This window comes from Suncus etruscus, chromosome 15 (genome assembly GCF_024139225.1).
Source record: "Suncus etruscus isolate mSunEtr1 chromosome 15, mSunEtr1.pri.cur, whole genome shotgun sequence".
NCBI lineage: Eukaryota > Metazoa > Chordata > Mammalia > Eulipotyphla > Soricidae > Suncus > Suncus etruscus.
In genome coordinates, this window is record NC_064862.1 from 58,589,559 (window position 1) to 58,661,647 (window position 72,089).

The window sequence follows — 72,089 nt, forward strand, 5'->3', positions numbered from 1 at the left end:
TCTAGGAACATGGAGGGTGTTGGAAATTGCAAACCCCAGATTTCTCAATGGCCATCGGGGGATAAATTTTCCCTGGAGAATTTCTGGACTTTGCGATCGCCCGACTTCCTGCCCACGTGTTCAGGGCCCAGAAGGAAAAAAAAAAAAAAGAGCAACTGGCCGCTTTTTTTCTAGCTGAAGAAAAAAAAAAAAGTGCTTTTAAACTCCAGCCTGAAGGGATTCACTATGCCCCTAGGGGCAGACTATTGTCCTTCCCAAACTCACCTGGCTGGGGAATGTGGGTCATTTACATATCAAAGAAAAATCTAGCTAATGGTTTGGAAGGCAGGAAAAATTTTGAGCATTTAAATTTCTAACTTAAAGGTTTCTTAAAAAAAAAGGAAGGAAAAGAGAAGGAGCAGGATGGTAGGGTGTTTGCCTTGCATGCAGAAAGGGAAGTGTGCAAAAGAAATTAAAAATGTGTAATAAAATAATCTGTATAATCAAACTAAATAATTATTAATATGTCTCTAGGTTAAAAGAAAGTGTAAATGTTTTTTAAGCATGTTCCGCCAGAAGTAGTAAGCATTCATTCTTTCTGGTTTTCATGATTAAAAATATTATTTTGCAATTTTCATTATATGTTACCAAGAACATTAATATTTGTATCACAGGGAGGTTTTATAAAAATGGTCATGGTTTTAAAATGTATGAAATATTTCGTTGTAGAAAAGGATTCTAGAATTATCTAAGTAATTTAAGTAATATTTGCTTTTTCTCTTCTCCCAGAAACCTTTTAGTACAATTTTATGTCATGGCACCATGTTGCTTTGCACAAGATACAAGCAGATGGCTTTCCTCTCTGCATAAGGAGTAATCCCCCATGCAGACAGAAAATCCAAAAATTAGTGAGGGGACCCCCAAAGCCCTCTTTCAGAGGAATAATTGGAGTTGAGGTGGTGTGACAAGCAGGCATCCTTAAGCATTTGGCTGAAAAGACCGGAGAGAGACTGAGATAAATGGCCTGAGTAAGGAAATTAAGAGATATTCTAGAAGGACTACCAACAGCCCGTGCTCTCATCCTTCACCCTCAATCTCAGAAGAAGAGAATTCGAGGTCAGTCTCTTCCAAACCTGGAGAGGAGTGGAACAGACAAATCACTCTAAAATTCCTTACAGAGGGTGAGAAGCTGAGAAGCCAGCTACAAAATCCTCATGCTGAACCAACCATCTCATCAGCCACACCTGAAGTGACATGAAAAACCTGCAAGTGTCTACAACCTAACCTCAAAAAAAGAAAAAAAAAAAAAGCTCTGTAAGTAATGGGGGTGCCCCAAATGGAGATTTCTCCAACAGTGCTGTATATGTGCAAAGGAAAAAGCCAAGTTATTCAAATATCTGGTAAAGGTACAAGAAAACGGTGGAGAGAAAAACCACTTTTGGGTAGCTAATTAAAATTCTAGTGGGGCCTAACTTAAAAACCCACTTCCTTGAAGTAGACTTATGTGAAAAATGCTCTTACTAGTTGTAATTAAACCAGATTATAAACTGTAAATGCAAATGTTAGTCTAACTGAAGTAACTCAAAACTGTGTTTATTCATTAATGCTATAAAGCTTTGTTTTCTGTTAATTAATTTGTGCTATCATTACAGACAATAAGGACAGCTGTGCCATTCAAGTTGTGCTACTGCTCCAAGGCCTGAGTGGGTTAAGTAATATTCCCCTGTATAATTGATCTGATCCTTTTCAGGTGTTAAAAACTGCAAAAGTGAACCAGTTAACTGCTCCTTTAGGGAAATATGAAATTTCACCCTATCTAAAAAATTGAAACCTGCAGTCCCCCTGTCAGCCTGAAGTAGCTACAGAAGAATTGATCCTTCGACCACATTTCCCTCTAAATAAAACTTCTAGGGTGATGAAATATCTAAAGCAAAATGGTCATCAGAAAAAGCTATAAGGGAAATAAGGGGGAAAAAAAAGGCCACAGGAATTAATACGCCAAGTTAATAAGTAAAAATAACATTATGCCCTATCTATCCCAAAGGTTAAAGCAGGTAGCAAAAATTATGCTTCTCTTGGTAATGTTTAAAAGTAGAAACAGTCATTACTAAAAATAAAATTTCTTCATCTCTGTCTGACCCAGTGCAGAAAAGGCAACTGAAGTTTACGGGCCTCTACTGTCCTCTTACCCCAACAGCTGTCTTAAGTTACAGGATTGAAGAAAAGGAAGCAGAAACCTCCTTATCTTCGTTGTGGAATTCACAGCCTATAAGAAGAAAAACCCCTGAAGACTCCAGCTGAGTCAGCTCATAGACCAGAATAAAAGCCCTAAGTCTTCCTATAGCAGCAACCATATGGCGCCCCCCCCCCCCACAGTGCAAATGTTTTCTGAGCCTTATGATGTTTTTCTCCTCCCCCTTTCCACTCTCCTAGCAGCTTGGCGGCTGCCATCGATGCCCCCTACAAAGCCAAGTCTGAAAGGGACTCAGACAGGCATATGAACCCCAGAAGCGAGAGGACCAGGTCCTGGTAAAATAGGTACCGCTCGCAGACACTAGAGCCTATGTGGAAAGAACCTTATGTCGTCCTTCTGACACCCAACTGCCGTTAAGATGGACAGCATGCTTCCTGGGTTCACGCCTTCTATCTAAAACCTGCCCCTGCTGATCCCAACCATAATGAGTGGAAAGTGGAAGCACACTGAGTGATCCCCCTCAAAGATACGGGTCCGGCGGGGCTCACTTCAGCCCTAATGCCCTCCAACTGACTCTGGCAATGCTTCCATGGCACTTGCTTGAGGAGAATTTCATCATGTTGTACACCCAGATGAACTGGTAAAAAAGACTATATGGAAACCCCTGAGACTGAAGGGTGGGGGCATCATCAGTAGGCTTCTGTGAAACTAGAACTGCTTACCTCCGGTCCTACTTCTTCCCATGTGTGGGGGGGGGGAGCCGAAATGGGTGTGTAAAGCAAAACCTCAGCCTTTGCCTCCCTCTTGGGGGGGGGGGAATTGGCCTCTGGCTGTCCCTGTCTAACTAGGTAATCTAACCTTTGCTTCTTCTAGCTGTACTTATGTCAAAAGGTAGTCCCATTTAGCTTTGAATCTCTATTCGCATAACAGCACCAAATCTGTAGACCTGGGTCAGGTAAGGTACTCAGTGCTCAGAAGTCCTGCCTGTCCCTCTAGCCCAGGGTATTTACCTCAGGAACGGGTATAAATGTGTGGTGAAAATTTGGCTTATATGCGTCCCAGCATTAGTGCCCCCAACATTGACATCATCCCGGGAACAGAGCCCATCCTCTGCCTAGCATAAATCTCTCAGGAGGCACTCCTAGGTCTTGTAGGTGAGCACTCTACTGGTAAGGCTCAGAAGTTGCAGGTAAATTGGTAACTAGGGAGCAGGGCCAGCAGGGCTAAACAGGAATAACAGACTCTCACAAAAGTTAATTTCAAATGTGTGGAACAAATCAAACACCATCAAGAGTAGCTGGCCAAAATAAGGAGCTACTGGATGGTCCCTTATGGTCTTTATGGGGTGGGATTCTCCCCTATCTAATACCCCTACTGGGGCCCCTCCTGGGCCTTTTATTTCTGGTAGCCATTGGCCCAGGCATAATTGCCTTACTACATTCAGATAAGCCCAGGTTGGAAAAGTTAAACTTATGGTATTACGCCAAGGGTTAGCTCATGCAAATAATTCTGAACAGGAATATCAGAAAGTGGAGGCCCCCAATTACATTGGCTTCTAGGATTAGAAGCCTCATTACAAGAAGTGGGGATTGAAAAGGGAAATCAGCCCCCCCCCCACCAACCTTGGCGGGTGTCCCGCCCTTAGGGAAGTCATCACTACTTTGGCCCCACCCTTAAGGGAAGTCGTCACTATCTTGGCCCCACCCTTAAGGAAGTCGTCACTGCCTCGGCCCCACCTCTACCCCTACCTCACCAATGATTCGTGTTACCGTAGCGGAAGTCCAGCCCTCAAGGACTCTCCTTCCCCTCCCACTTCCCATCCTATATAAGGGGGTGACTAGGGAACCACCCGGTCTTTGGTTCCGGTCCTATTCTGGGAATCCATTGACCCTGGCCATTCCGAATGGTCAGTATTAAAGCACATTTCAAAGCATTTGCTGGGACTCATCAGCCTCTTCATTTCTCTGCGTCGGGCAGCTAGATTAGGACGTCCGAATCTTTCACTGTTATCATTGTAATTCTGAATTGAATTTTTGTGATAATCAGTGATAATGATTTTTTTGGTATATAGTTGTGGTAATATTTATATCTTGCTTGAGCAAGTTCATCTCTTCTCCACAATTTTTAATGGGACTGGCTTTGTTGTTATTGTTGAAGGGGGGAAATTAGAGTATGAAATCTTTACATAAGGAGCACAGGAACACCTCAGGGTTAGTGAAGTTTCAAGGATGTTAGAAGCTTCCTGGAATGTATGCCTGATAGGAAACTGTGATATTTCTTTGGTCTCTGGGGCTAGCCAATGCCTTAGGTTATGTACTCTGGCCACACAAGACTGGTTTGTCCTGCTGAATTCCATATTAGGGTTTGGTCTCTGACATTTAATAGAGGGGCAGTAAATGCAAAATGGAGCAAGAAAAGCCTCTTCAACAAGTGGTGTTGTCACAACTGGTCAGCCACATGCAAAAAAGCAAACTCAGACCCTCATCTAACACCATGCACAAAGGTCAGATCCAAATGAATTAAAACTGTGATATCAGACTTGATACTATAATATAAGGTATATAGAACAACACATAGGTAAAACACTACATGACATTGAAATTAAAGGCATCTTCAAAGGAAAAACAATACTTTACAAACAAATGGAAATGAACATAAACAGATTTACCTGTACTAAGCTGGGAAGCTTCTGCACCTCAAAGGAAAAAATGCCTAGGATACAAAAGTCACCCACAGAATGGGAAAATCTATTTACCTAAAACCCATCAGATAAGGGGCTAATATCTAAGATATACAAGACATCAACAGAACTAAATAATAAAAAATCTAACCCCATCAAAAAATGGGGAGAAGTAATTAATAGATACTTTTCTCAAAGAAGAAATATAAATGGTCAAAAGACACTTGGAAAAAAATGCTTCACAACACTAATCATCAGGGAGATGCAAATCTTATTCCATTGAAACTGGGACACATCACAAAGAACAAGAACAATTAGTGCTGGCGTGCTTGGGGGGAGAAAGCAATTCTCATACATGGTTGGTGGGAATGCTGTCTAGTCCAGTCTTTATGGAAAACAATATGGAGATTCCTCCAAACACTGGAAACTGAGCTCCAATATGATCCAGCTATACCACTACTAGGGATATAACCTAGAAACATAAAAATACATTTCAAAAATTTCTTCCTCACACCTATCTTCATTACAGCACTATTTACAATAGCCAGACCCTGGAAACAGCCAAGATGCCCTCCAACAGAGGAATGGCTAAATAACTGTGGTACATATACACAATGGAATATTATTCAGCTGTCAGAAGAGATGAAATCATGAAATTTTCCTATACATGGATGACATGGAAACTATTATGCTCAGTAAAATAAGTCAGAGGGTGAGAGATAGACACAGAATAGACATATAGACACAGATGAGTCTCACTAATCTATGGGTTTTGAGAAAAATAAGACATTTTTGTCATAATGCCCAGAGAAAATAGAGATGAGGGCTGGAAGGACTGGCTTACTATATGAGGGTCACCTCAAAGAGTGGTGTGTGCAGTTAGAGAAATAACTACACTAACAACTATTATTACAATGTTAATGAGTGAGAGAAGTACAATGCCTGTCTCGAATACAGGTAGGGTGTGGGGGAGGAGGAAGTTGGGGGGCATTGGTGGTGAGAATGTTGCACTGGTGAAGGGGGTGTTCTTTTTATGACTGAAACCCACGCACAATCAATTTGTAATCATGGTGCTTAAATAAAAATATTATTTTTAAAAAAGAGAGAGACAATAGAATAGGACTTGGGCAATAGCACAGTGGTAGGGCACTTGTATGCAGCTGACCTGAGTTCAATTCCCAGCGTCCCTTATGGTCCCCCAAGCCTGCCAGGGGTGCTTTCTGAGTGCAGAGCCAGGAGTAACTCCTGAAAACTGCCAAATGTGTCCTCACAAACCAAAATAAAATAAATAAAATAAACATCTAAAAAAAAGAAACAATAGAATAAATAGTATTATTTAAAAAATCTTTCAAGTGATATCATACCAAAGGCGAGACAAGCTCCAATTAATTTCCACATGGGAATCTCATTGTTCATAAAACCTTCATTTTATTGTTCTCCTTTCTATGCCCCAAGAAACTAATTAGTTCATAGAGTAACTGGAGGAATATTTTTTAATTGGGACCTTTGGGACTTGGCCTCTACAAATTTCTATCTGGATAAATGTTCCTTGTCTGCCCTCTTTGTTCCCAGATCATGGACCCACTAACAAGACAAGTACCATGTCTATGTCACTCCAGTACAGTTGATCTCAGCACCAATGAAGCTTCTGTGCACTTCAGTGTCCATCTCTCTATTCATCCCTATTCCTTATTCCATATCTTTTCAGAAGCAGATGCTTACCTGGGAGAAGCATTTTCTGGCAGATGATTGTAGAGAGGAGCCCATGTGAGAGGAGTTCAGGTACTCCAGAATGTTCGTAAGTAAAAATCCAAAATCAAATCAGAGAGATAGCATGGAGGTAAAGCATTTGCCTTGCATGCAGACTGTCAGTGGTTTGAATCCCGGCATCCCATATGGTCCCCTGAGCCTACCAGGAGTGATTTCTGAGTGTGAAAAAAAAAGGAGTAACCCCTGAGTGCTGCTGGGTGTGATCCAAAAACAAAACAAAAAAAAATCCAAAATCACTCCATGTGACTTTGAAAGGGCTCCAGAATATGCATTTTATGAAATGATGATAATGATAATGCTAGGCTTTTTTTCTCTTATATTTCTATTTATGATTTTCTTACCACAATTTCATTGCATTATGGTACTGCTCATTTGAGGAAAATATTACTTCTATTTTGAATAATTTTATTGAGGTTACATTGCTTTGTGACAATATAATTTTCAGATACAATATTTCAGATACAATTTCTGAAACAATAGTATAACAGACAAGGTATTTGCCTTGCACTTGGCTGACTCAGGTTTGATCCACAGTACCACATATGTTAACCTGAACCTTACCAAGAGTGATCCCAGAGGACAGAGCCAGAAATAGATCCTCAGGCATGATCCCACGAAATTCAAGAGTTCAAAATTATAATTTGACAACTCTTTAATATTCTGATTCCTATGAGAATTTTGTTTTCATCACATCACCATATTTTTGCCATCTTGAATTTCTTTATCCCTTAGCAATTAACTTATTTCATGTTATATACATATTCTTACAAAAATGCAATTTTTATAGTGACTCCTCTCTTCTTGTAATCAATTTCATGTTTACAAAGAATTTCAAATATTGAATGCTTGTATCACTTATTGATACAAATCTGTTATGTGAATTTATGGATAAATGATATGTTTCTTAATTAGAAAAATGTCAACTCTATTGATAATATTTTTCTCCAAAAAGCATTATTTTATCTTTTTGTTATACTGCTATCAGTCTTTCTGTTATTATCTGTGCATCATAAAACTAATCATAAAAGTTTTGTTACATAGAGGGTATGAAAACTCACATGACCCTAAAATATGATCATTTTACTAATTTTCTTTTATTTGTTATGTATGAACTCTTTTCTTTCTGAATATAGTTAAGATTTCAATCACTATGGAAAGATCCAAGATTTAGTTGATGTTCTAGATAGATCTACAATGGTTTGTGTTGTTCATGAAAATGTAAAGGAAAATTCTCTCTGTTGAGGTACATTCCCTGATACTTCCAATAAATTTCCCTGTCTTTTTCTTTGTTTTTTTTTTAAAAAATATTCTCCTATTACAAGAGTTGCAGTAATGTCCATGCATATGCTATGGTTCTATAAAGTTACTGCCTCTCTGTCATCATTAAATGCCCAAGACCTTTCATCATCCTAATATTTCTCTGCTTCTTCAGTCCAGGCACTTGAATGCCACTTACTTACCTTCTTGGTAACAGCACCATTTCTGTGATCAGAGAGCAAGCATTTATATTTGTTGTTCTCATTTCATTGCTTAATTTCTTTATATACCAAGGATGATTGGGTGCATGAGCATTTTTCATTTACCTATGATTTACTTCTAATTAACATGGCCTCTTCTACTCCTATCCATATTTTGACAAAAGGCAATATTTCACCTTAAGACATTCTATCTTGGGCCCGGAGAGATAGCACAGCGGTGTTTGCCTTGCAAGCAGCCAATCCAGGACCTAAGGTGGTTGGTTCGAATCCCGGTGTCCCATATGGTTCCCTGTGCCTGCCAGGAGCTATTTCTGAGTAGACAGCCAGGAGTAACCCCTGAGCAACGCCAGGTGTGGCCCCCAAAACAAACAAACAAACAAACAAAAAAAAAACATTCTATCTTATACATAGTCCCACAATTCCTTAATCTACTCAGTCTCATTGGTAGTTCACAGACCAAATTTTATATAATCCTACAATAAAAAGCGGTCTGTATTTCTCAATGTTTTGTGTTTGGGGGACCAATGCTACAAAAGAACTGCTATGTCCTCTGGGAGTTCTATTTTTATCAAGAGTTTTCATTGCAAGCTAAGTCTCATGACATTTCCACCAGCGATTAAAGACTATTTTCACTAAATATTTTATATATGTTAATATATCAATATTTTAATATTCTCCCATTTGTGAAGTGATAGCTTATTGACATTTTATCTGCATTTTCTCCTAGTTAGTGACAATGAGCTCCTCTCATATGGCTGAGATCAATCTATATGTCTATTAAAAGGAATATCTTTACAAATCATCCCTTTGGGATTGGAATGTCTTGTACTGAAGTCAGTGAGTGCTTTATATTTTGTGTTATTAGACTTGTTTTTAACATATGTATGCTGTGCAGGTCTATTTTGCCCAATTATAGGGGTTCTTTATTTTAGCCATAAATTAATAATATCTGTATGTGTGTGTGTAACAGATAGATATGGAGATAGTTCTGAGCTTGCAGGCCACTGTGAGCAGTGACAACAAAAGTAGATGCCAGTTGAATTGAACATGTTCACAGATGTGTTCATGTACAAATCTATCAGGTGGCAATAAATGAAGGTGAGGTGCCATTTCTACTGTGTAATAATCAAGCTGTGGTGATTTACAACCATGTTGTTTTTCTCATCACACAACAGACACATCAAGAAAGAGTTTCTACTCTGGAGATGAAATGATCTAAATTTATAAACAATAACACTGGCATATAAATAACATATTGTGTTTTATAACACAGCTAACATGCCTACTTTTCTATGAAATTTCTATGGAAATTCTATGGAATTTCCCTATGGAATTGGATCATCATATTTTTTTTATTGGGACACACTCAGGATTACTAGTCTCGACTCTGTACTCTGTGCTGGATGCCCTATTTGTAATGGGAATTTAAACTGTGGTGAGCTAGATGTAAATTATGCAATGTAACCCCTCTACTACCTTTCCAGCCCCATTATTTTTTAAATAGATAGATCCTACATTATCTTGCAGAAATGGAGTTAATGAGGGATGAAACACAATTGAATCCACAATAGTGTAATTCATTACAGTCCTTTCACCTGCAGGACTGAATTGTCATTCTGAAGAACTAGATTAAAACAACAACTATTGTGGAGAGGCTTGTAAAAAGGGAAAGCTGCATATTCACAGGCACGGGGGACCATATGGGACACCAGAATTCGAACCAACCACCTTTGGTTCTGGATCAGCTGCTTGCAAGGCAAACACCGTTGTGCTATCTCTCCGGGCCCATCACTTCCTTCTTAAATCAGGTTAGAGCAGCATGCTAACATCAATTTTCATAGCAAAGGCAAGGCAATCCAGGAACTTCAAGTGTCTTTTAACAAAGCAAAGATCAAGATGTTAAACAGTTCTTTTTCACACATAAGGCTTACTTGTACTATTTTCTAGAGCATTGATATAAGGTATACATAAATTGAAGGAATGTAGTATAAAACCTGACTTTCCTAGATTTCAAATGAGTATTACACTAAGTTTATACCAGATGTCTTGAATAACATTGCTAAATGGGAAAGTCTTTCTTGTTTTCAATTTTTTTCTGAAATAAGTATATAATATACTTAAGTAGTTTGCTGAACAAAAGTGAACCAATAAAATACTTTATAATTTTCTTCTTTTATAATGACAATGGGAAATCTCTTGCCTTGCACTCCATCAATCCATGCTAGATCTCCAGCAAACCATACAGTCCCATGAGACTTTCAGGAGTGATTTCTGAGTGTATAGCCAGAAACAATCCGTGTTTACTCCTGGGTGTGATAAATACATATATATATATATAAAATATTGAGATATAGTTGCCATACTATTGTATATGTTCATGGTTATATAAATATAATTCATTTATATTCATTTATGGGTTTTTGGCTGTGTTCAGAGGTTACTCCTGGTTCTCTGCTCAGAAATCACTCCTGACAGACTCAAAGGGTCATCTTTGAATAAAACTTAAATAGTTGTCTTGAAATGTAATTTACTGTTACTCTTAAATTTTTTTAAAGAATGATCTCATTCTATCACCTCAAATCCTACAGAGGAAGCAGCATGAATCATCCCATTGTGCCAACTAAGAACCCAGGCACAGAGAGATGAAAAGGTCACCAGAGACCAATAAGGTTTTGAATCAAGATTCAGTCCCGGGGCCGAAGTGGTGGCACTAGAGGTAAGACATCTGCCTTGCAAGCGCTAGCGTAGGATGGACCGATGTTCAATCCCCCGGCGTCCCATATGGTTCCCCCCAAGCCAGGAGCGATTTCTGAGCACATAGCCAGGAGTAACCCATGAGCATCAAGTGGGTGTGCCTCCCCCCCCAAAAAAAAAGATTCAGTCCCAAATGGTCAGACTACAGTTTACATTCATCCGCTATTAATATCAATGCACGTCATTTTCTTCAGTATTCAAATGTATGTGTTTATATGTATACAGGTGCATGCAGAGAATGAGGATTGTTTTGTTTCTGTGATTGTATTTGGTAGCTATCTTTATTACACACCCACCTTTGCTTGTTCTGAGCACTTGCTATGTCCCCAGATTCGGGTAAGTCAGTTTCAGAAACAACCTAATGATTCAAATGGTTACAATCCCAAACTCACCTACAAGCAAAAAATTACTGCTTTGGAGCACGCCAAGAATTAATACAAGACACTGCATTTGGGGACCTCACACATTCTAATCTTTCTGAACCCCCATAATCTCTGCTCACACACACACTCTCAATCACTAGTCTCTTGTTTACCTGACATGAGCAAATTCACAATCCCACTACGCATCTGCACATTCTATTCTCTCAGTACTTCTTGACCTTCTATTTTTGGGAAGAGGGCCATATCTCAGAGGACTGAAGTCTGGCCTGCAAAAGACTTTATGTTTGATTTTCTGTACCCAATAGCCTCCCAACACTGCAGATGCAATATGATGGCTTTGAAATTTTACATGTCTGTTCCTTTATCCCCAAAGTAGAATAATAAAAACTAAAGCATGCCAAATTAAATGAAATTAATTCCAAACATGAAGCCTAGTTTTGGTTGCACTGGTATATTCAACATTCAACTTTTTCTATCTTAGCAGATATACTAGCTCCATGGAAGTAGCAAACCAGACAGAAGCATCACAGTTCTTCCTCCTGGGTCTCTCTGAGGATCTGGACATACAGCCCCTTCTCTTTGGCATGTTCTTATCCATGTACCTGGTTACTGTGCTTGGGAATCTGCTCATAATTCTAGCCACTATCTCAGATCCCCACCTCCACACTCCCATGTACTTCTTCCTCTCAAACCTGTCATTCACAGATATCTGTTTCACCACTACCACCATCCCCAAGATGCTGGTGAACATCCAGGCCCAGAGCAAAGCTATTTCCTACATCGGCTGCCTCACACAGGTCTACTTTTTCATGGTATTTGCGGGATTAGACAATTTTCTCCTGACAGTGATGGCCTATGACCGCTATGTGGCCATCTGCCATCCCCTACACTACACAGTCATCATGAATCCTCGCCTCTGTGCATATCTGGTTCTTATGTGTTGGCTAGTCATTTTCTGGGTTGCTTTGTTTCATATTCTCCTGATGGCACAGTTGACCTTCTGTGTGGGCACTGAAATCCCACATTTCTTCTGTGAATTGGCTCAGGTGCTCAAGGTGGCATGCTCAGACATCTTGATCAACAGCATTGCTTTGTATGTATTTACTGCACTGCTGGGGATGATTCCTCTTGGTGGAATTCTCTACTCTTATTCTCAGATTGTCTCTTCCTTAATGCGCATGTCCTCTAGTAATGGAAAGTACAAAGCTTTCTCCACATGTGGCTCTCACCTCTCTGTGGTATCCTTATTCTATGGCACAGGCCTGGGTGTCTACCTGAGTTCTGCTTCCACTCATGTTTCTGAAGAGAGTGCTATTGCTTCTGTGATGTACACAGTGGTCACTCCCATGCTGAACCCCTTCATCTATAGCCTGAGGAACAAGGATGTCAAAGGGGCACTGGGAAGGCTCCTCCATCGAGTTGTCTTTTGTCAGTAATGGGCTCATCACTAGAGAATATTGTGTTCCCTATGGTTGATTCAATGAAGATTTTTAATGCCCTGAGTAATTTTCTCCTAAAGAAACAGGCACCATTTCTTCTATGCTGATACCATATAAGTCATTGCTGTTATGAGACTTTGTATTTTATACAACTCCCTTCACTAGTTCCTTTCTTCTATTTGAAGCTACTAAAGTTTTACCTTTAGTCATATAGTTCATGCTTTTTCCTGGTTTCTGAATGTTGAAATAAAAGTCTTGTGTCAAATTATAATAGTGTTTTTCCCCAAAATTCACTCAAGTGATGATGTGTTTACACTAAGTTTAATTCTGCCATGTTTCCCCAGAGAAATGGGGTGAGGACTGGAATCACATCATATTCAGCACAAAGTTAATTTTAGTCAAGTGACAATGTATTGTTCCCATTTATGAATTATCTTTTGTCAAAAATATTTTTGCAATATTTTCTCTAATTTGCCCCAGTTTTCCTATGAAGGAGACTGAAGTGTAAGTATAACTAGGTATGCACAAACAGAACCCTAATATTTCTCCCTATTTTTTTCAGACCTTTTTTAAACTGCATTGTAGTTTTAAACTTTATCGTAGAAAACTGGACTGGAAAGATATCTGTCTGGGTGATTGGTAGCAATAAAATGCCTAAATAATTCTTAGAGTCTACTTTATTCTTTATTGTCTGTCCTTTCTTTTTTCACCCTTCTTTCAGCTTCATTTTTTAAAATGTCTGTATCAGATTTTATTTCAGATATTGGCATGAAAATTATCCTGGTTTGGGGAGTTTAGAGTTAAGGTGATTATGTGACTACAAGCCCAAACATTTAATACAATGCTAAGACTATGACACAAATGATAATAGGGAAGTTCAAATAATTAAATAAATAAAAAAGTTATAAAGGAAGTCTTTTGAAGTGGAAGGAAATTTGGGTTCTTGTAGGGTATCAACAGCTAAATATTCAGAAAGAAATTATTTAATGTCCTAACTTCTCGCTAATTTGCCCTGAAGGTAGCAAGAACACAGGCATTGGCGATTCAGCTGATAAGAAAGAAAAGAAGGGGGGGGCAGGAGGTCTATCTGAAAAATGGGCACCAAGTTTATTATTCTAGGCTCATCTTTTCAGGCAGAGGTTACCTAAGGATCACATGTTATGATTATGTAAGCCACAAATGTTTCCATTTTTTTTATTTCATATAACGCCATCATGCATACATCACAGGTTACTTCCTGGAATGTTCTGCTCTTCACCAACTAAGGGCAGGAATAGAGAGAGCTATGTCCTTCTGTGCCACTTGGCACATGGACCCCTTGCCTAAGGCAGCTCCTTCTGTAAGAGCTATGTCTTTCTGTGCCTTTTGGCAATGGAACCCTTGCTTACAGCAGCTCCCAACACTAAATATCAAAGGTTTTTACAAATAAACAAGTAAAATTAACCCAAGACTGCTGCAGACGTCTTGCGTCCCTAAGCAAAACCTTAGTGGGTTCAGAAAAACCTTCACGGAAGAAAGCGGGTACACAAGGCGGACGAATATAAAATATGAAATAATTGAGACCATACAAAATGCATTGTATGGGGACCCACATCTATGAGACGAGAGACAAATTTTACTTTTCAGCTGATGACATTTTAAGCACAACTCTGGTATGCAAAGTGTCTTCAGGGAAAACAAAGAGCAGAGGATCATTAGGAAGGATAACACAATGATACCAGACCCTAGAATCTACATATCAAATAACTACCCAATGTAGATGAGAAAGAGCCCTGCTAGAGGTAAGGCAAAACATGAGCTGGAGATGTTTTTTGGATTAGCAAAAAACAGGTTTTTTCAAGAAACAGGAGGAGAGAACCCAGTTCTGCAAGCAATGTTTTTGCAGTGACTGGAAAATGGATTTTTGGGGGGACGGAAATTATAGTTTACCATCATGGAGCTAGACCCAGAAAAACAAGTTGCTGGCGCCAGGCTATACTCGATCTAAGAGTTACAAATAAACTAGCCAGCAGGGAGCTTTTGGCGGGCTTTCTTTGGTACTGAAATTTCTTTATGACTGTAGAATAGCTAAGGCCAAGTTTCTGTAGTAGAAAAGGAGACAAAAATCAAATTAAAGGAAAAGAAAAATATAATGTTCCAGCCATGTCAGAAATATAGCCAGTAATCCATGCAAGGGTCATTGATTGACTTCTCCAACGGGCCTTCTGGCAGATATTTCTTGGGAGGAAAATTAGGCACTGCACCAGGAAAGCCAAAAGCCACGTCTGGTGAATGCTTCCCTAATAAATGGAGACATGCATGCTGCATGCCTCTACACAAGACAGTGACACAAAAAACAATAATTTTACTGTGTACTACAATAATCCTCATGAGGAATACCTGGGTAATTACAAATTTACAAAAAAAATTGTATGTAACCACAGTAGAAGCAGCAACAATGCTGAATCTTTAAACATAAATTTAATTGATAAATATACTTACATATCAGTTAACATTAGTACTATTACCTTGCTTTAATCCCATTGCAAAAGTATTTACAAATATTCAATCTTGGTCCAATCACCCAGTAGTGGAGCAACTGGACTCTCTATCCATAAATTATCATAATGACATCTGTGGCATTGAAAAAAAATTTCCATATTTCACTTCCATTATGTATCCAAGGTTATACCTAGAATATTAATGATTACCAGTGTACTCCCCCTTCAAAGGTCCTGAATTATCCTTCACCATATTACCCCCAATTCAACTGTCTGTTTGCTCTTCCCATTATATTGCATTTGGATCTTTATTGCTACCTTACTGAGTACCTTTAATTCCCATATATGATAGATTTCATTCTATCTGCCCCTTTCATTCTTCCCCAAAGATCCATGCTTGCCTCCATCTCATCCTTTCAACTTAATTGTATGGAACACTTCTCTCACTATATTGACTTTGAACCTTTTTTGGGCTATCTTACTGTGTATCTTTGCATTCCACATATAAAAAAGATTATTCTGTATCTGTTCATTTTTTTATAATTGTTATTAGTATTATTCACTAAATTTCCCACTGTGACATCATTCATAGCTCCCAAGAATACAACAGTGAGCATAAAATACTAATACCACCTGACAAATATAGAAAAATCATTACATCTTTGGCAACAGTAGGATAAACATACCTTGTAATTCCCAATTGGATTTCCTTGACTTTAACCCAGGAGACATCTCACATTTCTTGCCATTCAATGTGTTATCTTTACCTCCAAAACAATAAATATTGCAACATCTTCCAAATAGTCTTGTCATTGAAATAAAATCAGACACTCTGCCTGCAGAATCAGATTCCCACATGAAGACCTGCTGGTGTGATTAACAAAGGATCTATGACTAAACTCACTTTTACATAGTAGGGTCCCATGTTACAAAAAGTGCTGTCAAATTTTACTATGAATTTGGATTTGATACAACCTTCCCATCAGGATAATGGCATCATGGGAAGAGGGCTCAAAACAAATTAATACTTTATGTATCAATTTAGTCAGAAATGATTCATAAACCAAAGAAACTCACAGTCACAAGAATGCAACATATGGAAAATAGTTCACCAATATAGAAGTAAAAAATGTGTCAGTATTCAGTAGAGTTTTAAATAAGCATTTGCTCTAGCTCCTTGAACCATGCCCACTGTTATATAGGTGCAGGTGAAAGAGTTGTGAATGTTAGAAGGTAGTAGGCCTACAGGGATCTGGAGAAAGATAGGGAAGGTGTGGTTGGCAGGCCATAATGCCAGGTGCATTGCTCATATCCCAACCTGACTTCCCCCGATCTTTTAAGAAACAGACACAGGAAAGAATGGTGATTTAGTAATATGGTACCATTAAAACATAGGCATGTTACACTCAGAAACCCCCAAATAATCATTTATTTTTCTCAACTCTGAAATTCTCAAGTTAAATGCAATATTGTGCCCACACATCTTGTGGGTAAATATGGACACCTTAAGGATCTGGGAAAATAGCAGCACAGGAACCCAAACACAGTCAAAGAAGAGAAATAAAAACCAGAGCAGAAATAAACAACATAGACACAAACAATACAAAAAATTAATGAGACCAGGAATTGGTTTTTCGAAAGAATAAACAAGATAGACAAACTGTTGACAAGACTCACAAAAAAAGGGGAGGGAAGAACACCCAAATAAATAAGTTTATAAACGAGGGCCCGGAGAGATAGCACAGCGGTGTTTACCTTGTAAGCAGCCGATCCAAGGACCAAAGGTGGTTGGTTCGAATCCCGGTGTCCCATATGGTCCCCCGTGCCTGCCAGGAGCTATTTCTGAGCAGACAGCCAGGAGTAACCCCTGAGCACCGCCGGGTGTGGCCCAAAAACCAAAAAAAAAATAAAAATAAAAAATAAATAAGTTTATAAACGAAAGGGGAGAGATTACAACAGAACCCCAAGAAATCCAAGCCATCATGAGGAAGTATTATGAACTGTACTCAGTCAGGCTAGAGAACCCTGAAGAAACCGACAGACTTCTGGAAAAATATCACCTACCAAGACTTGATAAGGAGGATGTAGAAGCCTAAACAGTCCAATCACATCTAAGGAGATTGAGACAGTAATTAAGAAACTCCCCCCAAACAAATGTCCAGGTCCAGATGGTTTTACAGGTGAATTTTATCAAACATTCCAAGAAGAATTACAACCACTGATTCTCAGGCTTTGCCAAAATATTGATTGCTTCCAGGTGATGTCATAGACAACTTTGGATGTTTCGTAGATGGCTTCCCTGGTTCAGGGGTGACTGGAAAATGCCCAAACCACTGAGGCCTGCGCCAGGTCATCATGTCAATGTTCAGGGTATAAGGTTTATTTGCACCACAAGATTTGTGTGGACACCCTAATCTTAAACCTCGGTATTCAATCATACTGGATACTTTATACAGTTCTTATTATGACAATGTCTTGATAAAATACTCTAATTTAACCACTTCCTTTTGTTTATGTCTTCTATTAGGACACAAAGCATATGATCATTCAGACCACTGGAACAGCCAATGGCGCACCACAGACCTATATTACAGGTCCCAATCATCAAACATGTTTTTGCAAATTAGTACTTCCTTTTTCTCTTCTTTTTCTCTCTCTCCTTCTCATCTTCCCCTCTATTTCTTCTTTCCCTCTCTCCTTTACTCTTCAGTAAGGTCTGTCAAACACAAAGCCAGCTGTCAAACAGCACCTTAAATGATAAGATAGACTCTCAGCCTGTGAAGATTGCAGTACACTGTTTCTATTGATCTACTCTCAAAGGCTTCCTTTCCTCCTCCTTCCTTCATTGTGGACCTTTGCTTGCTAAGAGACTCGGTTCCTGAGAAGTCTCACCTCAAGAATTTTTCCTAATACGGGACAATTGTGAGCCGTTTATCAGACCGCACATGCTGAATTACAGACCAAAGTGGTGCACTGGACTTAACATCCCCCCAACTACTTCAAAAGACATAAAAAGGACATGTATGTATTCTTTGAATATTTTATATGTATTCCCTTAATAGCTATAACCCTATTGAATATTCTCTTATATAGTGACATGTTTCCCCACTGTTTGTTTTGGTCTCTTCTTTTTTTTTTTTTTTGGTTTTTGGGCCACACCCAGTGATGCTCAGGGGTTACTCCTGGCTATGCACTCAGAAGTCGATCCTGGCTTGGGGGACCATATGGGACGCCGGGGGATCGAACCGCGGTCCGGTCCGTCCTAGGCTAGCGCAGACAAGGCAGGCACCTTACCTCTAGCGCCACCGCCCGATCCCATGTTTTGGTCTCTTCTTTTGTGATCTGTTCAATAAGGAATTCTGGTAGAAGAGTCTCTTGGTTTAGAACTTATGTTAGAACCAAGTTATGGGGATTATTAGACTTGTTCCCTCGATCTCCATATGCACCTTGTGGCATCTTTCCTCTTTTGCATAGGTACATTAAAATGGGAAAATATTACACATACAAAAATGTTCTTATCTAATAGAGATATGAACACACAAATCTTGTAATGCAGTGGGGCCTTATACCCTGAACTTTGTCATAATAACCTGGCTCAGGCCTCAAAAGAACAGGCATTGTTCACTCACCCCTGAACCAGGGATACCATCTATGAAACAACCATGGTTGTCCATATCATCATTTGGAAGCAACCCTCTACCAGGGAAGACCTTACTGATCTCCTGGCATTGACTTACTCCAAAGAGGGTTCCCTTAACACCCATAAGACTTAACAACAACAACAACAACAACAACCTGCTTTCATGGCAGGGCTTTCCTCTAATTGTGAGGTGAAACTAGAGGATGCTCCACGTCAACCTGACTTCAATGTAGGATATGCACAGAATCCAGGATCTTTAACTAGAGAGACCTGACACCAACAACAGCTATTGTGCAATTTTTTTTTACAGGGACCACAGAGAATGACCCAGGGGTTGGACAACGTAGTATGCCTGGAGCCCAGAGCTGGTCTTATGCCAGAAAACTTCAGGGGAAAAGGTCTCCTCGTTTTTAGGCCAAGGCTTTTCCTTTCCATTTCCCCCATATTTTGTTGGGCCTATGCAAACAAGGATTGCCACTCTAACACCATTTTTACTGTATTTAACTCGTATCCTTAAAAATAAGAAGAATGGGGCTGGCGAGGTGGTGCTAGAGGCAAGGTGTCTGACTTGCAAGTGCTAGCCAAGGAAGGATCCCCTGGTGTCCCATATGGTCCTCCCAAGCCAGGGGAAATTTCTGAGCACTTAGCCAGGAGTAACCCCTGAGCATCAAATGGGTGTGACCCAAAAAACCAAAAAAAATAAATAAATAAAAAGAACTTATTAAACCTTTAGCTATTGAATCATCAGTGATTCAATAATTTCCAAAAATATACTTTCTACTGAACTTTTTATTTTCTTTCTCTTTCACTCTTTAGTTTTTCTATTTTTAATAACTTTGCCTTTGTTCTTCCTGAAACAAATGTATTATGATCAATTGTGTCAAATGATGTCTTTTCTTTAAATAAAAAAATTAAAAAAATAGCCAATGCTCCAATGAACATAGCTACATATATGTTTAATATATTTTTGTCTTTGAATAGTTCACAAGATTGCTTTTTCAAGTTCTATTCTTCTTAACATTATTTAATATTCTTTATGTACTTTATTTGTTCTTTTGGGGTCATGCCCAGCAGTGATTATGGGTTACTCTTTGATCTGCATTCAGAAATTACTCCTGGAAGGTTTGGGGACCACATGCAATGTTAGAGATCAAACCTGGGTTGGCTTCATGCAAGGCAAACTCCCTAACCACCATGCTATGACTCCAGCCATGAAGTTCTATTCTTACATTTCTAAAAATCCTCAATGCTGTTTTCTGTAGTGGTTAATCAAATGAAATTCACATCAACTATGAAAGAAGGGTTCTTTTCACCATATATTTTCTGACTCTGGTTATTTATAGTTTTTTATTTGTATTTGTTTTGGAGGATCTTAGGTCACACCCTGTTCAAGTTCTACTCCTTTCACTGTACTCTGAATCAGTCCTTAAAGCTCAAGAAACCATGTAAGGTGCCAGAGATTAAATCTGGGTGGACAATAGGCAAGGCAAATGCCCTATTGGCTCTATTTGTGCTCAATTCCAGCCTTCTAAGTATATACTATTTTCACAGGGGTGGCATTATATCTTTCTAAAATTTTGATTTGTATTTGTATTTTTTTTTCACTTTATGGGTTCTCAAATTGTACCTTACCAAATGATCTATTCTGGAAATGGTTCCATGTAAACTAGAGAAGACTATGTAATTGAAATTGGGTCCTGTACTTGTTAATCCCAGAATTTCCATTCCTTGTTTAGAAATTGAGTTTTCAAGATCTGTCCAATAAAGAGAGTGGGGTTCCCAAATCCCCTCCGGGACATCCTTAATACTGCTCTGGCACCAACATGTGCCAGTTCTAATAAGATATCCTGACAATGAGGAAATGGAAACAATTTTATCTAAGAACAGGCTGTTTTACCTCACCATCTAACGATAAGACAAAATCAGAAGACTTGTCACCCTTTGATCTGTGCAAAAGTCAAGATCGCTCATAACTGGGCAGAACGTATCCTGAGACCAATAAAAAAGCCTTAGCCTAGGTTTTGATCTACGATCTGTACAACAACCAAGATCTCTAATTCCAGAGGTCTGACTGAGACAATTGCAACTGAACGGGTCTTCTGGAAACATAATAAAAGACTCTGTCCCAGGCCCCATACTAGGATTAGCGCAATGACCAAGACCACCAACTACAGAAGATGGATTAAAGCAACAGTGAAGGAACAGAACTTCTAGAACCACAAAGAAAGACTTCATAATAAGCTCCATTTCTTGACCTGTGCAGATACCAAGATTTCTAAATATAGAGGTCTGATTTTATCACCCATGACGAAGCAGAGGTCTTCCATACACCACAAAGACACCGAGGGAAGAGTAAATGAACATGAAAGGAGTCTATAATTATTCCCGTGACAGCATAATTCAAGGGTGAAGAACCCCTGTATCTCTTAGGCCAAGGGAATTCCCTTTCTAATATCCCCAATATTTACTGTGCCTATGCAGGAAAAAAAAAAACCAGCACAAAATAATCTTTTTTATTTATTTATTTATTTATTTATTTATTTATTTATTTATCTATTTATTTAGTTTTTTGATTTCTTTGTTTTGGTTTGGATATTGAAGTTGTTGTCTCCAATTTCTTTTTCCTTTTTGCACTCTGTTATTTTTTTATTTCAGGACCGTGGTTATTATGTGGTGCTTGTCTTTATTGCTGTAGAGCTCACTATTTTTTTTGTTTTTGTTTTTTTGATATCTCCTTTTGTATTTCTGTGGTATTTCACTTCCTTTTTCCCTTTCTTCTCTCAAACTGAGGTTGAGAGCTTCTAGAAGGACTCGGTCCATATTCGGTTTATTTGATTTTTACCCCACTTTATTGCTTTTCTTTTCTTCAAACAAAACCACATAACTTGAATTATCTAGTTCCGCCTCTCAAATAGAGGGGGAAATAATGGAGAGTATCAATACCAAACAGTTGTATGATCACTAAGTAGTAAATTAGAGACAGAGGAGACCACTTATACTAGTAGCCTGGGGGGTGAGGGTGGGGGATATGGGATGCAAGATGGGAATAAGGGTGAGGAGGACAAGTTTGGTGATGGGAATGCCCCTGATTTAATGTTAATATGTACCTAAAATGTTACTGTGAAAGATATGTAAGCTACTTTGGTCAAAATAAAAATTATAAAAGAAAAAAAAGAAAAATAAAAAGAGAGTGGGGTTCCAAAGTCTCCACTACTGCTGTACTGTTGTTACTGTGTCTCCACAGGCCTATGACCAGGGGCTCATAGCCTTCGTTTCCTTTTCATATCCTCAATGAATACTAATGGGGCAAGTCTTCTTGATATAGTGAACTGTTAACTAGCATCTAATGTTCAATCAATTCTTTTATTACTATCTTTAGCTTGAACACTTGTTCATCTAATCAAAATATGACTGGCTCTGCTTTTTAAAACTTACATTAGCCTGTAGGGTTAGTTATTTAGTGAATATTAACTATGCCTTTTGTAAACAGCTGACACTTGAGTTTATTCATCCAGCCTTTGTATGCCTTTGGATGGGCGAGTTCAGTCTACTGAAATTTAGATAAATCTTTACAGTGAAGGTTTTTTTTCTTCCATTTTAAAGAGGATTTGGTTGCTTTTGCCATTTGTTCTTTATGTAAGCTTATCAGTATGTCACACAGAGGTAGTTTATTATTCTCATCATTATTTTATTTTTGGACTACATCTGGCATTGCTCAGTATTTTTCATTCCAAGTTTTTCACTCAGCATTCATTCCTGTCAATGCTTGTAGAACCATATGAGATGCTGTGGTTAACTGCATTCAAGGTAAGCACACTATCCATTCAAGGTAAGCACTGTAGCAAAACAGAGTTAGTTTAAATTTGACAAATATCCTTATATTTTCTATATGAAGCTGAGATTGAGAAATTAAACTAAGATGTATTTACTCACACAACATTAATCAGTATATTTGATCAAAGCTTAACTACATAAAAATAGATGTGGTCCATTGAAGTGGAATCCTCATGCCCCAATCCTGAGGGATTCAGGAGGATAGGTCTGGAAACAAACACTGATACAGGAAATAATTCACACAGAATGAAGGAAATAAAACAGGTTCAGGAAAATTACAGCACAAACCTTCCACTCACTAGCAAGAATTACCAGCAGACAGAAAGACTAGCTGTGGAAACTGAAACCACAATCAAACTGAGACTTGAGGTTTTTATTGGGAAGAGAAAGAACAGCCCCTAGCGTGAAAAATAGGTAGGGTAAGGGACAAATCCAGAAGTACTTCTAGTCCATGAGTGACCAAGCATCAGCAAGAATTATCCTGTTATAATAAACCAATTATACTTTCATAGTCCATGAGAGTTGTTGAGAATTATATAAGCATATTTATTTATATCTTCAGAGGCAATTACATATATCAAAGGATACCTGAGTCACATGTGATAGATACAGTAGAATCTGTAGAATGATAGGATTGAACAGTGAAATGGTTTGAAAACATATATGGTTTCATAACACTTATCTCACATTTCAAAAAATGAGTTGAAATGCAAGTATACAATGTTCAGAAGAGCATATGTTAAAAGTTATAGAATTGTGCATAGATGATCATAATGATTTCAGATGGTTGACTGCTTTTGAAATAATTTTAATCCTACAATCAAAAATAACTCTAAGAATTAAGATTGGTACCAGGAAACTTTCTGCTCAGTTGTGGACCCGGGGGTGTGAAAAAGAGCATGTACGGAGTCTGTAGTTATTCCCATGACAGTACACTTCAAGGGCCGAGAAACCCTTTATCTCTTAGGCCAAGGGAATTCCCTTTCTAATCTCCCAATATTTACTGCGGCTGATGCAAAAAAAAAAATAAAAAGAAACACAATTTATTTCTTCTTCTTCTTCTTCTTCTTCTTCTTCTTCTTCTTCTTCTTCTTCTTCTTCTTCTTCTTCTTCTTCTTTTAAATTTCATGCTTGTGGGTATTGTTTGGTTGTTGTCTTTATTGCTGTGGTGCCTTTTGTAGTCGCTGGTTTTAGTTTTTGTTTGATTTTTGTTGTTTTTTGTTTATTTCTGTTTTTTGTCTTTTTTGTCATTTTGTTATACTTTTCTTTTTTTAAATGATATTTATAACCTCTAGACGGACTCCTCCCTGATTTTTGTTTGTTTTTGTTATTTTTTCTTTTCTCTTCTTTTTTCTATTTTTTTTAAACAGAACCACATAAATTGAATCATCTTGTTCTACCTCATAAATTGAGGGAAAAAATATGGTACCAAGATCAAACAGTCATATGAACAATGAGTAGAAATAAAGAAATAATTAGACTTAAACTCCAAATCCAAAGTCAACAACAACAGAATTGATACCCAATCTACAACAAGCTATACACAGAGGGAACCAGTTATACTAGCTCCTCAGGGGACAAAGATGAAGGATATGGGATGCACGCTGGGAACAGGGGTGGAGGGAGGACAACACTGGTGGCGGGAATGTTCCTGATTCAATGTCACTATGTATCTTAAATATTACTGTGAAAGATTTGTAATTCACTTTGGTCACAATAAAAATTATTTAAAAGAAGAATTAAGATTGGGATCTCCTAAGAAAGTTCTGAAAGGTTCTTTTAATGTACTTTTATCAGGTTGTAGATGAACAACTTCAACATAATAACAATAATTGTGTACACCAATGAAGACACTATCCCCTTACTGGGAGATTGGGTGGCAGCTGAGTTAAAGTACACCCAAAATGCCATCTCTTAAAATAAGCAAACAATAGACAAGTGAGAATCACAGATGGAAAGGCTTTGAATCTCTCACCTGTGGATGAAATTTTCAAAATGGAAGACACAATTCTCATATGAGAATAAAGAATTACTGAGACTGAAACACCACCAAAGATAGCAGCAATAAAAACATTAATATATGATAAGTAGAGGTGTCCTCACAAGCAAGCTTGAGGAGTTGAGGAGCATCACAGAAAAAAATGAGGAATTTCTACATGGGTGCAAAAGGTAAGCTATCATCAAGTAATTCAGCTGGGATTCCAAAAGGCTAATATAAAAAGACATGAGAAGCAGCAGGCTACTGAGAAGAGGGTACATGATGACTGGGTAGTACAGGAGGTAACAAATGGTTACAAAGCAATCAAATACCATTACTATGAGAAGTAAACTGTCCATACACGCACAAACATTTTAAAAAATTGAACCAGGCAACTTACATAAAAGATGGTTCTACTCTGAGTATGAATTCCCCCATCATTTTGGGAACGTTGTAGAGATGGAGTCAATATAAGCCCCTGGTAGGATGAAGAGAAGTACATGGAGGTATGCAGGTGCAGACAGAATGGCCAGAATGATGAGCAGGTTCCCTGTGATACTGACCAGGTACATGGACAGGAATAGGAAGAAGAGGAGAGGCTGAATTGGGGAGTATTTAAGAACTCCAGGAGGGGCCCGGAGAGATAGCACAGCGGCGTTTGCCTTGCAAGCAGCCAATCCAGGACCAAAGGTGGTTGGTTCGAATCCCGGTGTTCCATATGGTCCCCTGTGCCTGCCAGGAGCTATTTCTGAGCAGACAGCCAGGAGTAACCCCTGAGCACCGCCGGGTGTGGCTCAAAAACCAAAAAAAAAAAAAAAAAAAAAAAAAAAAGAACTCCAGGAGGAGGAATTCCATGATCCCTGTTAAACTGTTTGGATCCACAGGACAGAGGAATCTTTTGGAGAAAGACATGAGACTGGGTACAAATAGACAATTCAACATCACTATGTCTATAAGTAGATTGAAAATAATTTCCAAATGCACTGACTCATTTGGGTCCTAAATATTTTTGGGGGGTTTTGGGTCACACCCAGCAGTGCTCAGGTTACTCCTGGCTTTAGCTCAGAAATCGCACGGGGGACCAAATGGGATGCTGGGATTCGAACCACTGTCCTTCTGCCTGGAAGGCAAACGCCTTACCTCCATGCTATCTCTCGGCCCCGGGTCCTAAATATTTTTGCTATGATTTTTTCCTCTAGTGTATAAAGAACATTTCTAGTATATATCACATTTTAGGACATAGTAAAACTTAAAAATTCATAAGCATAAGAAACATACCACACACCTAATCAGACCACAGTGCCACAGAGATGAGATTGTTTAGTTAAAAAAAAAGATATGGAGTAACTCTAACACCAGAGGAATGAACAACATGCTGCTTAATAACAACTGAATCAAAGAAGAAATCAAGGATAAAATAAATTCCTTGAGACTATTATCCCAGCATTCTTTCTTTTTTTTATTTAAGGAATCACCATGGCTCTTTAATAGAAAAAAGAAAATCCATTTCATGACTAAGTCTATATGTCTCTGACATTATTATCTCTGACAATTCAGTCTCTGACATTATTATTATTATTATTATTATTATTATTATTATTAGCCACACCCAGTGGCCCACAGAGAATACTCCTAGCTCTGCACTCAGAAATTATTCCTGATGGGGCTGGTGAGGTGGTGCTAGAGGTAAGGTGTCTGCCTTGCAAGCGCTAGCCAAGGAAGGACCGAGGTTCGATCTCCTGGCGCCCCATATGGTCCTCCCAAGCCAGGGGCAATTTCTGAGCGCTTAACCAGGAGTAACCCCTGAGCATCAAAAGGGTGTGGCCCGAAAAACCAAAAATAAATAAATAAATAAATAAATAAAAATAAATAAAAAAATAGAAATTACTCCTGGCAGGTTTGTGGGACCATATGAGATGCTGAGAATTGGCTGGGGTCAGCTGTGTGCAAGACAATGCCTTACTCTGTGCAAGACAATCACTGTGGAAAGCAACTGCACTAGCAGACCTATCCCTATTTCTCCAGCCCTCTATATTATTATTTTATTATTATTTTTTATTTTTATTTTTATTTTTTTTTGGGCCACACTCGGCGGTGCTCAGGGGTTACTCCTGGCTGTCTGCTCAGAAATAGCTCCTGGCAGGCACGGGGGACCATATGGGACACCGGGATTCGAACCAACCACCTTTGGTCCTGGATCGGCTGCTTGCAAGGCAAACGCCGCTGTGCTATCTCTCCAGGCCCTATTTTATTTTAATAAAATAAGAAAGGAACAACTTTTTTTCCTTTTGTGAACAGTTTCCAATGAAGGTAGTACAGTGAGCTGTGTGCTTGCTGAGCAACATCACGTTCATTGCTGAGGCCTGGGATCTCCTGAACACAAGTTTGATCTGCCTTTGTTCACTGGTATGTGGGCGAGGGCATGGAGGAGGGACTTCTCTGAGGCTCGCGAGAACATGGCTGCCCTTGAGAAGGATTACGAAGAGGTTGGAGCAGATAGTGCTGATGGAGAGGATGAGGATAAGGAATGTTAATCTATCTTCTAATTTTACATTACTGTTTTCTTGGAATTGTCTTTTGCTGTGCACTGATACAATAGTTTTCACAACTGTGCTTACTACTGCACTTTTTCTTTAAACTTTCTTCTCTTCCTTTTTCATTTTTCTTTCTATCATTTTTTTTTTTTTTTTGGTTTTTGGGCCACACCCGGCGGTGCTCAGGGCTTTCTCCTGTCTGTCTGCTCAGAAATAGCTCCTGGCAGGCACGGGGGACCATATGGGACACCGGGATTCGAACCAACCACCTTTGGTCCTGGATCGGCTGCTTGCAAGGCAAACGCCACTGTGCTATCTCTCCGGGCCCTCTTTCTATCATTTTTTAAATAATTTTGCTTTTATTTATCTAGAAACACATGTATTATGGCCAACTATGTCAACTAAGTGGTACATTCTCTTTAAATAAAGTAAAAAATTGTGAAAATTATTTGAAAGTTTACTAAGCTATTTATGGTTAACTGAGCAGTCTGTTGTTTGTTGAGCTTATAATAAATTAGATTCACATCTAATTTGGTGTATTCCTACTGTGAAGTCATTATTAAATTAGGGGCATATTATGCAGTTCCAGGACTTTGAGAATCTGTGGAGCTGCATTGATGAATTCATATAGTAGAAGTATATATAGAAGTATATAGTAGAAGTATATATAGAAGTAGTTCATGAGCATGACTGCTGGGACTTCTGGAACAGAGGTGTGGGGGAAGGCTACCTGCCCTGGCTACACATCGTTCTAGAGATACCAAGGACAAAACCTGAAATTTTGGGCAGCTAAGAATGATTGAATATCTTCAGGGGAGAATTAATTCCAGATGATGGAGCCCCACTCATCTCACCACAATCGGGAAATTTCCTTTAATTTTAACTTTGGGAAGATTCCACAATTGTCTTATTTCTACAAAGGAAAAAGGAGGTACTCATAGGTGGATTTTATAAGAATTGAATTACATAGTAATTAGCGATGGCTTAGGTAAGGTGTCTGAACATGTTTTATTATTTGATTTTTTTTTTTTTGGGCGACACTCAGCGACACTCAGGGTTTACTCCTAACTATGTGCTCAGAAATGGCTCCTGGCTCAGGGGACCATATGGGACACTGGGGATGGAACCAAGGTTTGTTCTAGATTGGCCACATACAAGGCAAGCACCCTACCACTGTGCTATTGCTCCAGCCCTATTATTATTTTTTATATAAATACCATGGTTACAAAAGCTTTCATACTTTGGTTTCACTCAAAGAATGTACACCACCCTTTATTAGTGTGATCTTCCCACCACCATTTTCCTCCCCCACCCCAACCCCTGCCTTAGAATTCCTCTTAGAGAGGAATTCTGCCTTTTTCCATCACTATCATTGTCATGGTAGTTGTCATTGCGGTTAGTGCACTACCTGCACACACCTCTCTTTGTGGCAAGCTTCATTTCATGGACTGGTCTTCCCAGCATTCATCTCTATTACTCTAGGATATTATTGCCATATTCATTTAATTTTCTTATATCCTGCAGATGAGTGAGACTATTCTGTCTATTCCTGTTTTATAATTATCATTTTACATGAGAACAATCTGATAGTTATTGACATGTGATTCCTAATGATATTTTTAAGAAATACTAATTTATATAAAGAAAAATTGTTTATTCGTTGTTGTGAAGAACTGTAATTTCTTGGAGATCAGGGTAGGTAGTTCTAACTCAACTCAGTACTTTAAAGAGACAAAGGGACTTATCCAGATGTTCATATTTCAGCCTTATACATAGAGAAAAACTTAAAACTCAAGAAGAGGATGGTGTGAGCTGATTGATCTAGAAAAAGAGGGAATTAATGGAAAAGTTTTAAAACACACACATATGCACATGAACAATTACACACACACACACTGACTACTTGGCTCCTAATATCTTGAGAAAAAGGAGCTATTAGGAACTTCCTTTCTGTCCAGACCAGTTACCCACAGGGGAATCACAGGAAATAGTAGGAAAAAGAGATAAAAGAGCCTAATGAGTAGAAACAAAGAACTGTTAACATGGACTGGAAGGGTTTGGTTGCTTCTCATTGTTTGTTGGGAGTGTGAATTCTGGCTAGATGACTTATGCTCTTTCTTCCTTCTTGCTGTATTTTCTATGTAAAAGACAGTGGTCTCCATCAGTCTCTACTCAAGAAGCACTTTAGATTTTCACCTGGACACCTCCCTCACTGAATTCCCAGCCAGATGAGTTCAATAGCCCAACTCATCCAGCACAGATATACCAGCCAGGTGAGTTCAATGGTCCAGCTTACTACTCAGAGATACAAAAGTATTTACATTGATGCATAGACTCTAAGAGCCCATTCTCCTCCTATAGGCAGGAAAATGTATTGGCTACAAGATTAGCAAATCAATATAGTTCAGTGGCTATATCACACTTTTTAGTAGGATAACTCATACTTAAGATAAACTTTGATCTTCTTTATCATTAAGTTGCCTTTCTACCACAGCTAAAAAATCGTCTTGTGATTTACAAATTTCTATGTGTGGCTCTTAAATGGGTTTCTGTTGACAACCAGATTATATGCAAAATATAGAGATCTCTCTGAATGTTTCAGAAATGTGATGTATGGGTAGTTTTTGATTAAGGAAGGTGGGCACTAAACATCACAACAGACCCACTGCTAAGAATGACTAAAACAGAATGCCTGTAGCACTAGATGAATAAACTTAAAATAATCAAGCGTGGTATTTTTAGTTGCCTCAGTTTTTCCCCTTCCTGAATACTATATTTAATTTTTTAAATCAAAACACCATGGCTTACAAGGTTATTTATCTTTGGGTTTTAAGCATATTCTGTTCTAGCATGAACTCCACCATCCACCTGCCCTAATCCTGAGGACAGGCACATTTTTATTTTGTTTGCTATAGTTTGGATTTCTTATATTTAGTGTTATTGACTTTGTGATTTGGATATTTAGTGACACCACTCCTTTGCACTACCAATGTCTTACTAATTATCTTTTCTGTAGAAAATTTATGTTCCTTCTGCTGTCAGCTCCTTTTTATTCCTAATAATGACATCTCTTTAAACATTTTTTTCTTTTATATTTAATTTTATTTTATTGAAACCATTTTGATCTACAAAGTCCTTCATAGTTGGGTTTCAGACATATAATGAATCAGGACCAATCCCACCACCAATGTTGACTTCCCTCTGCCATGTTCCCAGAGTGTATCATGATGTATCCTTTAAACTTTTTTATGAGACTGAGCAGTGGGAAAGAAATTTCCTGTTGTTCTCTCATAAGTAACTTACTTAGTTTCAAAAAATTTATCCTGATTGCTCATCATTTTGATATAGCTTTTACTATATATAAATGACTCATTGATTTTTTTTTACTCTAGAATAAAAATATATAACAGTTTTATCAGACTATTGTTCCAGAATTGACATTTGGTGAAAATACAAAATACGAACATTTAAAAAACATTAATAAGCTCCTTAATTCTGAGGTTCTTGCTTTATTTAACCAACAGATTTTTTCCTATCTGAAATTGTGCCTGCAATTGTATTGATGTGTATCTAGAATGTTTTGTTGCCAATACATTATAATATACTTTTTTTTAGTAAAATATCTTTGGGAGGAGAGCACTGTCATATTTACTCACATAAATATCCATTACCTATACATAGCATTTTACAATTCAAATCTTTTTCAAACTTAGTTGAAATACAACTTAGCATAGCATTAATGTATAAATACATATACACATGATCTATTTTTGATTCAGTAAACACATAAGTAAAGAGCATCTCCTGTGGTCCAGGAATATTCTTAAAATACTATAAATTATACCCTTAGTGTATGGGTTTCTATAACTGAATTATCAGTCTATCTGATTTGCTAGTGTATGTTCTTATTATCTGAAGTTAATGTCTTTTCTGCATTTAGTTTTTCATTTAGTTTATGTAAATCAATTGATTTTTTTTTTTTTTTGGTTTTGGTTTTAGTTTTTGGGCCACACTCAGTGACACTCCGGGGTTACTCCTGTCTATGCATTCAGAAATCACTCCTGGCTTGGGGGACCATATGGGAATCAGGGGGATTGAACCACGGTCTGTCCTAGGTTAGCACGTGCAAGGAAAACACCTTACCACTTGTACCACCACTCCAGCCCCTGAAATTACTCATTTGGACTCAGTTTTATTACCCTGCTTTCATTTAATTTAGTCATGTTTAAATTTGGATTTTAGATTTAATTTTGGATTACACTTGGATTTAAGTTTGGATCTTTATAAAGGCATATATATATATATATATATATATGGAAATTCTTCAGTAAAACATAAAATGTGGTCAAAAACGTGGAAGTCCCTGCTTAAATCAAACTTACAATGACAGGGACAAAGGATGGTGAAATAAATGTGTGTATGACAGTACTGCCTTAGTCACAATCATGAAGGAGGTAATTCAGTATGGAATATAGAATAATCCTCATGTGATCAGGTTCTGATCTGGAAGATTGTCTTGTTGGATGAAGCCCAGGACCAGGACAAAAGTGTGCTTGTGCTTATTGGGACTGACCCCAAACCAGACTGAAGTCTCCAAACCAAATACAACAAAGAAAAGATGCCACCGGATCAAAGGAAAGGATCTGGCCTCATCACAATGATACAGATAATTGATTTTATGCATTTTTCAAATACTAAGTATTGTAGGAAAGGAAAAGAAATGGAAGTAAACTACAGAGACATGTTGTGTATGTGTGCAACAGTGTGAGGATGCATTCATACACGTGTGTGTGTGTGTGTGTGTGTGTGTGTGTGTGTGTGTGTGTGTGTGTGTGTGAATTTGAAGAGTGAGGTCTCTGGATACATATGCCTAAAGTGATTCTCACAGTTCAGGGGGCATGAATGAAGTCATCTGGTGGAACTATCAATGAGGAATCAATTCTAATTCATGACTTCCCCTTTAAAGCACGAGAAAGATATACAATGGATAAAAAATCCTAATCCTTCATGTGTCAGGGCTACAGAGATGATTCTTTCCTCCCTCTAATCTGAGGCCATTTCTCATTTCTTCCTCTTCCCTTGACCCCCTTGCACAACAACCTTTACTGTTTCTAGTTTCAAACTCTCCAACAACACCTTTTCAGGATTTTTCACTGATTGATCTCTTAATGAGCGACCATTTCCCAAATTACCCAGTTCCTTCATGCTCTCATACAAAACTCTTTGTTTAATGCCTCCTCACCCTTATTTTGGTTCTAGAGCCTACAAGCACTTAAAAATAGAATACTTAGAATACAATAATAATTTTCTTCTTTAAACTTGCTTCCTGATTTTCCAAAACTGACACTATCATAAATAGGTCAAGACTCTATGCTTTGTGTTGTATTCTTGAATTGTGAGGATGGCTCCTCTTTACCATGCTATACTCATTCCTTCAGCACTAGCTAAAACATGCTGGGTGCTCAACTTATAGATTTCTAAAGTGGTAAAAGAATGAGAACTCCTTAGGTAAAGAATTGAATGGGGAAAGATGGTATTGGCGAGCCTATAAAGGAGCTGGATACACATAGAAATATACATTTAAATATAAATATTTATATAAATATGTTATTTATATATAATATAATAATAAAATATAAATATATAATCAATTATATATAATCAATGATCTGTATCATTGTGATGAGGCCAGATCCTTCCCTTTGATCAGGTGGAATCTTTGTTGTATTTGGTTTGGGGACTTCAGTCTGGTTTGGGGTCAGTCCCAATAAGCACAAGCACACATTTGTCCTGGTTTTGGGCTTCATCCAATAAGATAATCTTCCAGATCAGAACCTGATCACATGAGGATTATTCTATATTCCATACTGAATTACCTCTTTCATGATTGTGACTATATATAAATATATATTATAGAACAATATTATATAGAAATATAAATTTATGTGCACAATATTATGGGCATACTAGTTTTATCATTTAAATATGTAAGTGAAAATATGTCTCATTTTTCTCCTCTTTCCTAGATATCTCCCCTATAACATGAAAGTAGGAAATACCTCACAAATTTCAGAATTCATTCTTTTGGGATTTTCAGAGGAAGCAGAACTTCAGCCCCTCATATTTGTGCTTTTTTTCTCCATGTACCTGATCACTGTGCTTGGAAACCTGCTCATCATACTGGCTGTCAGCTCAGACTCCCACCTCCATACCCCCATGTACTTCTTCCTCTCCAACCTGTCCTTTGTGGACATTTGCTTCACCTCCACCACTATCCCCAAGATGCTGGTGAATATCCAAACACACAGCAAAGATATCACCTATGAGGGCTGCATCACCCAGATGTATTTTTTCCTACATTTTGCTTGTTTGGACATCTTTCTTTTGACTGTGATGGCCTATGATCGCTTTGTGGCCATATGCTATCCTCTGCACTATACAGTCATCATGAACCCTCAGTTCTGTGGACTGCTGGTTCTGGGGTCTTGGATTCCAAGCACTCTGATATCATTGTTACACAGCTTACTGGTTTTGCGTTTGTCCTTCTGCACAGACTTGGAAATTCCCAACTTCTTCTGTGAGCTCAAACAGTTGGTCCAACTTGCCTGTTCTGATACCTTACTTAATAACGTGGGAATTTATTCGTCAGCTCTTCTGGTGGCTACTGTTTCCCTGCTTGGGATCCTTTATTCTTACTCTAAGATTGTCTTGTCCATACATGGAATATCATCAGTTCAGGGGAAGAAAAAAGCATTTTCCACCTGTGTGTCTCACCTCTCGGTCGTCACCTTATTTTATTGTACAGTCCTGGGTGAGTATCTTAGCTCTGCTGCTACCACCAACAACTCACGGTCAAGTTCAACAGCCTCAGTGATTTATACTGTGGTCACACCCATGCTCAACCCCTTCATCTACAGTCTGAGGAATAATGACATGAAAAGGGCTTTAAAAGCCTTTTTTGAAAGAAACTACTAAAGACAATTATTCTCGTATGAAAAAGCACCAATATAAAAAAAAAGTACTAGAATAAATTTTATGTGGAATGGGGAAATAGTTCAGTGGGCAGGATGCTTGCCTTGCATATTGTGCCCCCAATACAAACAGAAAATAATTGAATTATTAGACTGTCAATTAAACTTGCTTTTTCTATTCATTTACTGAGATTTCCATTTCTTTGATGTCTGCTCTAGTCATGAAGTATTTCTGCTTGTCCTTTCTGCTATTACTGCTATCCAACCATTTAGCCTTGACCACTTGAAACATTGTCAAATTCCTTCCCATCCAAGGAATTTAGAAATCTTATTATCCTAAAGAGTCAACATAATAACTTGAACAATACTTATCAAATGACCAATATCATAATATTTTTAGTTGTGCTAAAGAATCATCATGAACATTTTACTACTCTAATGGATAAATTGCACTTGATAAAATGTATGCAATTTTGTAATAGAGAAAATATAAGACTGCATTAATTTTTATATTTAAAATTCCTACATATATCTACTTTAACTGTCTTTCCTCTCAAGAAGACTTTAAGTCATAATTTTTAGGATGATTTATGGGTTATAGTTTTATTTGGATCTATTCTCTTTCAACTCATTGATCAGAATGATTTTAGTCACGAGCAAAATATTTGTGAAGTTTATATTATTCAAGAGGATTCCTCATTGTAAATAATGATCAATAAATAATTAGCATCTAAATGACTTGAAATATGATTAAGTAAAATGTTAAGTCCCACATTGTGAGAATTTGAAAAGTATTTTTCTTTTTTTGGGTGGGGGAACACATATTTAGTGGTCAGGTGACCATATGTGGTACAGAGTTAGAAATCAGGTCAGCCAAATTCAAGGCAAGTATTCTCTCTATGGTGTTGAAAAAATATTTTGAACAGGTAGCTTTTAAACTATGTTTGTAACCAGGTGTAATGGGTTTATACATTTTGGTGAAAATTGATAAATTGATTTAATGGTGATGTTTATTAAATTCTTTTTCTTTTCTTCTGAAGATTTTGTGGCTACATAGGTTATGATTCTCTCTCTCTCTCTTTCTCTCTCTCTCTCTCTCTCTCTCTCTCTCTTTTGGTTTTTCAGCCACAACCGGCGTTGCTCAGGGGTTACTCCTGGCTGTCTGCTCAGAAATAGCTCCTGGCAGGCACGGGGGACCATATGGGACACCGGGATTCGAACCAACCACCTTTGGTTCTGTATCGGCTGCTTGCAAGGCAAACGCTGCTGTTCTATCTCTCCGGGCCCTGATTCTCTTTTTTGGTTCAAGGCATTTACCCCTTGAACATTTTGAACTGATCACAAAATTTATTATGGATTGTGGTCTAAATGATTTCAAGAGAACAGAAAATGTGACTTACACAATATAATATAGAAAGATATTAAGAAAAACAATCTGTTGGTGCTGGAGAGATAGTACGGTAGGGTAGAGTGCTTGCCTTCATTGCCAGGTATAGCCTCCTCCTGAAAAACAATCCAACAGAATAAAGAAAATAAATGGTTTTATTTCTCAAATTATTAGCCATTGATCAACAAATAATGTCCAAATTTAGCATATTTATAGACAAAAAATACAGCAATTTTAGTAGCAGGGAAAATTTCATAAAATCAAGACATCCTCTTTATTTTTATCTTTTATTTTTGGGTGTCATCTGGCAATACTCAGGGTTACTTATGGTTATGTGGGCAGCGATCACTCCTAGTGATGCTCAGAGGATCATACAGAATGCCAGGGATTGGATCTTATTTGGCCACTTACAAAGCAAGCATTTTCTTGTTCTCTCCATTCTCTCCAGTCTTCACTATGCTGTTTAAAGATAAAAAAAAATGACGAAATTTTAGTTCAGCTATGCAAAAGAATCATTCAAATATATATATATATATAATATTATAGAGGAACTGTTGAAAATGATACAACAGAGGATAGAGAGGATCATGGGGCCCAAGTGGTGGTGCAAGCGATAAGGCATTTGCCTTGCATGCGCTAGCCTAGGATGAACCCGTGGTATGATCTCCTGGCATCCCATATGGTCCCCCAACCCAGGAGCAATTTCTGAGCACATAGCCAGGAGTAACCCCTGAGCATCATTTGTGTGACCCAAAAAGAAAAAAAAGAAGATAGAGAGGATCATACAAACTGCTATCAACAATTATATGCCGACAAATTGGATAACCTAGAAAACACGGATACACTTAAAGAAAAATACAAATTACAAGTACAGAATCACACACACACACACACAAAAAAGAAAAGCAGTAAGACATCAGAGTAAATGAGTTGGTACAAAAATGCCCTCTGGAAACATAATGTAGGCGGTTAGCATGCCTGCTTGACATGAAAATGGTGACTTATATTTGAGCCTCTATCCTGCTTTCCTCAAAGTCGTTTTCAGAAATTTATTATGTTCTACCATTCCAGGATCATTCAAGGGAAGGAACGAACAGAGAATTAATCCCAGTAATTAATTACTGTAATTAATCTCAATATATTATATATTAATAGTAATATTGAGGTCATGCACACATATGTCAGCATGATTACTTTTGATGAAAATTAGATACCCCTAAATCTTGTGGAACTCAAGGAAGCAATCTTGTTAATATGGGGTGGTTCTGGGACCAAGATCGCAGCATTATTATCAGTCACAAAACCCATTAGAAATGCAGTCTCTATGTATGAGGGAAATAGAAAGCCTGTCTAGAGTACAGGCAGAGATGGGTGGGGAGGAGGGAAATTTGGGACATTGGTGATGGGAATGATGCACTGGTGATGGAGGGTGTTCTTTACATGCAGAAACCCAACCACAATTATGTTTGTAATCAAGGTGTTTAAATAAAATATTAAAAAAAAGAAATGCAGTCTCTGTGGCTTCCTGAATTACTAAGTTAGATTTTGTTTTTGATACTAGGACCTAGGATTCGTAGGCAAGTAAAATTGGATACCTTCTCATTTGTCATTGTTGATTGAAAGGGAAGATGAAAAATTGGAGGGTGCTGACTTGTGAATTGTAGATGTCAATTCAGACATTCAAAACCTAGGGGCAAAATTATTTTTGGTTGGGAAATAGTGTTTCAGATTTGAAAACTAGAAGCATAATTTAAAATATCAGACAAAATACATTTTATTTGTAAACTATTAATTTGAATTGATTCTGTAGGGGCAGGAGAGATGGCATGAAGGTAGAGCATTTGCCTTGCATGCAGATGGATGGTGGTTTGAACCCCACCGTCTCATATGGTCCCCTGAGCCTGCCAGGAACGATTTCTGAGCGCATAGCATAGTAACCCCTAAGCACTGCCGGGTGTGGCCCCCCAAAAACAATAAATAAATTAATATAATTGATTCTGTGGTTTACAATATTATTAATAATTGTTCCTTATGCACAGTTTCAACACTATACCCATCACTAGTATACTACCTCCTTTTTCCAAGGCCTCTAAGATCCTTGTCTCCCAAGCCCCTCTCTTCCAACTCAATTGTGTTGTATGGATTAGCTCTCCCATTATGTTGCCTTTAGACCATTGTTCCTACCTGTGTATCTTTAAGTCCCACATATGAGAGAGATCATTCTGTGTCTATCCTTTTCCTTCTGATTGACTTTACTCTGCATGAATTTCTTTACTTCACACAAGCTTTTGCAAAGTACATGACAAAGGAGCTGTAAATACAAACTTCCACAGTCTCAGCTTGTGTGCATGTGAGCTGAAAGAGACATTTTTTAGTTTGCTTTGAATTTATTGTTTGGTTTCTTAATATCTGAAGGCATAAGTACTTTTATTTTTCTGGGAAAGTCCTTGGTCCTCCATTATTAACCATTTCAAAAGAATATAGACTTCCAGTTCTCAGAGGTCCTCTCTAAGTGAGCTCATTCAACATCTGAACTGTCCCTGACCGGGTAATCATAGTGAAGGAACCAGAACATTGGTGTGCCCCAGAGCCAATACAATTTAATGCAGAGGCAGATAAGGTTGTGATAAACCACCTGATTAATGAAGTAATTTATTTATTTAATTGGCTATATGGTATATAGTGATTTGATTACTTTTACTTGGATAACATTTTATATTTTGTGTAATTAAATTGTTATTTTATTAATGCTAGAAACTATGTTAAAATGTACAGGTTTAAATGTAATACTACACAGGATTATTTTTGTCTACTAAGGCACATAAGTAATGTCCAAAAACACCATGACTGCCAGTGGAGAGGATCAGATGGTGGAATCTCCTCAGTTCAGGGGAAATATAAAGCATTTTCCAGCTGATGTCTCATCTCTCTGTTGCCTTCTCTATTTTATTTTGGTGTCACATCCTGTGGTACTTAGGACTTACTCCTCTCTCTGTACTTAAGGATCACTAATGATGGGCTCAGGAAAGTATATAGGGTGCCAAGGACTGAATGTGGGTTGATTGCTTGCAAAGCATGTGTTGTTAAGTACTTTCACTCCAGCCCCTATCTCAATTCTGTCCAGGTTAATAAGAATAACTGAGCTCTGATGCTACCCACAGCTCTTAGTTGAGTTAAATGGTCTCAGCCATTTACACTGTGGTTACCCCATGCAGAACCCCATCATATATAGTCTGAGAGGTAATGACATGAAGAGAGCCCTAAAACTTCTCTGTGAAGGAACATATCACAGGGCATGTGTTCAAGAACTGAGAAACTAGCTTTCCTTGCTCACTTCCAATTACTGATTATTAGGAATTGTTCATCCTTCAATAAGACTGTAAAAAGAGAACTAGCTCCTTTTGTTTTCTGGAATTTATGTTTCACTTTATCAGATTTTCACTTGACTAAATTTTCTTCTTTTCCCTATTACAATAGATTTTTAATGATTTTTAAAATTTTTTCATTAAAAATTATTTTATTTAAAATTTATTATTTTATTAAAAACTAATCATCAGGGAAATGCAAATCAAAACAACAATGAGATACCACCTCACACCACAGAGAATGGCACACATCACAAAGAATGAGAATAAACAGTGTTGGCGGGGATGTGGAGAGAAAGGAACTCTTATCCACTGCTGGTGGGAATGCCGCCTAGTTCAACCTTTATGGAAAGCGATATGGAGATTCCTCCAAAAACTAGAAATCGAGTTCCCATATGATCCAGCTATACCACTCCTAGGAATATACCCTAGGAACACAAAAATACAATACAAAAACCCCTTCCTTACACCTATATTCATTGCAGCACTATTTACCATAGCAAGACTCTGGAAACAACCAAGATGCCCTTCAACAGACGAATGGCTAAAGAAACTGTGGTATATATACAAAATGAAATATTATGCAGCTGTCAGGAGAGATGAAGTCATGAAATTTTCCTATACATGGATGTACACGGAATCTATTATGCTGAGTGAAATAAGTCAGAGAGAGAGAGAAAAAAACGCAGAATGGTCTCACTCATCTATGGGTTTTAAGAAAACTGAAAGACATTCTTGCAATAATAATTTTCAGACACAAAAGAGAAAAGAGCTGGAAGCTCCAGCTCACCTCAGGAAGCTCACCACAAAGAGTGATGAGTTTAGTTAGAGAAATAACTACATTTTGAACTGTCCTAATAATGAGAATGTATGAGGGAAATGGAGAGCCTGTTTAGAGTACAGGCGGGGGTCGGGTGGGGAGGAGGGAGACTTGGGACATTGATGATGGGAATGTTGCACTGGTGATGGGTGGTGTTCTTTACATGACTGAAACCCAAACACAATCATGTATGTAATCAAGGTGTTTAAATAAAAAAAATTGTAATTTAAAATTTATTTTCCAACCACAGATATTATCTGGAAATTTACATGGAATTTCATTCAAGGATATGCTGTCTAATCCACAAGATTGTGGGCGACGATTATTATGAACTCTGCTGGTATTTTCCTGGTCTTAACATTAGCAAGGAGTTTCTCCATACAGCTTGTTTTTTTTTTTTTTTTTTTTTTTTTTGTGAGGGGAGAGGGTTACCATATGGTATGGCAGGGATTAAACCCAGGTCAGCTGCATGCAAGGCAAGATCTTTACCCACTGTACTTTCTCTGTTCCCAACTCCATGGAGTTTGTTTTAGTTTTGGGGCCACATCTGGGAGTGCTCAAGGATTATTCCTGACCTGTGCTTAGGGATCACACTTAGTGGTGCCTGAGAGAACATATGGGGTTCTAGGGATTGAACCTGGGTTAAATGATGCAAGAAAAATGCCCTAATTGCTGTACTATCTCTTGGGCTCCACAGTTTTTAAATTCCATTCATAATGTCATGTTTGATATAACCCTCATATATATTGAGTCAACATGTGATACATTGTTCTATTTCATCACATCTTTTAACTACTTTCAATGAAAACATGCACTATTGAGAATCGTATATTTTATTTGCACTATTTTCTTAACCATAAATGGCTCTTTTATTTTTCCCTTATTACAACTGAATCAGCTATTAACACTGACACAAATAACACTAATATTTAGTCACTGTAAGCATAAAATAGTCTTTTTTTGGAGGAGGAAAGAAAAAAGAAATATAAATTTTATGTGACCCGTTAAATAACATTAAGAGTAGAAACTAAGGTCAGAGAGATGGCTTAAAGGACTAAAGTGTTGCTGAGGGCCGCAGTGATAGCACAGCAGACAGGGCATTTGCCTTGTGCGTGGCCCACCTGGGTTTGATCCCTGGCATCCCATATAGTCCCCAAGCCTGCCAGAAGTGATTTCTGAGCACAAAGCTAGGCATAACTCCTGAGTGCTGCCAAAGACAAACCAAAACTTTTGTTTCCTTGGTGCAGTAGAATGCCTCAATTCAATCCCTAATACATTATGTTCCTTTGGGAAGTACCAGGAGTAACTCCCGTGCAAAATTTGAGTAGTTCCCTGCCATTGCCAATTGTGCCTGGAATCCTTTAGAAAAGCACAACCACCATTTCTGCACCTACCTAGTTTCATGGACTCACTCTTCTTGAAACTGAACCATGAAAAATAATGGGCATTCTGGTTATACTGATGAAAGCTGGCACTCTACGGAGGAAAGGGCAGGCCAAGTCCCCCACCCTGCTCAAGCCATGCCTGCTGCACCCATCATCCAAAATCACTGTTTCCTGATATCTTTGCCTCATCATCCCTCTGTAACCAATTTAATATTTAGTAACTCTCTATCGTTAGAAAAACATTTGGACTATTTGGCTCAATGATTTTGAATAAGATATACAATGTTCATGCTCTCAATTGACCTGATATTAAAATGCCTCCAGGAATGGTATCTTTCTTTAAATAATAAAATGGGGCAGAGAAAGTAAGATAAATTTACTAAAAATGAATAAAACTTATTAAAAATAAAAATAACTCTTGAACTCTGAGAATGAATGTTTGTTACCAGAGAGGATAGGGAAGGGTTTGAGAGAAATATAGTGGGTCAATTTGAATTGGAATAAAACTGGGTATGGGGTATAGTGTGGTATCTATACCTTTATTTGTATCTATACCATTTAGGTCTATCTAGATCTATCACTACTCTTCATAAAACATATTCCTCAGAATGAAATAGTTTTGAAAGTCAATGTTTAACCAGTGTAAATGCCCAGAAAGAGATTAAATAAAACTTGTTTTAAAAACTCTGATTTTTATTCATACATTTTTAATGACACCACAGTGAGAAACACAGTGACAAAGTTGTTCATTGTGGAGTTTCACTCATATAATGTTTCAACACCCATCCTTTTACCAGTAAATATTTCCTGCCACAATAACCCCTATTATTGTCCTCTCACCAGCCTACCTTTATGCCAGAAAATTTTATTCTCCCTTTCTATCCATTTTTAAGTCATTGTGGTTTGCCTAAATTTGTTACTAAAGGGGCTATAAAAACTCTTTTAAAATAAAATAATTAGGGACCAGAGCGGTGGCGCACGGGGTAAGGCATTTGCCTTGCCTGCGCTAGCCTATGATGGACTGTGGTTTGATCCCCCGGTTTCCCATATGGTCCACCAAGCCAGGAGAGATTTATGAGTGCATAGCCAGGAGTAACCCCTGAGAGTCATCGGGTGTGAACCAAAAACAAAACAAAACAAAAAAAAGAAATAACTGGGGCTGGAGAGATAGCACAACTGTAGGGTATTTGCCTTGCTCACAGATGATCCACAATGGATAGTGTTTTGAATACTGGTATCCTATGTGGTCCCTATGCCTGCCAGGAGCTACTTCTAAGTGCAGAGCCAGGAGTAATCCCTGAACACTACTGGGTGTGACTCCCCAAATGAAATGATTGTTGGACAAATTCCAACTCAGAAGAGAAGTTTGGTCATTCAAATTTATCAAATTAAGAGTTAACTGAAATTTTATTCAAAGATGCCATCTCTAAAAATACATGGAAAAATCTATATTAACACAAAGATAAATTATAAAGTATGTAGAAAGAATTATACTTGTATATAATGCATTACCAAAAGATGACCATTTGACTTTCAACAGAAAAAGTGCATTAGAGAATTAGAGAAGTGCATTAGAGAATTTAATAATAAATTGGAAGCATGGAAATCATCCTGTCAAATTAAAAATGCATCATCCAACAAAGTTATGTTTCATAGAAGTGAAATAAATGCTTTTTAAAGTAAAGAAATGAGGAAAGTGGGCATCACAACTGGGTCAAGTTTACAAGAAATTATAAAAGGATATTTTAATACAGAATTGATGGAAATTAAGTTAGTACTGTGAGAACAAGTCAACATTGAAAACACACAGGTAAATGCAGGCGTATGTTCATATTCAATATGGAATAATGGAGGCTAGAAAAGATACACAGAGACAATGGTGTAGGGAAGAAGAAACTCTGGCAGAGGTATAAATTTGAAATATTACATGCACAAAATTATATTTATAAAGTATTGTAAATCATGGTTCTCCTCAAAGAAAAAGTTTATAAACATAAAATCTCACAGTATTGCTTGCTAAGTATATATCCATATTTCCAGAATTATCTGAGAGAGCAGAATAACATAGAATAACTAGAGCTAAAGCAATATTATTAATGGATCAACAATCTAAAATAACTAAAGAGAGACAACACATAAAATAGGAGGTTAAAAAAATAAAAGAGAGAATCCTGTTCTCCCTGATGAACTATTATGCCAATCGTTAAGGATTTTATTCTGAATCATACCAGGTTTGTATTTTAGAGATGCCAAATGTCCATTTCTTCTTTATCATTATCATTGTATAAGAAGGCCATTGATTTTTCCCCTGTTAATTTTGTAGCCTGCCACTGTGCTCTATGAATCTATTGTTTCTAGAAGCTTTTTGGTAGAGTCTTTAGGGTTTTCTAAATATAGTATCATGTCATTTGCAAACAGTGAGAGCTTGACTTCTTCCTTTCCTATTTGGATGCCCTTGATATCTTTTTCTTGCCTAAGTGCTATAGCAAGTACTTCCAGTACTATGTCGAATAAGAGTGAGAGAGGACAGCCTTGTCTTGTACCAGATTTTAGAGGAAAGGCTTTCAGTTCTTTTTCCATTGAGGATAATATTTGCCATTGATTTGTGGTAGATGGCCTTGACTATATTGAGAAAAGTTCCTTTCATCTCCATCCTGCTTAGAGTTTTTACCAAGAATGAGTGTTGGACCTTATCAAATGATTTCTCTGCATCTATTGATATGATTATATGGTTTTTATTTTTCCTCTTGTTGATATTTTGGATTATGTTGTTTGATTTACGGATGTTAAACCATCCTTGCATTCCTTAGATGAAACCCATTTGATTGTGCTTCTGGTTGAGGCACTGGATTCTATTTGCCAGAATTTCGTTGAGGATCTTTGCATCTGTGTTTATCAGGGATATTGGTCTGTAATTTGCTTTTAGGCATCATCTCTGTCTGGTTTTGGTATCAAGGTGATGTTGGATTTATAAACACTATTTGGAAATGTTCCCGTTTTTTTAGTTTTATGAAAAAGCCTGGCAAGTATTGACAGTTGTTCCTCTTGAAAAGTTTAAAATAATCCATATGGTCCTGGGCTTTTGTTTTGGGGCAGACATTTGGTTACCATTTTAATTTCCTCAATAGTGATGGGGGTATTTAGATATACTACATCCTCCTTGTTCAACTGTGGAAGACTATGAGTCCAAGAATTTACCCATTTTTTCCAGGTTCTCATGTTTAGGGGCATAGAGTTTCTCAATGTAGTCTCTGATTATCCTTTGAATCTCTGCAATATCTGTAGTGATCACCCCTTTTTAATTACTAATCCTGTTTATCAAGTTTTTCTCTCTCCCTTTTTTGTGAGTTTTGCTAGTGATCTATCAATATTGTTTATTTTTTCAAAGAACCAACTTGTGCTTTCGTTGATCTTTCGGATTCTTTTTTGGGTTTCCACTTCATTGATTTCTGCTCTCAGCTTTGTTATTTCCTTCTGTCTACCTATTTTTGGTTCCTTTTGTTGATCATTTTCTAGTTTATAAGCTGCATTATTAAGCTACTCAGGTATGCTCCTTCTTCCTTCCTGATGTGTGCTTCCAACACTATAAATTTTCCTCTCAGTACTGCTTTTGCTGTGTCCCATAGATTCTGATAGTTTGTGTCTTCATTGTCATTTGTTTCTAGGAAAGTTTTGATTTACTATTTGATTTCATCTCGGACCCACCAGTTGTTCAGTAGAAGGCTGTTTAATTTCAAGGTGTTGAAGTTTTTCTTCTGCATCCCTTTGTACTTCACATCTAATTTCAGAGCCTTGTAGTCGGTGAAGGTAGCCTGCAAAATTTCTATCCTTTTGATTTTATGGAGGTATGTTTTACATGCCAGCATGTGGTCTGTCCTGGAGAATGACCCAGATACATCAATGAAGAATGTGCATCCAGGTTTCTAGGGATGGCGTGTCATATATATATAACTTAAGATTCTTTATTTCATTTCTCTTTTCAGGACTAGCATATTTTTGTTGGGTTTCAGTCTGGTTGACCTATCAAGTGGTGACAGGGCACTGTTGAGGTCTCCCACAATTATTGTGTTTCTATTGATATCTTCTTTCAAATTTGTCATTAATTATATTAGATATTTTGCTGGTCTTTCATTGGGTATGCATGTTTCGTAGTGTGATTTCTTCCTGTTGCACATATTCCTTGATTAGTAAAATATGTCTATCTTTGTCCCATAAAACTTTCCTGAGTATAAAGTTTGTGTCATCTGATATTCATATAGCTACTCCAGCTTTTTTAAAGAGTTGTTTGCCTGCATGATTTTCCTCCAGCCTTTGATTTTGAGTCTATGTTTGTTCTTACTGTTCAAGTGTGTTTCTTGTACACAGCAGAAGTTTGGATTCATATTTTTGATCCATTTAGCCACTCCGTGTTTCTTAATTAGTGCATTTAGTCGATTGACATTGAGGGAGATGATTGTCGTGGGATTTAATGTTATCTTTGTGTATAATTTTGGTGTGTCTATTGGTCTGTCTTGTCTTAAATTAGACCTTTCAGTTTTTCCTTTAAGGCTGGTTTTGCGTCTTTGAGGTTTCTGAGCTGTTGCTTATCTATGAAACTATGTATCCTTTCTTAAAACCTGAATGTGAGTCAGGTTGAGTGCAGTATTCTATGTGAAGCCTCCATTTCATTCAGTCTTGTCACAATATCCCACCACTGTCTTCTGGCCTTGAGAGTTTCTTGTGACATGTTTGCTGTAAATGTTAAGTATGCTCCTTTGAATGTAATTTCCCTTTTTGATCTTGCTGTTTTCAGTATTCTATCTCTATCTGTGGGATTCGTCATTGTGACTAGGATGTGTCTTGGGGTGTTTTTCTTCGAGTCTTTTTTAGCTGGTACTCTTCGAGTTTGCAGGATTTGATTGCATGTAGTCTTTAGCTCTGGGAGTCTCTCTGTGACTGTTGATTCTTCATGGGGATCTCCTTCCTGGGCCTCTGGAACACCAATGATTCTTATGTTGTTCCTGTTGAGTTTATCAAAGACTTCTATTTTCTTTTTTTTAACTTTTTGTCTCTTTATTTAAACATCTTGATTACAAATATGATTGTGATTTGATTTCAGTTATGTAAAGAACACCCTCCTTCACCAGTGCAACATTCCCACCACCAATGTCCCAAATCTCCCTCCATCCCACCCCACCCCCACCTGTACTCCAGACAGGCTTTCCAGTTCCCTCATTCATTCACATGATTATGGTACTTCTCTGTGTAGTTATTTCTATAATTGCACTCACCACTCTTTGTGGTGAGCTTCATGAAGTGAGCTGGAAGTTCCAACTCTCCTCTCATTGTCTCTGAGAATTGTTACAAAAATGACTTTTATTTTTCTTAAAACCCATAGATGAGTGAGACTATTCTGCGTCTCTCTCTCCCTCTGACTTATTTCCTCAGCATGATAGATTCCATGTACATCCATGTATAGGAAAATTTCATGACTTCATCTCTCCTGACGGCTGCATAATATTCCATTGTGTATATGTACCACAGTTTCTTTAGCCATTCCTCTGTTGAAGGGCATCTTGGTTGTTTCCAGAGCCTGGCTATTGTGAATAGTGCTGCAATAAATATAGGTGTGAGGAAGGGGTTTTTGTGTTGTATTCTTGTGTTCTTAGGGTATATCCCTAGGAGTGGAATAGCTGGGTCGAATGGGAGCTCAATTTCCAGATTTTGGAGGAATCTCCATATCGCTTTCCATAGAGGTTGGACTACATGGCATTCCCACCAGCAGTGGATAAGAGTTCCTTTCTCTCCACATCCCCACCAGCACTGATTGTTCTCATTCTTTGTGATGTATGCCAATCTCTGTGATGTGAGATGGTATCTCATCATTGTTTTGATTTGCATCTCCCTGATGATTAATGATGAGAAGCATTTTTTTCATGTGCCTTTTGGCCATTTTTTTTTATCAAAGTGTCTATTCATTTCTTCTCCCCATTTTTTGATGGAATTAGATGTTTTTTTTTTTTTTTTTTGGTTTTTGGGCCACACCCGGTGACGCTCAGGGGTTACTCTTGGCTATGCGCTCAGAAGTTGCTCCTGGCTTGGGGGACCATATGGGACGCCGGGGGATCGAACCGCGGTCCGTCCTAGACTAGCGCAGGTAAGGCACCTTACCTTTAGCGCCACCGCCCGGCCCCCGAGATGTTTTTTTCTTGTAAAGTTCTTTCAGTGCCCTGTATATTTTGGATATTAGCCACTTATCTGCTGGGTGTTGGGTGAATAGTTTCTCCCACATGGTGGGTGGCTCTTGTATCCTGGGCACTATATCTTTTGCGGTGCAGAAGCGTCTCAGCTTAATGTATTCCCATCTGTTGATCTCTGCTTTTACTTGTTTGGAAAGTGCAGTTTCCTCCTTGAAGATGCCTTTACTCTCATTGTCATGGAGTGTTTTACTGACATGTTATTCTATATACCTTATGGTATCAGGTCTGATATCAAGGTCTTAAATCCATTTAGATTTTACCTTTGTACATGATGTTAACTGGGGGTCTATGTTCGCTATTTTGCAAGTGGTTAACCAGTTCTGCCAGCACCACTTGTGCTCTTGTTGAAGAGGTTTTGCCTACTCCACTTAGGATTTCTTGCTCCTTTGTCAAAAAGTAGGCGATTGTATGTCTGGGGGAACATTGTCTGAGATCTCAAACCTATTCCACTGATCTGAGGGTCTGTCTTTATTCCAGTACCATGCTGTTTAGATAACTATTGCTTTGTAGTACAGTTCAAAGTTGGGGAAAGTAATGCCTCCCATTTTCCTTTTCCCTAGGAGTGCTTTAGCTATTCGAGGGTGAATATTGTTCCAGATGAATTTCATAAGTGTTTGATCCACTTCTTTGAAGAATGCCATGGGTATTTTTAAGGGGATCACTTTAAATCTGTATAGTGCTTTGGGGAGTATTGCCATTTTAATTATGTTAATCCTGCCAATCAATGAGCAGGGTATGTGTTTCCATTTCCATGTGTTCTCTCTTATTTCTTGGAGCAGGGTTTTATAGTTTTCTTTGTATAGGCCCTTCACGTCTTTGGTCAAGTTGACTCCAAGGTATTTGAGTTTGTGTGGCACTAATGTGAATGGGATTGCCTTCTTGACGTCCATCTCTTCCCTATCATTATTGGTGTATAAAAAGGCCATTGACTTCTGTGTGTTAATTTTGTAGCCTGCCACCTTGCTATATGAGTCTATTGTTTGTAGAAGCTTTTGGGTAGAGTCTTTGGAGTTTTCTAAGTGGAGTATCGTGTCATCTGCAAACAATGATAGCTTGACTTCTTCCTTTCCTATCTGGATTCATTTGATATCTTTTTCTTGCCTGATTGCTATAGCAAGCACTTCCAGTACTATGCTGAAGAGGAGTGGTGAGAGCGGACAGCCTTGTCTTGTACCAGAATTTAGAGGAAAGGCTTTAATTTTCTCCATTGAGGATAATATTTGCCATTGGCTTGTGGTAGATGGCTTCAACTAGATTGAGAAAGGTTCCTTTCATTCCCATCTTGCTGAGAGTTTTGATCAAGAATGGGTGTTGGACCTCAGCAAATGCTTTCTCTGCATCTATTGATATGATCATGTGATTTTTATTTTTCTTGTTGTTGATGTTGTGTATGATGTTGATAGATTTATGGGTGTTAAACCGTCCTTGCATTCCTGGGATGAAATCTACTTGGTCGTTGTGTCTGATCTTCTTTTTTTTTTTTTTTTTTTTTTTTTTGGTTTTTGGGCCACACCCGTTTGACGCTCAGGGGTTACTCCTGGCTAAATGCTCAGAAATTGCCCCTGGCTTGGGGGGACTATATGGGACGCCGGGGGATCGAACTGCGGTCCGTTCCTTGGCTAGCGCTTACAAGGCAGACACCTTATCTCTAGCACCACCTTCCCGGCCCCCATGTGTATGATCTTCTTGATAATGCATTGGATCCTATTTGCCAGGATTTTGTTGAAGATCTTTGCATCTGCATTAATCAGGGATATTGGTTTGTAATTTTCTTTCTTGGCAGCACCTCTGTCTGGTTTTGGTATCAAGGTGATGTTGGCTTCATAAAAGCTGTATGAGAGTGTTCCCGTTTTTTCAATTTTATGGAAGAGCTTGGCTAGGATTGGTAGTAGCTCCTCTTGAAAGATTTAAAAGAATTCATTAGAAAATCCATCTGGGCCTGGGCTTTTCTTTTTGGGCAGATGTTTGATTACAGTTTCAATTTCCTCAGTAGTGATGGGGGTATTTAGATATGCTACATCCTCCTTACTTAAATGTGGAAGGTTATAAGTGTCCAAGAATTTTTCCATTTCTTCTAGGTTCTCATGTTTAGTAGCATAAAGTTTCTCAAAATAGTCTCTGATTACCCTTTGGATCTCTGCAATATCTGTCTTGATCTCCCCTTTTCATTTCTAATATGGGTTATCAGGTTTCTCTCTCTCTCTTTCTTTGTAAGTTTTGCCAATGGTCTATCAATCTTGTTTATTTTTTCAAAGAACCAACTTCTGCTTTTGTTGATCTTTCTGATTGTTTTTTGTTTTTCCACTTTATTGATTTCTGCTTTCAAGTTTGTTATTTCCTTCTGTCTCCCTATTTTTGGTTTCTTTTGTTGGTCATTTTCTAATTTTATGAGCTGCATCATTAAGTTATTCAGGTATGCCCCTTCTTCCTTCCTGATGTGTGCTTGTAGAGCTATAAAATTTCCTCTCAGGACCGCTTTTGCTGTATCCCACAGATTCTGGCAATTGTGTATTCATTGTCATTTGTTTCCAGGAAAGTTTTGATTTCCTCTTTGATTTCATCTCAGACCCACTGGTTGTTCAGTAGCAAGGTGTTTAATTTCCAATTGTTAAACTTTTTCTTTTGTGTGCCTTTGTAGTTCACATCTAATTTCAGAGTCTTGTGGTCAGCAAAGGTAGCCTACAAATTTCTATTCTCTTGATTTTATGAAAGTATGTTTTATGTGTCAGCATGTGGTCTATTCTGGAGAATGACCCATGTACATTGGAGAAGAATGTGTATTCAGGTTTCTTGGGGTGGAGTGTCATATATATATATATATATATATATATATATATATATATATATATATATATATATATATATATATATATACTATTCCTCTTTCTTCCATTACTCTTTTCAGGGCTAGTATATTTTTGTGGGTTTCAGTCTGGTTGACCTATTAAGTGCTGATATGGCCGTGTTGAGGTCTCCCACAATTATTGTGTTGTTATTGATGTCTTCTTTCAGAGTTGTCAGTAACTGTATTAGATAATTTGCTGGTCTCTCATTGGGTGCATATATGTTTAATAGTCTGATTTCTTTCTGTTGCACATATCCCTTGATTAGTACATAGTGTCCATCTTTGTCCCTTACCACTTTTCTGAGTATAAATTTGGTGTTATCAGATATTAATATGGCCACCCCAGCATTTTTAAGGGTGTTGTTTGCTTGGATGATTTTTCCTTCAGCCTTTGATTTTGAGGCTATGTTTGTTTTGACTATTCAGGTGTGTTTCTTGTAGGCAGAAGGTTGGATTCATCTTTTTGACCCATTTGCCACTCTGTGTCTTTTAATTGGTGAATTTAGTCCATTGCCATTGAGGGAGATGATTGTCATTGGATTTAATGTCATCTTTGTAGATAAGTTTGCTGTGTTTGTTGATCTCTCTTGTCTTAAAGTAGACCTGTCATTTTTTCCTTTAAGCCTGGTTTTTCATCTGTGAAGTTTCTGAGCTGTTGTTTATCCATGAAGCTATGTATCCTTCCTTCAAACCTGAACGTGAGTCAGGCTGGGTGCAGTTCTTGGTGAGGCATTCATTTCATTCAGTCTTGTCACAATATCCCACCACTGTCTTCTGGCCTTGAGAGTTTCTTGTGACATGTCTGCTGTCTTAGGGATGCTCCTTTGGATATAATTTCCCTTTTTGATCTTGCTGCTTTCAGTATTTTATCTCTATCTGTGGGATTTGTCATTGTAACAAGGATGTGTCTTAGGGTGTTTTTCTTTGTGTCTCTTTTAGCTGGTACTCTTTGGGCATGCAGGATTTGATTGCATGTAGTCTTTAACTCTGGGAGTATCTCTTTGATGATGTCTTTGACAGTTAATTCTTCCTGGAGATCTCCTTCCCCTGGCCCTCTGGGACTCCGATGATTTTTATATTGTTTCTGTTGAGTTTATCAAAGACTTCTATTTTCATCTGTTTGCATTCATTGAGTACTTTTTCCATTGCCTGATAGTTTGTCCTAAGGTTCTTTTCCAGTTTCTTTTGCTGTGTTGAGTTTTTCTGCATCTCATCTTCCAGTACTTCGAGTCTCTCCTCAGCTGCTTTTACCCTGCTGTTGAGGCCATCCACTGAGGTTTTCAGTTGAGCTACCATGTTTTTCAGATCTGCTATTTCAGTTTGGAGTTTTCTGACTTCTGTCTTTGTGTTCTGTTCAAATCGATCTATGCTTTCTTTGAGTTCTACAAACATCTTCCATATTTCTATTTTAAGTTCCTTATCCGAGAAGTTAATCAGGTGGTTGGAATTTTTTAGATCATCCAAGCTATCATCTTTATTCTCTGTGCATGGTGTTTGCCTGCGAGTTTTCCCCATTGTCACGCTAGTAGTGTGGTTTTTCCTGCGTGTTGTGGTGGGGTTTATTGGTTAGAAAGAGTGCGAGGCCACGAGCTCCTCTGGGGCCTCTAGGTGACAGTTTTTGGGGATTCGCTTCCCAGGGCTTTGAGGAGAGCTTCAAGAATTCAGGAAAGACAGAGGAGCACAGGACAGGGCTCCCTTCAGGTCCTGTTTCCTCAGAAGAAGCACAGCAGGGTGGAGACTCCGCAGGTAGAGCATTCAGCACTCCACCTGGCAACCCCCACAGCCAGCCATTTCTTACTCACTCGCTCGCTCGCTGGGCAGCTTCCGAATGCAGTTGTTTTGGGGTTCACTTCCCAGGGCTCTGAGGAGGGCTTCAAGAATTCAGGAAAGACAGAGAAGCACAGGACAGGGCTCCCTTCACGTTCTCAGTTTCCTCAAAAGCAAGACTTCTATTTTCATCTGTTCACATTCCTTTTTTCATTGTCTGATCATTTGCCTTAAGGTTCTTTTCCAATCTCTTTTGCTGTATGAAGTTGTTCTGCATTTCATCTTCCAGTTCACTGATTCTGTCCTCCGCTGCTGTTACCCTGTTGGAGAGGCTTTCTATTGAGTTTTCAGTTCATCTGCCAAGTTTTTTAGACCTGTTATTTCAGTTTGGAGTTTTCTGATTTCTATCTTCGTGTTATATTCAGCTTGATTTATGTTTTTTTTTATTACTATGGGGACTCTTCATATTTCTATTCTAAACTTTTTACCAGAAATTTAATCAGGTGGTTGGTATTTTTTTTGGTCATCAGAGCTATCATTTTCTGTGCATTCTGTTTGCCTACATGGTTTCCCCATTATCAAACTTGTAGTGTTTTTTTCCTAAGTGTTATGTTGGGGTTCGTTAGTTAGAAAAAGCACACGGCACCATGAAGTGGAGCATCCACCCTCTTCTGCAGCCCCTCTCTGTCTGCTTGGAACCTCTAGGAGACAGTTTTTGCTGGGTGTTTCTTGGCTTTCTGCCTGCTGTGGAGCCTCTAGGAGACAGTTTTTGCTGGGTATTTCTTGGCTTTCTGCCTGCTGTGGAGCCTCTAGGAGACAGTTTTTGCTGGGTATTTCTTGGCTTTCTGCCTGCTGTGGAGCCTCTAGGAGACAGTTTTTGCTAGGTCTGTCTTGGCTTTCTGTCTGCTGTGGAGCCACTAGGAGACAGTTTTCACTAGGTCTTTCTTTGCCTCCTCAGGAGAATTTCAGGAGACAGAAGAGCAAATGGGCAGGGGCAGCGGAAGAACTTTTCAGGCTTTCTTGTTGTGGCTCAGCATACAGCAGGGGTCAGATATTTCTCCTCTTCACAGCAAAGAATACCTGTCTGCTGTGGAGCCTTTGGGAGACTGTCTTTTGCTGTGTCTTTTTTGACCTGTCTGCTGTGGAGCCTCTAGGAGACAGTTTTCCCTGGGTCTTTCTTGGTCTCCTGTCTGTTGTGGAGCCTCTGCCTGCTGTAGAGCCTCTGTCTGCTGTGGAGCATCAAATTAATGTCATTTTTCAGAAACCAGCAAGGCTGTCCACCCGGGTCAATCCATAGCCTGAAGACTCCTTCAGGGCTACAATCCTAGAGTGAGTCGAGGTGGGTCACAGTACCACCCTATTTTCATCCTGTTGAAAGGTTTTATTAATCATGAATTAGAGTTGGACCTTGTCAAATGTTGCATCTATTAATATAATTGTGTGACTTTTGTTTTTTATTTTATTGATATGGAGTATTAGATTGATTGATTTGTATATATTAAACCATCTTTGCATCGCCTAAATAAATCCTATTGCAGCATGGTGTATAACCTTGGTGAGTTGTTGGTTTCTATTTGTTGAAGTCATTTGCACTGACTTCCTCAAGGATATTTGCCTGTAGTTTGTGTGTGTGTGTGTGTGTGTTGTCTCTGTCTGCTTTTGATATCACAGTGGTGTTAGCTTTATAGAAATTATTTGCGAGTGCTTCTTCTTCAATTTCCTGGAAGATCCTGAAAATGATTGGCAGTATATTCTCTTTCAAGGTTTGAAAGAGGCCATTGCTGATTGCCCACATTTTGAGGCCAGCTAGGTTTGGTCTGGGAGACAGTAGGGATCCTCACATCTTAATATCTTCCACCAAACACAATTGGGGCTGTCATCTTGGGTCTTTTCTCAGTCTCTTTCTGGGTCACAGTGCCATTGCTGATTGTTTGCCTGCCATGGGGATAGTCAGCTCTGTATCTGGTAGAAACAAGAAAACTCCAGTCCTAATCTCCCCCACCAAGAGCAAATGGGGCCTCCTTTGCAGCCTTCCTTCAGCCTTCTTCTGGGTTCCAGAGACATTACTGAAACTCATTCCTTTCCATCAGCTCCCCTTTTCCCATTTCCCATTGAAATTATTTAAATTTATATTAAGATATACCTCAAGCCACAATACAATTTAATATATAACTTCCTTCAATGCTAGATAATCCAGCATTCTAAAGCACCAAATGCAAAGATCAATGGGGAAGCTAAGGAAGATAAGGAAGACGCCTACACTGGGGGTTTTGGAGAGAAATCATGACAAATCTCAAAGTCCACTCAAAAGCCTGAACCTTATAGTTGAGGATCTAAAACCAACACTTAATGGTTTAGCAATGGAAATCAAAGAGTCACTAGCCTGTGATAAAAATCCGAAGACATGTCATTCTTTGATCTCTGCAAAACCCAAGATTTCTACCTACAGAAGATTGACTGTGACAACCATGACGGGGCATGGTAGGCCTTGGCCTACGATCTGTACAATAACCAAGATCTCTAATTCCAGAGGTCTGACTGAGACAACTGCAATTGAGCAGATCTTCTGGAAACATAATGAAAGACTCTATACTAGGCTTCATCCTAGGATCAGTGCTGGTCCTGTGCCTCTTCTGTCCTGCAGGTGAGCTCTGGTTTACCTCATGGTGAGCTTTTCTCCTGGTGCTCTGGTCCCAAGTCTTCCTCCTCAAGGACCTAGCTAAAGTTTAATTCTTGGCTTGCTCCTCTCATTGAGCACTGGTATCTGTTTTTTCTTTTTATATTTAAGGTTATACTTCTGTTTTAATGCTTTCAGAAGTTCATCTGTCTCCTTGGTTTTTTATATTTTAATTCCTATATATATTTCTGTTATTTTGTTTGGGTTTATTTTGTTTGGAACTCTTTTGGATTTGTGCAGCTGCCTCTTTCCAGGGAGAGGGGGGTAAGTTCTTTGCTAATATATCTTCCACTACTTGTTTTTCCCCTTTCCCTTACCCCTCCCCTTCTGGTATTTCTATAATTGGGAAATAATTTCCCTTGTCTTTGTTTATTAAGTACTTTACATATCCTTCCATCCTTTTCTTTCTCTTCTTTTTTTTGGCTTCTTTATCAATGCTGACCTATAATTTTTCTTCAAGTTCATCTACTTGGTTCTTTGCTGTGTGGTTCTGCTTCTATGGCTTGGTAATGTGTTCTTTTCCACTGTATGAATTTTCTCATCTTCTCAAAGACCTCTTTTAGTTTGTTGAATTGTTCATCTATTGATTGCTTATTTCTTTGACTAATGCTTTCTTGATTTCTGTTGTTGAGGCCTTAAGTGTTGATTTTAGGTCCATATCAAACAGGATCAGGTATTTTGATGGTTTGGAGATTTGCTTATATTTCTCTCCCTATATGCAACTGCAGTTGATCTTCATACTTTCCTCATTGATCTTTGCATTTTGTGAATTGGAATGGTGGAGTTTCAGGTTCCCCTTACATAAGGACAATTGAACTAATTATACAAAAGGTGACTATTTTTCTATTCATGCAGGTATTTGAGGATAATTAAAAAAAATCCTGCTGACTAGTTACTGGGTTTGTTAACTGAGTTTTGAGGCTGTTTACTATCAGAAAGAAGTGCTACAGCCCACCTCCCTGGAAATAGAATATATAAATTGGAGTAAGATGGCAGATGGACATCAGGATAGATGACATTATGGGCTTATGGCTGGGAAAGGGAAATGGTCATTATTATTTTTTTATTTGTATTAGGGCTTCATCTGGCATTCCTCACTCTTATTTCTGCCTCTAGGCTCAGAGATTACTCCTGGATTTGGGGAACCATCTAAAATACCAAAGATTGAAACTTGGTTGACTGTGTCCAATGCAGTGCCCTACTATTGCTACAGACTTTAAATATTGTTAAAATTTTTTATTATAAATTGTGACTTAAATTATTTTGGAATAGTAACCCCAGATACATACTGTTTTATGCAACACACATATTGACAGTGGTCACTTTTCTTGCCCTCAGGTACCTCTCTTAAAAACCTCTGGTCCACTGACTATACTTAGCCTTGTTGTGCAGATGTGGGGCGCTGAGGCTTGGAATGAAGCACTGTGATCTGCAGGGCAGAGGCTCGGGGCTGGCATGTTCATTTGACACTGTCCTGTGGGTGTTCTGTCTTCCCTGTTGGTCCTTGGTCTTCTTTGTGTGGGTGTATGCACACATGTATTTGTCTCTCTGTCCCTAGTTGTGTGTGTGACACTTTAATCCAAAGTGTGTGACATTTGACAAAAATTTATGCTTCATCATTGAATTGTGTGGACTTTAGTTCTGTCCCTATATCTAAGAGTGAAGGAAACCTAGTCAGAGTTCAGTTCATGTTCTTGAAAGACATGAAAATTTTTTTCTCTCATGTTGTAAATGTGTGACCACTTACAAAAGGAGGTGATTGGGAAAAAATTTCCAAGGAAGAGATATCATGGAATCCTGTTGGAAATTCAGGATCTCAGAGGCATCTCAGACCTATTAGATCAGATTGTACATTTCTTATTGGAGTCTTCTTGACTCAACGAGAGGTTAAAATTGTAGAAGTGCTGGTAAAATACTCTTTTGATTGTCACTGTTGATGTAGAAACAGAAGAATTCAAAGTTAGTGTCTTGTGAATTGTTAATTTCAGTTTATCTCATTGTAAAAAAAACTCAGAGGAGAAACCATTTCTGGTGGGGATCCAGTGTCCAAGGTTTTATAATTAGAAGCATCCCTACAAACAAGGCATGCCACTTGAAACTTACAATGGAAAGAATAGTTAACACCTCAAAGCAAAGGAGAATGGAATTTAAAATGAAGTTTGTCCAATAATGAGCATTTACAAAAATTCAATGAGACAAGTCCCATAAAGTTAAAAATCAAGTTATATTACATAAAATTATGAGAACATAATTTTGTAAATAATATACAGTTTATAGAAAGATTAACAATCTGCCATTCTGAGAAAGGTATAAATTTTCTAATAGTTCTGGCAAGAGTGTCTGAAATCAAAGTTTGTTACAAACATTTATTATCTTTTTCCTTTGCTGTGAAAGATAATTTTTTGGAGATCAGGAATAGTATCCCCACTCTAGTTTCTTTCTTTGAAGAGATAAGAGTCCTAATATAGACTCATTCTCTGTCCTAGAGATGAAGACATATTCTATTCAAGAGATGAGAAGCTACTTGGCTTGGAGAATACTTGACTTAGCAGGATAATGAGCCATAAAAGCTAACTAGATTCACTTCACTTCTAATGTCTTGGGAAAAAAGAATCATCAGGAAAAATTTCTGTCTGTCCAGACCTGTTTATCAATGGGGAATTCAGTGCTTAGAGACTGGAGGAATAATAGGGGAAGGTGCCTAATGAGCAAGTAGAGAGAGCCATAAATATCTTGGTATTTCTCATGTCTCAATCTGTGGTCATGGGGTGTAGAATGAGGAAATATAGTTTACTTTTCATTTCTTTGTATTCTTAATTTTCTCAGGGTATCATATGCTGCATTCTGATCTGCCATTGACAACGAAAGATCTTAAGTCCCCATCATGATCAATTAAAAGAGGAATTTTCTCAGGGTATCATATGCTGCATTCTGATCTGCCATTGACAACGAAAGATCTTAAGTCCCCATCATGATCAATTAAAAGAGGAATTCAGATTTCTACCTAGAGAACTCCCTTTTTGGGTGCCCATTTAGGTAAGTTCAACAACCAAGAGCAAATTGACTTCAAGAACATTTGTGACCTATGATCATCTGAGAATAGATCCAATTTTGTGCAGAGGAAGGATATTGCTGTGTTCAACAAATTGATTAAAAGATGATTTCAAAAACTTTATATATTTCAGTAATATATATTACTCACACTTAGATGATCTTTTATTTTTATAGCTACATTGTTAAATACTAGTAAAATATTGATATGGTCATCTTCAAATGTGCTTTTAAAGAGGGATGATGTAAATGTTGGAGTATGAACAATGTCTGGAGATGTCACTGGCTGTCAATGTAGGAGGTTTGGTGGTGTCTAGAAAACTGTAAACTTCTGAACATATACAGAATATTCCTCTTCACCAAGAAAAATCTGACTCAGATAGCACTGCTAGACTAATTAAACTTAAAAAGAAAATTATTATTTATTACATCAGTAGCTGTCTCCATGCAGTTTTTACAACATTTAAACACTGTGATTACTGCCTGCAAAATGAGAAATTATCCCTGTTTTCTTCTATTAAATTTTTCTAATCTCATCAAGGTGACAGCTCTTTAACAAGTTATCATATTGACAGGTCTCAAAGAGACCCATTCTTGGCCTAATATATAAAATGTGTCATTTCATCTTTGGCATGTTTGGCATAAAACATAAAAATACATAAACATAAAACATAAAATAGAAAAATAACACATAAAACACCCATCTTTGGCATAAGACATAGAAAGTGAAAATAGAAAACCAAGTCTTATTTTCTTGAACCAGGTGTTACAATAGCAGTGGCAGAGGATAATTAATCAATTATGTGTGTTTCATGTTTATTTGGACATATCAGGAACTCAGGCCTAAACCTGAAAAAAGTGACAGATATGGTTAGGATCTGACCTGTGTCTATCGAATGACTAACTTTTTAGTAATCAAAATCCAAAGTCCAAGCACAACAAAGAAAAATGTCACCTAAAAAAAGGGAGGAAAGAGCTTTCTACCATGCAGATGAGGCCACATAACTATGAGCTGGGCAGTTACCATGGATTAGACCGAGGAATGTGACTTCTACTGAATATAGAAAATGTCTAGCTTTTATTTTTCTGTCTTTTTGGGGGAGAAGTATACATTCATCTTATTTTATCTTGGAAGTACAATATGAAAGATTTTTGAATAAAATATCTCTACTTTTGTCTTTTGGACAAATTAATTTTTGTTCTCTATTTTTGCTAGGGGTAATGATATAAAATTAGGGCTGGAATATCACAAGAAATGATCACTTTTCTTTTTCATGGTCTCTCGCAGACAATCTTGTTTACTAAATATGTTATGTCCCCTTGCTCTTCCTTTATCTCTTTTCCTTTAGTTTGGTGAATAGACTTTTATTTATTTTACATTTGTTATTTTGGAGGTGCTCCTAAACTGTGTTAAGAATGCTCAGGGAGATATTGTTCCTGCTAATCAGGCCATAGGCAGTTCAATACACAGATGGCAGTGCAGTGTTGCTAAGGCCCAGAGATTCTAAGGGTGCCAGTAAGGACCAGCAAGTCACCCAGAGTCACATAATTGTGAAAAGTGAACTAGATTCCATGTGCATGTCAGACATACACTCCAGGACTATAAATCCTTTCTTGCCTTTGACCAGAAATTTAACTTGTAATTTAAATATGTAAGTGAATATAGTGATGGTTGTTACTGTAGGCACAGAGAATGTAGGAAGAATAGAGGGCTCATTGGTTATTTTATTTTATTTCTTTTTAAGAAGGATTTTGTTCTCTGTACTATTAAGAAATTACTTCTGGATATGTGTTTGGGTAATCTTCAGGTTGCTATGTGCTGCCAGGGATCTAACCAGGGTCAGCTACAATCTAAGGTCTTACTCCCTATGTCTTTGGCCAAAGAGGGTTTTTCTCATGGTGAGAATTTTGGTGGCAGTACTGTCGCCTATTATACACACAAGCAAGTGAAAAAGTCTCTGATGTTCCATGATTATATTAATTAATGCAAATGAGCCAATGTGTATTAAATATCAACTATTTTTAATTATTTTACTTTTTTGTTGTTTTGGTTTTGGTTTGGGGGACACACCCTGAGATGCTCAAACATTACTCCTGGCTCTGCACTCAGAAATCATAACTGGCAGGCTTGGGGTACCATGTGGAATGCCAGATAATGAACCAGGACCTGTGCAAGACAAATACCTTACCTGCTGTGCTATAGCTCCAGGCCCTAAATATTATACTTTGATATAGTCACCATGAAATGACAAAGTTACTCATGATTGAATTTCAGGCATAAAATGTTTAACCACCAAGCTCTTCACCAGTGTTCATTTCTCTCCACCATTTCCTTCCTTTGTTTCTGCTCTTCTACAAGAGATGCTTTTTTATATATAAATGTTTGCATGGTGTTTACATAGGTAACACTTTACCACCTTTCAGCACCATCTCCTCCTGGTTGAATACTTTCTTCCACCATAGACTTTTCCCCTCATCCCCTTCCCCTGGTCTATTCTCTGTCCACTCAAGGGCTTTTTTCTACTGAATACCAGTTATGTTTTTTTGTTTCTATTGTTTGTAACAACATTTTTTATTTTACTTTTTTCCCACTGACTTTTAATTGGCTCAAAGTCCTATGAGACTTCAGTGGTCTATGTTCCTAAATCTGTGAGTGTGCATATTCTCATCACTGTCATCAGAAAGTTTCATTGCTACCACAATCTCCTCTCTAGTCATTCCTCCTACCTTCTTCCCCTTTGTTCTGGTGATTGCCATAGTTTTACACTGAGAAATTACTTTATTCACTGAAAAATGTAAATCTTGGCCTTCACATTTAAAATCATGTTTATGTGAGAAATGGATGTCATTTTCTTTCTTTTTTTAAATTAATATCTTCCTTTAAGCACTATGCTGCAAACATGTTTGTACTTGGGTTTCAGTTAGAAAATTGAACACCCCCTTCACAAGTGCCACATTCCCATGACCAATGCCCCCAATCCTTCTCCTCCCCCACCCACTGCTTGTATTCAAGACAGGCATTCTATTTCTCTCAGTCACTCCCATTGTCATGATAGTTGTCAGTGTAGTTATTTCTCTAACTGGACTCACCACTCTTTGTGGTAAGCTTCATGTCCTGGGCCAGTCCTTCCAGCCCTCATCTCTATTGTTTCTGGGTATTATTACAGTAATGTCTTTTATTTTTCTTAAAACTCAAGGATAAGTGAGACTATTCGGTATCTATTTCTTTCTCTCTGACTTATTTCACTCAGCATAATAATTTCCATGTCTATCCATGGTAGGAAAATTTCATGACTTCATTTTTCTTGGCAGCTGCATGGTATTCCATTGTGTATATGTGCCACAGTTTCATTAGCCACTCATGATTATTTTTCTCTTTTTGGGAAGCTGCCACATGGAATGTGAAAATGACTCCCATATTTCAGAATTTCTCCTTCAAGGGTTTTCAGAGAAACCAGAATTGCAGACTCTCATTTTTGTAATTTTCCTCTCCATGTACCTTATCGCTGTCTTTGGAAACCTGCTCATCATCTTGGCTGTCAGCTCAGACTCTCACCTCCACACACCCATGTACTTCTTCCTCTGCAATCTGTCCTTTGTGGACATATGTTACACATCCTCTACTGTCCCAAAGATGCTGGTGAATATTCAGACACACAGCAACGTCATCATCTATGAAGGCTGCCTCACTCAGATGTATTTTGTCATAGTCTTCGCAGAGTTGGACATCTTTCTCCTGACTGTGATGGCCTATGACCGCTTTGTGGCCATCTGCCACCCTCTGCACTACACAGTCATTATGAATCCCTGGCTCTGTGAACTCTTAGTTCTGGGATCCTGGATAATAGTAACACTGCATGCTTTGATACATACCTTACTGATATTGCACTTGTCCTTTTGTACAGATGTGGAAATTCCCAACTTCTTCTGTGAACTCAAACTTATACTTCAATTTGCCTGTTCTGACACTTTCCTTAATGATGTGTTGATGTACTTTGCTTCTATTCTGATAAGTATTGGTTCCCTGACTGGAATCCTTTACTCCTACTCTAAGATCGTTGGCTCCGTACGTAGAATCTCATCAACTCACGGGAAGTATAAAGCATTTTCTACCTGTGTGTCTCACCTCTCTCTTGTCTCCTTATTTTATTGTACAGCCTTAGGAGTTTACCTCAGCCCTACTGATACCCACAGCTCACAGTCAATGTCAACAGCCTCAGCCATGTACAGTGTGGTCACTCCCATGCTTAACCCCTTCATGTATAGTTTGAGGAACAAAGATATCAAGAGAGCACTGAAAGCATTTTTTGTGAAGGAATCAATAAAAGGAGGCTTGTCTTAGAATTGAATAAATGCCCATGATTGCTATGGTCAAAATGTAAGACTATAAATCATCATTATTGTATTTTTGAGGTTGTCTTGAGGCTGTAGCCATTGGTGACCAGGGCTTACTCCTGGTTCTACACTCAGGGATATATATCTCCTGGGAGTGCTCAGAAGACAATATGTGGTATGAAAAATTAAACCCGGATCAGTCATGTGCAAGGTAAACATACTACAGCCTTCAGTATTCCATTATATCTTTGTAATATTATTTCTAGTTATTTCTAGAACATTTTTACTTCTTTGTTCAATTTTAATTTTCACTTGGTTTACCTTTATGATCTCCTTTCTACTAGTCCCCCCCCCCTATATTTCCAAATTTGTTTGTAGCCATGGTTATTTAGAAATTCATCTTATTTTTTTTTGGGGGGGGGTCACACCTGGCACCACCCAGGGGTTACTCCTAGCTTTATGCTCAGAAACCGCTCCTGGCAGGCTCAGGGGACCATATGAAATGCCAGGATTTGAACAACTGACCTTCTGCATGCAAGGCGAATGCCTTACCTCCTGATATCTCTCTGGAACCAGAAATTCATCTTTGTATGAAAAAATGAATGAGTTTTGTAGAAATGTTTTTTATCAAATGATATAAATAATGTAAAATGTTTCTTTTGTTTTGCCAAATAATGATAATGAGTTCTACTCTATTAGGAAAATAAAACTATATCTGATGGTCAAGCCTATTATATATATTTACCATAGATAAAATATTTGACATTTTTGAATCACAGTAATATATGCAATTGCGAAGTTGATAGTTAAATTTCAATTATATAATGTATCAACACAAAACACTTTACCAGTGCACATTTTCCACCACCAATATCCCTCGTTTCCCTTCAACTTACCCCCTGTCCCATTCTGCCTCTATGTCAGACACTGTTCTTCTCTTTCTTTTGAATTTTTTCATTTTTTTCAGCACTGTGGTTTGCCATGCTGTTACTGAAGGAGTATCGTGCATATCACTTTATCTCCTTTCACTACACTCTTTCAGAGTATTCATTTCCAACTACCACTGCCATAAAAGCACTTTCACTAGCTAAAATTCCAGTGCACATCACTATCTTAAATGTCATTCTCAGAAAGCAAACTTAAACATATTAATGCGTTTGACAGATGTACCCTCATTTTAACTTTCCTTTGTACGTATTTTTAATGGTATTTCATTAATGAGTTTATTTACTTTTTATTGAATTACCTTGGTTATAAGACTGTTTATGTCAGAGGGGTGAAATTTCCCCCTTATTCTGAGCATATTACCATGCTATATGTATCCAACAATTCCTATATCCCACTACTACCATCCATTGAATCCCCTTTGCACTTTGATCTCCCTCCCCATTTATTAGCTTTCCTCAGTGGATGGCAATTTGTTTTCATTTAGTTTTGTTTTTCTTTGATCTTCTACTCTACCTATCAGTCCTGAATTTGTAAATACAAATAACTCTTACCAACCGATTATATTTTTAGTATGCATATCTATTTGAGTTCTTTTCACACTGATTATGTAAAACTTTTGTAATGTATAGGTAAAATGATGATAGCTGTGCTTACATTTATGGTTCTGTTTGACACCAAAGTGCCCAGGAGCCTCCACCACTGTCCTTTTTGGCTGGCCTTAGTTTTTAACTTAAAAGTTATTGTATAGGATGGAGAGATAGCACAGTGGTAGGGCTATTTCCTAATGTAAGCGGTCAACCCAGGACCAATGGTGGTTCAAATCCCGGCATCCCATATGGTCCCCCATGCCTGCAAGGAGCAGTTTCTGAGCAGAGAGCCAGGAGTAGCCCCTGAGCACCACTGGGTGTGGCCCAAAACAAAACAAACAAAAATTATTGTAGTTCAGGCAATATGATTATAGAAGGGTCTACTTTTATGGTTTTCATGAGCACAGTTACTGAGCCTTCTTTGCCACATTGGGTGACCCAGATCCTTCACTCTGCCCCATGTATCCCTAGTCCACAGCTTCCTTATCCCTCACTTTTCACTTCCAACTACTTTTTGACAGTGATCACCACATTGTCTTGTAGCATGATTATCACATTCATGCCTTTGAAGGGAGTCTTCACTGAGACAAAATTTTATAACCAGAATGACCTAAGTCAACTAAAACACAATGAAACTATATATGGTTTGGCTATACAAAATATTTCCTATTCATGGGGTAAATCTACTCTTTAGAGTTTAGAAACTTAATGTCTATATGTCAAGGTGTTCATATACACAAGTAAAAGATAATTTCTTTGCATTTTCTAAAAAATATCCTTTGTTTTCTGCTTGTAAACTTCCAGTGCTGTCTATATTATGACTTTTTTATTCAAAGGCAGTGTTCCCTATTCTTTGTTATGTAGATCACTGAAATATTGTGACTGACCATATAATTGTTGTCTTTTATTATCTTCTTCATTCTTAGAATATTTTTTCACATTTATGGCCAAATAATAAAAGAAGTTGCTTGAATCAGGGGTACTCATTTTTCTATAGGAATATGCATATCTCATCAGCTAAAACCTAGCAGGACACTTAACAAAATAAATGCAATAAACTGAAATAATAGTAATTTTGAATGTTGTCTCATACAAAAACAACAACTACCGAAAGATTTAGTTTTCTCCTGTAAATATGTACTGGTTCAATTAATTAAATCATTGTATAAAATTATGTGTGGGTATAGATTTATTTATTTTAATTGTTTATTTTTTTGTACTTAAGTTGACAAGTTATAATAGTGTTGATGTTTATGGCTTTACTGTAGAGTTACTACACCTCGCCACAACTAGGGTGCCAAATATTCTTCACAAATGTTCATACATTACTTCTAGTTACTGATTTCTTCATGATCCCCATTTAGTAATCTCAGTTTATTATCAAAGGTCAGTATTTGTGTTTTTTCTACACATCCATGATTTTTGGAGGATCCACACCTAGTGATATTTAGGAATCATTCTTGGTGGGGCTTGGAGGGTATATGGAATGGTGGGGATCAAACCTGTGTCAGATGTGTGTACAACAAATGCTCTGCCCAGTTTACTACTTCTCAGGCCCTAGCCATCCTTAGGTCAAACTGATGAAATCCCAGGTACATAAAGAAGTTAATAGAAGTCTTTACAACAAATAGGAATGCTCCTACCACCCAGATGTTTACTTGAGAACTATTAAAACTATTGTTTCTATCCCACATTTTCTAAGGAATGACCACAGAGAAGGTTTAGAGACAAGAAACAAGACCAAGGGGCCAGACATATAGTCTAGTAGGAAGGTACTAGTCTTGCATGAGTCTGTTGGTGTGGTTAAGGGAATTATTCAATATATCTTTAAGGGGTGATGACCCCTCATAATGGCAGTTGGACTGGGTCATCCCACCCTGGACTGGGACACACTTCCCTGTAACTAACAACTACCCTACGCTAAAAAGGAAGGGCCTGGCAGTTATTGGGGAGGCCCAAGTTAATACTGGAGCAGAGCCTCTGGGCTGGCTGGAAAACTAGAGGCCCAGGCCTGTCCCGCACCCAAGCTGAAACCAGGCTTGATATATAACTTTCATCAAAATGCAATTTTCTCTGCCTCTAACTCTCTTCTGTCTCTGAAAGCCTGAGCTACAGGCCTCCTCATGGCTTTCTAGCAAGCGAGCTCTCACTCTCTCTAAAATCCCCACACTGACTTCAGGAGATGTGCAGAAATAAAAGGCAATGATGTCTCCTCTTCTCCCCTCCTCTCCCCTCCCGAATTCCTTCCCCTCTCCTCCCCTCCCTTCTCCTCTCTGTCTCTCTGTTTGGACTAAGTTGAGGGTTACTGTATTTGACATTTCTGGGTCGACCCAGGCAGTGTCCAACCCAGGTTTAATCCCTGGCATCAAAGGTGATCCCCTGAGTGATCCCCTGAGAAGAGAGAACTAAGTCCTGAGCATAGCCAGGTGTGGCTCCAGTATTAAAATTAAAAGTGAGATCAGCATTGCTCAGCACTTGGGAAACAGTTGTGATACAAAAGGAGCAACCTGCTCCCAGGACCCTCACACATGGAGCCAAGTACTTAAGAGACCACTGGGGTTTTTTTTTAAAAAAAGAAGGAAAATGGGCCCGGAGAGATAGCACAGCGGCGTTTGCCTTGCAAGCAGTTGATCCAGGATCCCATATGGTCCCCCGTGCCTGCCTGCCAGGAGCTATTTCTGAGAGACAGCCAGGAGTAACCTTAGCACTGCCGGGTGGGCCCCCCCCCCAAAAAAAAAAGAAGGAAAAAACCCAATTTCAGTTTACCTTGCCATCTGTTTCAAAGTAGCTCCATTTTAACTACTTTTGTCCTACTCTCTATTTCTGCCATTTCGTTGCACTCTTAGAACTAGGAGCCCACAGTTTGCTAAAACATGTCCCAGGCCTTGGGCCTGAAATAACAGGCTTTGCTAGACCAATGATCAAATTTGTAACCTAAAAGGATACAGATGGCAAAGGAAACGTTTTCCTTCCTGTAAGAGTTAATCTTGTTCTCTAAGCATGTGAAATAAGAATGAGGCCTTGAAGAAGTGCCAGAACCTGCAGGGACTTAAGTTTGTCAGAGGCTAAGCAGGCATGACTCTGACAAGATACTTCAAGCCGTTTTTAATAGAGAAGTCAGGGGTCTCATGACAAACCCCTAGGCTCGGAGAGGGAGAAATAAGGACAGAGAGCTGGATTTGGGACCAGGGTAAGGACAGATTGAGGGCCAGGTAAAAATAACAGGTATACAAAGTAAACGATAAACAGTCCGAAAAGATACTGCTAAAGGTTTGTAGAAATCAGGGAGAAAAGCGATAGCCAAGAGTAGAAAGAAACAGGTCAGATTGCTGCTCAACCACTTCTTCAAACTGACACCAACTCTCCATACTGACTCTCCACAGAAGCCTCACTAGGAGGTGAGGCTTATAGCCCCAACCAGCCAATACTAGTTGATTAAGGTCTTTCTTAAAGAGGCAGACTCCTTTTATGGCTTGTACTGGACTCCTTCTAATACAGTTTACTGAAGAAAGGGTATGTAGAGGAAGCTGAATGGATGTGGAATTCTTTTTGGACTCAAGAGAGGCAGCACAGAGTAGAGTATCATGGTAGACTGAGGAAAGCAAAAGCAAAGATCTAAAGAGGCAAAGGCACGTGGAAATGTGCCTGTGGTCTAGATAGAATCTTTGTGGCTCTTTTGCATATGGATTCTGTTCCTCATGAAAAATTGATGTCTTGTATGTCTCTGAAGATAGTTGGAAACATTTAATCACTTTAAACTGGGCCATGTAAGTAAATGATGTCCTAAGATATAAGATGATATATAAGATAATATGACATAAAAGTTGATATCTTGTTTGATATGAAATCTTGCTTCTTAATACACTGTTCTCTTGATCATTTGTTTCACTGTTAATTGATTTGCCAATGGCATCAGGAAAAAAAATATAATGTCAATGGTCTTACAAAATGGGTGCCCACTTTCCTACAGAGGTAGAAAATTATTCCTTTAGAGATGAATCAAGAGCTTTCTCCTGCCCCCACTAATATCATACTGTGAAAATTAAGGAGGCCTTGTCAAATTTTAGATCTAAAGAACTTGGAAGGTGAGCTAAAAATAAGGTACAAAGCAGCTAGACCTCTCCAAGACAGGTAAATTCCTAGAGTAGGTATACAATTAAATCACCTGACATTTCCTTTGTTCTTAAAAAAAAAAAAGAAGAAAACACAATGAGCAGGCAACATTTCCTATGTTTCCAGACCAGTGTCCCCCAAGGAAACAATATGCTCAGAGGGGTGAGTAACAATAGAAACTTGTTAATGAGCAAACACAGGGCGATGTAATTATTCCCTCTGGTATCATCTTAATCAGGTGCATCCTTGACCTGGAAAAGACATATTGTCTTCCAGGGAATTCCTGGGTTTGTTTAGATGTCCAAGGCTTCTTTATTCTTGCCTGCTGTGCTTTCTGAGAGAAGTGTTTTGATTTTCATTGTCCTCCAGACTTAGGCTATTTTGGAGTTACAGATTGTGAGCTTCTTGGAGATTTCACCTGGTGAGTCTAAGAAACTTGTAGGTAAACAACAACAACAACAACAACAGCAACAAAAACTTGTAGGTAGGTACTTCAAGAAAGATTGGGGATTCTGAAAGTAGAAATGTTTAGCATAATATGAGTTTAGCATAATTCAATGAGAGAGATGAGGACACAGAAGGGGAGGAGGACATAAATTTATTTCATCATGATAGGTCCAGAGATTATGACGGGTAATGGAACTCTAACAGATTTGACAAATGATTTAAAAAAAACTGAGGTTGCATGTATACTCTGAAACTATATCTCTATGTGTCAATTAAAATCTTGAAAGATTTTACTTTTACGTATGTTTAAAATAAGATGTTGTTTACAGTCACACTTTATCCATAAGGCTTACCTACAGTCAAGAGTTGACAGATACTGGTGTGTTATGGAAATAACAAGAGGCCACAGTGTTTGTGCATACATACATGTGCATGCCCACATGTGTGTGCTGTTTTTTTTTTTTTTTTTTCTGAGGGGCCCATTTGGTAGGGTTTAGGGCTTACTCCTGACTCTATGTTCAGGAATCACTCCAGGCAAGGTTCAGGCAACTATATGGGGTTCCAGGGATTAAAACTGGGTTGGCAGTATGCAAGGCAACAAAACCTTACCTATAGGGTAATGATACGTATATTCTCCAGAATGATTCCCTTGATAATAAAAATTTTATTCAGGTAAAATGATTTTTTGAGGCTTTTGGGCCACACCTGGTTTACTCCTGACTTCACTCAGAAATTACTCTGGGCAGGCTTGGGGTGGAGGGTGTTAAGGGATGCCAAGGATCAAGCCCCAGTTGGCTACATGCAAGGCAAAGGCCCTACCACAATGTTATCTCTCTGACCCCTATAAATAAAAAAATTATTAATAATAAAACTTTACACATGCCTCATCTGATATGACTTTTCAATATTATTTGATTCTATTCTTTATCATTATTGAATTGTAGGGACTTTTATTTTTCAGCACCTGGTTATCAGCACTTAGTATTTAATTAGGATATGTCAGATCTTATCAGATATTCCTCAAATAGGAGAAATAATTTCTTATAAATTTTGTTTGATGATAACATCTTGGGCAAAAACCTAGGTAAGGGTCAGGAATTCTTTAAACTTATATATAGAAAAATCTCTGGAGAAAGAATCAGGTTCACGGGGTCAGAAGATATTACATTGGGTAGGGAGCTTGCTTTGCATGAGAGTAATATGGCTTTGATCCCTAGCACCCTGTGTGGTCCCTTGGTCTCTGGAACCCTGATTCCAGAGTTAGGAGTAATCCTGGAGTATAAGCCACCACTACAAAACAAAATTGGATTCATGTAAAATATTTATTTTTCATTCTCTTTTACCCCTCAATTTTTATTAAGTCATCATGATTTACAATATTGTTAATAATAAAGTTTCCGAACTACAATGTTTCAACTCCAAATCTAAAACCAGAGTGTCAGCATTCCTCCACCAATGTTTTCAGGTTCTCTCCAGCCCATATGCCTGGACCTTGACACACTTAGATTTGTAGCCTGAATCTCAGTGTCTGATGCCATTAGCTGATTGTTAATTCTTTTTTTTTTTTTTTTTTTTTTTGGTTTTTGGGTCACACCCGGCAGTGCTCAGGGGTTACTCCTGGCTATCTGCTCAGAAATAGCTCCTGGCAAGCACGGGGGACCATATGGGACACCGGGATTCCAACCAACCACCTTTGGTCCTGGATTGGCTGCTTGCCAGGCAATCGCCGCTGTGCTATCTCTCCGGGCCCTGATTGTTAATTCTTTACAATGCTTCCGTATAACCCACATATGAAAGAAAGCATTATGTATTGTCCCTCCTCTTCTGACCGATTTCACTCTATATGATATCTTCCAGTTCTAGCCATTTTGCGACATAGTGAATTGTATGATCTTATTCTTTCTTTTAGTTGAGAAGTATTCTATTGTGTATCTAGACCCTGGTGTCTTTAACTATGCACATCTTCTTGTGTACTTGGGTTGCTTCCAAATCTTGGCCACTGTGAAAAGGATTGTGACTATTTCTTGACTGAAGATGTAAATTAACACTTGAATATGCCAATAATATATACAGCACAAAAATTGTTCTACTTTTTTTTTTTTTACTTCTAGTATTAATCAACACCTCATGGTACCAGAAAATTATACACAGATTACAGAATTTATTCTTCAGGGATTGTCAAGGGAACCCAAACTGCAACCCCTTATATTTAGATTTTTTCTCTCCATGTATTTGATCACTGTGTTTGGAAATCTGATAATCATCCTGGCCACAACCTCAGACTCCCACCTCCACACCCCCATGTACTTCTTCCTGTCCAATCTCTCCTTTACAGACATCTGTTTCATCTCTACCACAATCCCAAAAATGTTGGTGAATATTCAGACAGAAAGCAAAGTCATCACCTTTGAAGGCTGCATCACACAGATGTATTTTTTTCTGTTATTTGGAGTGTTGGATGACTTTATTCTTTCTGCAATGGCCTATGACCGTTTTGTGGCCATCTGCCACCCTCTTCACTACACTGTGATTATGAATCCTCGGCTCTGTAGATTAGTGATTCTGCTCTCCTGGATCATCAGTGCCCTATACTCTTTGTTACAAAGTTTAATGGTGTTGAGACTCTCCTTCTGCACAGACTTGGAAATCCCTCACTTTTTCTGTGAACTCAATCAGATGGTCCAACTTGCCTGTTCTGACTCCTTAGTGAATGACATAGTACTGTATTTTGCAACTGGAATACTGGCTGGTTGTCCACTGGCTGGGATAATTTATTCTTACTCAAAGATTATTTCCTCCATCTGTAAAATCTCCTCAACTCAGGGAAAATACAAAGCTTTTTCCACCTGTGTATCTCACCTTTCTGTTGTTTCCTTATTTTATTTTACAATCCTGGGAGTCTATCTTAGCTCAGCTGCTACTCCAAATTCACATTCCAGTGCTACAGCCTCAGTGATGTATACTGTGGTCACACCCATGTTGAATCCCTTCATCTACAGTCTAAGAAACAAAGACATAAAGAGAGCTCTGAAAAGATTCATTGCAATGGAAGCTTTGAGAGGATCAACTTTCTTAGGACAAAACAAGTGCTCATAATCAATGGGAATATATTTGGTATAGAGTGTATTCTTTCTATTTACAAAGTGAATGAATTTAATATTAAAATATAATCAATGAATATTAAAATAAATTAATTATTTGTTTTTAATTTGTTATTAAATTATTTTTATTCTTTTCAATATTATTTTATTAACAATAAAATATTATTGCCATTAAATAATTGTTTATATTTAATTTGTTATTGAATATTTAATTAATATTGAACATTATGAAAATGTTTATACAAATATATTTATATAAAGGGATATACAAATATTCTTCTTCATTGGAATGGGAAAATCTACAGGCTTTATCGGATCTAAGAGCTGATTATCCAAATATTCTTTCTTTTTTTGGGGGGCGGTCACACCCAGCAGCGCTCAGGGGTTACACCTGGCTCTACACTCAGAAATCACTCCTGGCAGGCTTGGGAGACCATATAGGATGCTGGAATTTGAACCACCATCCTTCTGTATGCAAGGCAAATACTCTTTCTCCATGCCATCTCTCTGGCCCCTATGCAAATATTCTTAATAAGCCTGAAAAGAAAAATTGGTGAATATATTGACTTAAGTGTCTAAGAACCAATTATTCAAATATGACTCTCAATTTGTTTAATAGAGATCTAAGATTTTAGAATTTGCAAAACCTTAAATAAATAATTTTCTAGTTATAAAAAATATCTTTTGGGGCCGAAGAGATAGCATGAAGGTAGTGAGTTTGCCTTGCATGCAGAAGGACAGTGGTGAGAATCCCAGCATTCCATATGTTCCCCGAGCCTACCAGGAGCGATTTCTGAGCATAGAGCCAAGAGTAACCCCTCAGCGCTGCCGGGTGTGACCCCCCAAAAATATCTTTTCTTTTTATTACTTTTTTTTTAAATTTTTATTGTGGCCAATGTGAATTACAA

General features: G+C 38.1%; 4 protein-coding genes across 4 annotated transcripts; all 4 read left to right on the forward strand.

Moving 5' to 3' along the window:
* Nucleotides 1-11,834: 11,834 nt before the first annotated feature.
* LOC126029866 (olfactory receptor 7D4-like) lies at nt 11,835-12,674 on the forward strand. Its single transcript, XM_049788119.1, has 2 exons — nt 11,835-12,182; nt 12,468-12,674. The coding sequence occupies exons 1-2, from the start codon at nt 11,835-11,837 to the stop codon at nt 12,672-12,674; spliced, it is 555 nt and encodes a 184-aa protein (XP_049644076.1).
* A 20,610-nt stretch (nt 12,675-33,284) lies between these two features.
* On the forward strand, nt 33,285-39,165 carry LOC126030959 (olfactory receptor 7A10-like; the record flags this gene model as incomplete). Its single annotated transcript, XM_049789235.1, has 3 exons — nt 33,285-33,632; nt 33,918-34,093; nt 39,135-39,165. Coding segments are annotated over exons 1-3 (555 nt in total), but the record flags the coding sequence as incomplete, so codon positions are not given.
* A 21,978-nt stretch (nt 39,166-61,143) lies between these two features.
* Nucleotides 61,144-61,992, forward strand: LOC126029867 (olfactory receptor 7D4-like). The gene is made up of 2 exons (XM_049788120.1): nt 61,144-61,491; nt 61,777-61,992. Exons 1-2 carry the CDS (start codon nt 61,144-61,146, stop codon nt 61,990-61,992), a joined length of 564 nt encoding a protein of 187 aa, XP_049644077.1.
* A 6,267-nt stretch (nt 61,993-68,259) lies between these two features.
* LOC126029868 (olfactory receptor 1571-like) lies at nt 68,260-71,176 on the forward strand. Its single transcript, XM_049788121.1, is given in 4 exon segments — nt 68,260-68,266; nt 69,990-70,093; nt 70,362-70,397; nt 70,400-71,176. Coding segments are annotated over 4 exon segments (924 nt in total).
* Nucleotides 71,177-72,089: the final 913 nt, after the last annotated feature.

What these genes read in the sequence shown, in the direction of transcription:
- LOC126029867 (XM_049788120.1), top strand. Translation starts at nt 61,144, where the DNA reads ATGTACCTTATCGCTGTCTTTGGAAACCTGCTCATCATCTTGGCTGTC. An exon ending in TCTTAGTTCTGGGATCCTGG is followed by an intron (nt 61,492 to 61,776) that starts ATAATAGTAACA and finishes TGTGTGTCTCAC; the next exon opens with CTCTCTCTTGTCTCCTTATT.
- LOC126029866 (XM_049788119.1), top strand. Translation starts at nt 11,835, where the DNA reads ATGTACCTGGTTACTGTGCTTGGGAATCTGCTCATAATTCTAGCCACT. An exon ending in ATCTGGTTCTTATGTGTTGG is followed by an intron (nt 12,183 to 12,467) that starts CTAGTCATTTTC and finishes TGTGGCTCTCAC; the next exon opens with CTCTCTGTGGTATCCTTATT.